The sequence below is a fragment of the Chenopodium quinoa genome, unplaced genomic scaffold, assembly GCF_001683475.1.
Source record: "Chenopodium quinoa cultivar QQ74 unplaced genomic scaffold, ASM168347v1, whole genome shotgun sequence".
Classification (NCBI taxonomy): Eukaryota; Viridiplantae; Streptophyta; class Magnoliopsida; order Caryophyllales; family Amaranthaceae; genus Chenopodium; species Chenopodium quinoa.
Window position 1 is genome coordinate 502,157 of NW_018745675.1, and position 72,089 is coordinate 574,245.

A 72,089-nucleotide genomic window follows, 5' to 3' on the forward strand; every position below is an offset into this window, starting at 1 on the left:
CGTCCCAGAAGAAGCAAAGGAAGTTGGAACCGTACGTCCCCAAGTACGAGTTCAACAAAGACTGCTCCTCCATCCTCGTGGAGATAAAAGACCGGTTGACCCTTGAAAAACCGGCTGTAATGAAGAGCTCTGTCAAGAACAGAGACAAGAGCAAGTACTGTCAGTTCCATGAGGACGTTGGCCATGACACCAATGGTTGATATAGCCTCAGGCAGCTATTGGACCGTCTGGCTGGCTGATGAGGGGGTTCTGGAGTCCTATCTGGTGAAGTCCACAATCAACCCCAAACCAAGCGGGGGGCAACCGTCCAAGAAACCGGCTGCTAGCTCTGAAACAGATGAAGATCATATCTTCACTATAGCAGGCGGCTTCGCAAGCGGAGGTCCTACCATCCAGGGTGCCAAGGATAACATCCGAAAATTATCCAACCCAAAAGATGAGGCCTAGGCGTCGAAAGACACCTTCCCTGAGGTCTTCATCTCTGAGAAGGGTAGAGGCATGGTCAGGCGGCCTCACGATGACTCCCTTATCATCGAATGCAAAGTTTCCAATCAACGAGTTGGTCGGATCTTAATCGATACCGGGAGCTCGTCTGACCTGATCAGCTACCAGTGCTTGACAAAGCTCAAGTATAAACCTAGCAGCATGCACAAGGCCCCTCATCCCCTAGTTGGCTTTGGGGGAGGGGTAGTGCATCTGGTGGGGAGTATTGACCTACCCATCCGGCTAGGAGGCAAAGGGGAAGGACGGCACATGGTCGTCAAGTTTTTGGTGGTCAAGGAATTGACCGCCTACAATCTTATTCTGGGCTGCCCCACCCTCAACGAGTCCAAGGCTGTCATCATCCCCTCTCTTATGATGATCAAGTTTCAGAGAGATGACGGATCAGCAGGTACCCTAAGCGGGGACCAGAAGACGGCTAGGGAGTGTTACCTCTCAGACGTCAGACCGACTGTTACTGCGGCCGGTCATAACGAGGAACCTGCTGACCTCGAAGACTCAGAAGCCGTGCCTGCTCCCAAGGCAGCCGGCAAAAATCGAAAGGCGGACCAATTGGCCCCTGCCAGATAAACAAAATAGCAATCACTAGCCGGGGAAAGGCCGGATGACTCCCGACCACAGTCGGCTGGTGAGAGCGTTGATGTCGTCCTGGACGACAGCCGCCCTGACAGAACAGTCAAAGTTGGGACGGTTGCTTTTGAAAAGTTGGGGGCAGACTTGCTTCAGTTTTTGCGAGAATTCAAAGAGATTTTTGCCTTTGAAGTGGAAGAGATGCCAGGCGTCAGCCCGGATCTAGCTGTCCACAAGTTAGCTGTTGATCCCAAAATAAAGCCGGTTAGGCAAAAGAAGAGGGATCATGGTGAAGAGAGGTCTAAGGCGGCATCCGCTGAGGTAAAAAAGCTCCTGGATGCCAGGTTCATTCGGCAATGCTACTACCCGGATTGGGTAGCGAATGTTGTCCTTGTCAAGAAGCCGAATGGTACCTGGAAAATGTGTGTAGATTACACAAATCTGAACAAGGCATGTCCGAAGGATAGTTATCCCCTTCCAAAGATCGACAGCCTGGTCGACTCTACAGCCGGCCATGCCCTGATGAGTTTTATGGACGCCTACTCAGGCTTCCACCAGATTCCCCTATGGTAGAAGGATCAGGAAAAGACGGCCTTCGTCATTGATCAAGGGTTGTACTGTTACACGGTGATGCCGTTTGGGTTGAAAAATGCACCTGCTACCTTCCAACGAATGATTAACACGGTTTTCATCAGTTAAATCGGAAGGAATGTAGAAGCGTATATTGATGACATGATAGTCAAATCCAAGCTGCAGGCGGATCACCTAGCCGACCTCCGAGAAACCTTTGCCACCCTCAGGCGGCACAAGGTCATGCTTAATCCCAAGAAGTGCGTCTTTGGTGTTGAGTCTGGGAAGTTTCTCGGATTCCTGATTGATCAAAGAGGCATAGAGGCCAATCCGGAAACGGTGCAGGCGGTGATTGACATGCAGTCAACTCGCACTGTCAAGGAGGCCTAGAAGCTAACAGGTTTCCTGGCGGCATTAGGAAGATTCCTCGGCCGGTCAGGTGACAAGTGCCTTTACTTCTTCCAAGCAATCAGGAAGAGGTGTAGATTTGAATGGGGAGAAGAGGCTGAGGCGGCATTTCAGAGGTTAAAACAACACCTGCACTCTTTGCCAAGGCTAGTGAGCCCCCTGCTTAAGGAGGTTCTCTACATGTACCTAGCCATCTCAGATCATTCCCTCAGTGCTGTTCTCCTTGCTGAGAGAGACGGCAAACAGCTCCTGGTGTATTTCATCAGACATATACTCAGGAATGCTGAGCTCCAGTACCCAATGATTGAAAAATTTGGGCTGGCTCTTTACAAAGCAGTCAAGCGGTTGAAACCCTACTTCTTGGCTCATCCGGTGACTGTCTATACAGATCAGCCACTCAAGCGTCCAATGACTACCATAGAGTCATCCGGCAGAATGATCAAGTGGGCTGTTGAAATGCAAAGCCTGGAGATAACTTTTGAACCTAGGCGGGCAGTGAAAGGTCAGGCGTTTGCCGACTTCATTGTTGAAATGACTAGGCCGGCACAGCCGGAGAATACCGATCAGGTTTGGAAGTTATTCGTAGACAGAAGCTCTACCTAGAACGACTGTGGTGCAGGCGTAATTTGCAAATCTCCGGAAGGAGATACTTATGATATGCACTACGGTTCAAATTTCAAGCTTCAAACAATGAAGCTAAGTATGAAGCCCTGCTAGCCGGAATACGCATGTGTAAGGCGGCAGGGGCAAGAAAAGTTTACACCTATTCTGACTCTCAGTTGATTATTAGCCAATTCAATGGTGACTTTGAGGCCACCCATCAGGAAATGATCAAATACCTTCAGGCCGTCAAAGATGAGGCGGCGACACTTGACAAATTCCATCTAAGTCAGGTGCCCCGGTCAGAAAATAACCAGGCGGATGCTCTGTCCAAATTGGCCTCATCCGCCACCTGTGATACGCCTAGGTCAGTCTTCTGGGAGGTCATGGGAAAAAGAAGTATTGAGCATGACCCCATTGGAATTCTTGACCGAAGCTCTACCTGGATGGACCCCATCCGGGATTATTTGGTAGACGACACTTTGCCGGATGCCTCTTCAGAAGCGACAGCGCTTAAAAAATGAGCTTTGAGATTTGAAATATACAAGGGAGAACTCTTCAGAAAGGGTTACCTCCAGCCGTTACTGAAGTGTGTTACCCCAGAAAGGGGAAAAGAGGTGCTAGAGGATTTGCATGCGGGCTTTTGTGCTTCACATATAGGCGGCGGGTCTCTAGCAAAGAGGGCCAGGCGGCAAGGTTACTTTTGGCCCACCCTTGAGGCAGATGCCATGGAATTAGTGAAGAAATGTGAAAAGTGCCAGAGATTTGGCCGGCTCATTCATCGCCCGGCAACAGATCTTACGGCTATCTACAGCCTGATTCCATTTGCAAAATGGGGCATGGACATCTTAGGTCCTTATACTCCTGCCACAGGCGGCAGAAGATACATCCTAGTGGCTGTAGACTACTTCACCAAATGGGTCGAGGCAGAGGCGGTCAAAGGCATCAAAACAAAGGATGTCATCTCCTTCATTTGGAGGAACATCATCACCCGGTTTGGGGTTCCTATGTCTATGGTGTTTGACAACGGTCCTCAATTTGAAACGCCTACCCTCAAGAATTGGTTGGGAGATCAGGGGATCTCACATTGTTTTGCATCTGTTGGCCGGCCCCAAGCAAACAGCCAAGTTGAAGCCTTCAACTAGCTCATCTCAGACGGCATAAAAAAGAAGATTGAAAGAGGCGGTGGACTTTGAGAGGATGAGTTACCTCACGTCCTTTGGGCCATCAGAACAACTGAAAAGGGGGCAACCGATGAAACCCCGTTTCTCATGACATACGACACTGAAGCCGTCTTGCCAATTGAGCTTTATGAGCCAACACTCCGAGTCATGCTTTATGACGAAGAGGCTAATTGGGAGGCCATGCGTCTTGCATTGGATTCTCTCCCCGAACGCAGGGGCAACGCCGCCTTGCGTCATGAGATATACCGTCTAAGAATGATGAGGGCTTACAACAGAAGAGTACACAAGCGGCCCCTCAAAGTTGGGGACTTGTGTTACGAAAAAATGGAGTTAACCGGTAGGGCAAATGAGCAAGGAAAGCTAACCCCAAATTGGGAAGGCCCCTACCGGATTTTTGAAGAAGTTAGAGGCGGCACCTACCGCCTGGAAACACCAGACGGCAGGCAGTTAGCCAGAACCTGGAATGTAGACAACTTGAAAAATTATTACTTCTAGGGAAATTGTAATTATTTTTTGTAAAGAGTAAATGAACAAAAGGATACTTTATTTCAATTTTTCGTATAAAGTCCCATGTGCAATGCACAACCGGGCACCTTTTAAAGTCCCATGTGCAATGCACAACCGGGCACTTTTTAAAGTTCCATGTGCAATGCACAACTGGGCACCTTTTAAAGTCCCATGTGCAATGCACAACCGGGCACCTTTTAAAGTCCCATGTGTAATGCACCTCCAGGCACCTCTCAAGTCCCCTGTGCAATGCACAACCGGGCATCCATTTTCCAAACGGTAAATGCTTTACTTAGCCGTTTAAAGGCACAAGGCCAACATATTTTAAACCACCTGCTTCAACCTTAAACAGGCATCCGGCAACGCCCATCCGGGTGAATTCGTTGAAGAGAACATCTCCCTTTCGGGTGGTACATTGTTCTACGCGTCATATTCTCAAACGAATTTAACCGTCTAGGTTGAAGATAACCCATGTACGTTTGAATGACCTACGCAAACAAGATACATCCGGCTATTGCCCCAAGGCAACACAGACAGTGACTTAAATCTTGCTAAGCAGCCGGCTTTGCCCAAAAGCACTACAGCAGGACTCCGCTTCTATCCCGAATTTCACTAAATCATCCTAAAATTGAAACTGGCTATTGCCCCAAGGCAATACAGCCGATATACTTTGTCATATACTGCAACCGGCTATTGCCCCTAGGTAATACAGCCGGCCGTTGACAAAAGCGTCACAACTATATTTGTGCCTGGTTATTGCTCAAAAGCAATACAGGCGGTAATCCACATATTTGTATGTATCCGGATACCATTCAAAGCGAATACGTCCGGCTTAGTTCCGCCTGTATGCCACCATAAGCATTGAATTCAGCTAGTGCAGTCGGCAAATTCAACTTTAATCAATCCTGTTGTACAATGGTCAAGGACCGCCTAATCGTCCGTCCGGATGCTTATGGACAGCTGCCTGCTTAGAGTTTGTAAATTTAAGCAAACAACCATCCAGGGGCAAGCAGGGCCAACACATCCGGCATATCACATGATTTGATGCAAAGCAAAGTGCAAAAAATGAAGAGAATCGAAAATATGCGAAGCAAACCGACACAGTCGGTATATACATATATTAAAATATTAAATTCAAATGTTAACCGGAACCCCGTCCGGGAAAGTGATACAGAAATTCACGGCTCGCAGGCCGGTAAAATATATATATATATATATATATATATATATATATATATATATATATATATATATATCCTACTGTTGCTGCTGCTGAGTTTGCTGTTGCTGCTGCTGAGTTTGCTGTTGCTGCTGCTCCGGCTGCTGGTCCTGACCGGCATTAGGGGCGTCTTGGGTCTGTTGAGGTTGAGTTTCCTCACCCGGCACCTCTCCTTCTGCCTGTTCATCCCCAATGCCGGCCCACTCCTCGAACAGTGCCGGCTGCTTAAGCCCGAGGACCTGAGCATCAAATACTTCTGTTGCGTATTTGTACCTCAAGTCGAAGAAGGCGTAGTCGGTCTCCGGGTGGATCATGGTCCACGCCATCTTCATGCATGCTTCGCAGTCACGCTCGTTCTCGTTGACCAGCCGAGTCTGCTCAGCCGCCAGCTGGTCCAGAGCCTCCTTTTTGGACTTAACCAAATCATTTTTGGCTTTGTCCAACTCCCCCTCCAGTCGGGTGACCTCGTCCTTCAACCCAGCTTTCTCCTTCTCCGCATCCTTCAAAGCTTGGATGTCAGTTTTGAGCTGGTCGATCTGGAGCTGTCGGTCGGCAGCCGTCTTGTTGGCAGTATCGGCAGCAGCCGTCAGCTGCTAGAAGAGTTCCTCCTGTTTCATCTCCCGGGCTTTAGTGTGTATTTCAAGCATTAAGGAGTTGTATTGACAGACATCAATTAATTCAGCTGCCCGTTTCTGGGCATCCCTTACCTCCTCTTGCTTCTTCCGCAAGGGGACTTTCAACCCATCCACCCTCAGAATCGCCTGTAAGATCAGCCGGTAATGGAGTTAGCAAAATTGAACTAAAAGACATCAGCTAGCAAATCTTGCACAAAAATACCCCATCCGGTAAATAAGCAGATTGCACAAAACTACTACATCCGGTAACTTACCTCATCCAGCAGTGAGGTAATCCGGTCAAGGTTGACCTGGCTGACGCCTGACACAACCTCCTTCTCGGACCTAGTCACGGTCCTTATCATTCTCCTAGCATAATTTTGCATGTCCGGCCAGCGAGAAGTGGTATCTGCATCATGAGAGATATCGGTTAAGTGTTGGGAATAAACGACTCCTACATTCAGCCGGTTCCCGACCGAGTCCCCCGACTGAGAAGTATGAGACTTGACTCAAACTGGCCCAAGCGGCCAGGGGGGGTCAAAAGCAGAGTCCATACCTTGGTCATCAGGCTGAGGGGTGCCACCACCCCCGGCCGCATTTGAGCCGGATGCAATAGCTGGCACCCGGGTAGAAGGAGCAGGCTCCCTAGATCCAGTCCCAGCCGACTCAGAGTCTAAGCTTAGACTTTGCAGACTTTTGCCTGTGGTCGTGGGCCTTTCTAGAGACGGAGTTCTGCCGGCTGATGTTGGTGCAGGGCCGCTTTAGAGCCTGCACATCTGTGAAGGCGGTTGGGGAAGCTCCTCACCCGGCCTCCTCACCATTTGACGAATGGAGCGGGGAATGTTCTGGCTTCCCGTCTGAAAAAGACAATCAACAAGTCAGTATCAAAGTCACTTGCAAGATATACAGACGGCATAGGGGCAGCCAGTGCTTACATCACTGGCCCGGGTTGCAAGTTGGGCCCGCTTTTGTTCAAGCTGCTCTTTCCTGATCTCAACGGCTGACTTAGCCGGCGTCATTTCAGGAGGAGTCATTTCTAGCCCTTTCTCTGCAAAATAACAAGAAAATTTTAGCATCATTTAAACATCATACAAACGGCATATATTGTCGGTTAAGCATTAGACCTTTGTCCTAGAAAGTTCTGAGACCGCAGGCGGAGAGGAACGCCTCGTTTTTGAACCAGTCTGGATGAGGGATCCAGAATAGAGGGAAAATGATTTGTGTCCCATCAGCCAAAGGCTCGGTGGTTTTCTTAAATAGCCCGGGTTCCATTATGGCATCCCAAGCCTCAGCCGGAACCCTTGGTAGGGCACACTTCTTTCCTAGAAGAGTCGGGTTCTTATTGTAACGGCGCATCAAGTGATTAGCAGCCGTTGAAGGACAAGAGACGAAATAAAATTTGCTCTTCCAGCTCGTCCACTTGGAGGGCTTCTCCAAGGTCATCATAAATTCCGGATGCGTGGTAAGAGTATACCACGCATTCCAGCCGCCTGGGGCACGGCTCAAGTAGTGCATATGCGCGAACGCCTCCCAGCTAAGCGTCACATCCTGCATCTCGCAGGCAGCAATGTAACCAATGATGTTCACCCAAGAGTTGGGTGTAATCTGCCTTTCCCCCAAGTCATAGCCTCTTAAAATGGCTTTGATGCATCTGTGAAAGGGGAACCGGAGGCCGGCTTTGAATGCCGCCTCATAGCAGCCGAAAGTAATTGTCGGCATGTTCCAAGTCATCCTCCTAGACGACTGATGCGCTTGCAGGCGGGACACCCAACTCCCAGCCGTCCCCTATCGGACGCTTTTTCAAAAATGTTGGGAGTGTTGCGTTTAATGTCACAACATCCCGGGCGCTCATGTGCGCCTCCATTGGATTGTTTACTAAAGGCCAGTTGTATGCCTCCTCATTCTCTTGTGGGGCATCCGGTGTCATGGTGAACTCTGTAGATCCGGCTTCTTGATCGGTTTCTTCACCACTTGAGCTCCCGGATTCCTCCAAAATCTCATCACCAGGCGTACTTGGAACGCCTGGTTGATCAAAGGGAATGTCTTCAACCGGTGTACCGGCTGAATCATCTGATTTGTACTCGGGGTTAACAACCGTTTTCCTTGTCCGAGCCATTCTATCCTGCACATGAACAGAGACGGTCGGATTCGCAAAAAAGTAAGGGTGTTCCATGCACCCCTAGACGGCATCCCCAGTCCTAGATTTAGCCGTATCCGGTGATCGGTTGACAACTGCCCTAGGCCGTGCCGTGTGTGCATTGGGAGAGTCCATTGTTCTCTAACCTATACAACCGGTAAACTCAAGAGGTTGCAAAAGGGGCAAACGTGATACCTTGAATTTATGAAGACGGTTCAAGAAGACTTGATTGCTGAGTTCCCAAGATGTGGCTTGAAGATGCCACAGGCGGAGAAGTCCGTTTGTGTTTTAAAAAACCTGAAGCACAGACAAAGTCAGGCATTTTGGAAACATCTCACCCAAAGATACCCCAGGCGGTATTAAGGAAATTTGCTCAAAGATACCCCAAGCGGTATCATAAAAGCTTGCCCAAAGATACTCCAGGCGGTATCAAGGAAGCTTGTTCAAAAATACCACAAACGGTATCACAAAGTTTTATTCAAAGAAACCCCATGCTGGATCAATGAAGATCATTCAAAAATGCCCCAGACGGGACATTTGCGTCTGAGGGTCCATTGAATGGTTATCAAAAACCAAGGATGCCTCAAGCGTTAATTGATGAGGGTGTTTGAAGAGCTAGTCATGAGCAAGCTATGAAGACCATTGCTCAAGCACCTCCCAAGCGGTATAAGCCCGACTAAGGGTGCGAAGGATCTAATTCTTGAAGCATAGCTTGCATATACCCCAGACGGAACATAACCGTCTGTGGGTCCAGTTTCGAAAAGCATTTATCTAAAAACACCTCAGACGGTCCAAAACTGTCTGGGTCTGGATTTGAAGAATCCTTTGTTTGAAGATACCCCAGGTGGCTCCTAGCCGTCTGAGGGTCTATGAAATGAATTTTTGATATGCAATTGTTTGAAGGTGACCTAGGCGGAATTTATCCGGTTGAGGGTCTATTGAATGCAAAATATTCAATACTTGTCTGAAGATGCCCCAGACGGCATGTAACCGCCTGTGGGTCTTTTGAATGAAATTCCTTGAAGACCATTAATTAGAGATGCCACAGACGGTGTTCTGTGGGCCTGTGGAATGCATTATTGAAAGCCAAGATTTGAAGACACCCCAGACGGTCCAAACCGTCTATGGGTCTATCATTTGAAGACCAAGGTTTGAAGATGTCCCAGGCGAAACATTTCCGGCTGAGGACTTGTAAAAAAAAAATAAAAAAAATAAAGGGGGGGGGGGGGGAAGAAAACGAAGACTATTGTCTGAAGATGCCCCAGACGACATATAACCGTCTGTGGGTCTTTTGAGTGCAACTTGAAGATTAGTCTAAAGATGCACAGGCGGTATTTCACCGTTTGTGGGCCTATGGGATGCATTATTGGAAGGTTCATTGTTTGGAGATACCTCAGACGGTCCATAACTGTCTGAGGGTCTATTTTTGAAGAACATGGTTTGAAGTTTCCCCAGACGGTTCTTTCCGCCTGTGGGTCTACCAAATGTAAGGCATGAAAGGGCTTAAGGTGCCCAGACGGTTTAAGACCGTCTATAGTTCTACTCAAATCAAAAATAAATCAAGAGCCAGACGGTACCTGGGTGAGTTGGTTGAAGAAGCACTCAACCGGTATCCGGATGTGTTCAAGCAAGGGAGCAGGGTGCACAATTAAGCAGTCGGTGTTAGAGCTCTCTAGAGAATTTTTTGCAAAATAAGTAAAGTGAAGAGGAAAGAGGGGGTGCGTCTCTATTTATAGGTAAGCTCAGAAGGCGAATCGCCACCTTCTGCTTCAAATTTTCAAAATTTGAATCCAAGAGAGAGAGGCGGGAAGCAATTCAATCGTCGCCTCCCCAGTGCTTGACACCTGTCACAGATGACACGTGGCTACACCACATCACATCTGTGAGGGGAAAATGTTTGGGGCAAAAATTACCCTTTCCTCGTGGCCCAATGAGGGCCTGACACGTGTCACCTTCTTACAGGCCCAAGGGGATCCTATCAGAGGATGCCACGTGGTATTGAACCCCCAATGGGGGAGCAGATTCTCATCTGCTATAAATAGAGGAATCCTCCTCATTTATTGAGCATCCATAAATACATACAAAAATCCGAGCAATATTAATTGCGGAATCTCTCTGAATCTGTGAGAAATACCAATTTACTTTCCGCACGTTTACCCATCCGTAAATCATACTAACTTGATCGTCGGAGGCGGAACTCTACCCAACCGGAGTTTCGTGCTTTTGCAGGTACAGAAGTCCGGCGCGCATTCTCTGTATTGTAACTCTCCCGAGGGACTAAAAACACCCGAAACAACAGCAGTTGGTGGTGTGGTTTTTGGGGTTTGGTTGGTGGCCGGAGTTGGAAGGGATTTTATTGGGAGTTGGGGTTGGGGTTTCGGGGAGGGGGATGGTGGTATAGAGAGTAGTGGCCGTAGCGGCGACTCCAGTGGTGGGGGAGGGCCAGAGGTCCAACGAGGGAGGTGGCTGGCTGGGCGGGTTGCCGGATTGGTTGGGTGGTCGGGGCTTTGGCTGGGTGGTTTTTTTTTTTAACCAATAAATTTGCGATATATGTCACTTTAACAAAAAAAAAAAAAATTAACCCATTCAACCGGTAACCGGTTTTTGGGATTGAAGAAAGGTAGGCCACCTTAAAGTTGGGATTATTGAGGAATAATCCAAAGTTAGGATTAATGAAACTAAATTGGTAAAAGTTGGGATTAAAAAACTGTATTAATCCTAATTTTAAAAGGGTATAATTTTGTAATGTTTCATAATAATTGTATCATTTCTAGGGATGCTCAAAACTGGTGTATATGGACCGAATCAGATCGGACCAAAGTAACCAATCTATACCGAAAAAGGGATGGTTCGGATCGGATGGACCGAAGTAACCGGTCCGGTATAGATGCTTGGTCCAAAACCCTTTAAAACCCAGTCTTGGACCGACCTGGTTTTTTATCAATATTTTACATAAATAAAACCTTTTAAAATGATTAATACTATTCTTAATAAGCTAGAAAAACATTTATTATGAGCTTTTTTTGTATTAGACTTTCTTAAAGAGAATAAAAAATTGTTTTTCCTTTATTTTGTTTTTCAATTTTTTCCACATTATTAGTAAAATATTTGTAGTTTTGTAAAAATATTTTTAAATTGATCTAAATCAGTCCAAGTCCAATCCTAACTTTATTGGTCCGATTTTCGATTCCTGAAATTCAAATTTTCAATTCAGTCTTCAGTTTGTTCTGGTCTTGGATTGATGAATAACCCTAGTTATTTATATTCACTTCCCATTTACTCATCAATTAGTTAAGTGATTTATGATGTTATTAGATTATAAATAGTATAATTCTTGGTCTGTGCACCGCACCAGGGTGCACCATGCGCATACTGAACTCCATAAAAAAAAATAAAAAAAAAAAAGAAAGAAAGAACATCTATACTAATATGTTAAAACAGGAAGTTTAAAGGACGACACTTGTCCACTTCCTGCGTTTATGATTTTTGCTTCTTTTTTATTTCTCTTTTGTTTCAACTAAAGTGTAAAAATAAATTAATAAATAAACCAAATAAAAAAAATCCCAAACGATTCAATCCCCTCAAAATAAGATATCAATTTTCATTTGTGTCTCTTGGATTTCACTAAATTGCATTATATATATATATATATATATATATATATATATATATATATATATATATATATTTTCAATCACACTAAAAAATTAATAATAGTTTATCTTCCCCCTATCTAACTTTTTACGCTTTCTCTATTTACCCTAACTCTACCATTTCTCTCTTTCATCCTAAATCTATAATTTATATTAAGTAATTTAAAAAAAAATAATGTCAAGATGTTTACAAACTTCAAAAAATAATAGTGGTATTGAATTTAAGGGAGCAATCAAACGTATGTTTTCTCAACTTTATTTATAACTAGTTGTGGCCCCGCACACTACTCGTGCGGTCCCCCAATGGCGGTGATAATTTTTCATAAATTATGTATATGGTGGTATTGTTACATGTAAATTATGTTTGTGTAGTGTCTAAATTTTGTATGCATTTAAATTATTAAAGTTAATGTAAAAGAGAAACATTGAAATCTAAATTATCATATTAGAAATATGTAACTTAAATCATCATATTAGAAAGAAGTAACGTAAATCATCATATTAGAAAAGGTAACCTAAAGTATGCTAAATTTGATTAGTTATTTGTTTGTCACGAATTATGAATTTATGTGATGTTATTTATTTATGCTTTGGCAAAAATAAAGGTCGACCGAAAATTGTAGAATAATATGTTGACAATTTCAAAACGTTTTTATAGCTAATGGCAAAAGGATGTATAAGATAAGGTGGTCATTTGTATTTTTAAATAATTGCTATAATTTTCTTAAGTGTTGTTTCTATTTCTTAAGCATTTTAGTAAACCTTTTCCGAAGCTAATTGCCTATTTTTCTTAAGTGGTCCTTCTCTTTCCAAAGCTAATTACGTACCCTAATTTTCTTAAGTGATCTTTCTTAAGTGGTCTATCTCTCCCCCTAAACTAATTGAATTGATTTTCTTAAGCGATCTTTCTTAATTAAGTGGTCTATCTCTCTTTTTCCTAAGTGATCTTTCTCTCTTTTTGAGTGATCGATCTTTCTTAAGTGGTCTCTCTCTCTCTCTCTCTCTCTCTCTTCCTCTCCCTCTCCCTCTATAGCTTTTAGTAACTCTTTCTCCTAAGCTAATTTCTCTTATTTTCTAATGTGATTTTTTCTTAAGTGGTTTATCTTAAATGATGTTTCTTTAGTAATCTTTCTCTCGCTCTTTTTTTCTCTCTTTCTCAAGTGATCTTTCGTAAGTGCGGTCTCTTTCTTTCCCCCCCCCCCTCTCTCTCTCTCTCTCTCTCTCTCTCTCTCTCTCTCTCTCTCTCTCTCTCTCTCTCTCTCTCTCTCTCTCTATTAATTAATTAGCTTTAGAGATCCATCATTTTAGTAAACTATTTCCTAAGCTAATTGCACATTCTTAAGCTAATTGCTCTGATTTCTTAAGTGGTCTCTCTCTTTCCCTCTCTCTAGCATTTTGTTAAGTCTCTTCCTAAGCTTATTGTGTTTTCGTAAGCTAATTATTTCTTAAGTGGTCTCTTTCTGCTAAGCTAATTACCCGGATTTTCTTTAGTGATCTCTCTCTCTCATTCCTTAAAATATTACAAACCCATAACATGTATATCACCCAATATATCAGTGTAATAACTACATCGTAACTACTCATACTAACCAACCAAAATATCCACCGTATCCATTTGAGGAGACATTAATAGGATGGCGTAATAATTGTTGTTGTTCAGTAATAAGAAATCTTCTCTAGAAAGTGATCAAAGCAAAATGAAGAATATAAAATTTATATATGCTATTATACACTTTGTATTAGAAACTGACCTTTGAAATCTTAACCCTCTAAATAGGTATGAAATAGAGTAGTTTGAATTTTGATTGCCAAAATCTAAATTATAGTCCTAAAATAATTAATTTCACATCAAACAAATTCATCCATTTCAAATCTTGTCTTTACTACATCACCTTAATAGAGGCAACGTATACAAATCCAGACAAATATAATATTAGTACCATAATAGGTTACTCAAAATAAAAAGCTAAACTATATAAAAATTTAAGGTTAATAGAGTTTGTTTATTAAGCTAATTACCCTAATTTTCTTAAGTGATCTTTCTTAAGTAGTCTCTCTCTCCCCCTAAATTAATTGAATTGATTTTCTTAAGCGATCTTTCTTAATCAAGTAGTCTATCTCTCTCTTTTCTAAGTGATATTTCTCTCTTTTTGAATGATCGATCTTTCTTAAGTGGCCTCCTCTCTCTCTCTCCCACTCTCTCTATAGCTTGTAGTAACTCTTTATCCTAAGCTAATTTCTCTTATTTTCTTAAGTGGTCTATCTCAAATGATCTATGTTTCTTAAGTACTCTCTCTTTTCTCAAGTGATCTTTGGTAAGTGCAGTCTCTCTATCTCTATCAATTGATTAACCGTTTCCTAAGCTAATTACTCTAATTTCTTAAGTGTTCTCTTTCTCTATCCTTCTCTCTAGCATTCTATTAAGTCTTTTCCTAAGCTTATTGTGTTTTCGTAAGCTAATTGTTCCTTAAGTGGTCTCTCTCTCCAAAGCTAATTGCCCAGATTTTCTTAAGTGATCTCTCTCTCTTTCTCTCTCTCGTTCCTTAAAATATTGCAAACCCATAACATGTGTATCATCCAATATAGCAGTGTAATAACTACATCGTAACTACTCATACTAACCAACAAAAATATTCATCGTATCCATTTGAGGTGACATTAATAGGATGGTGTAATAATTGTTGATGTTTAGTAATAAGAAATCTGCTTTGGAAATTGATCAAAGCAAAATGAAGAATATAAAAATTTATATATGCTATTATTCACTTTGTATTAGAAACCAACTTTTGAAATCTTAACCATTTAAATAGATATGAAATAGAGTAGTTTGAATTTTGATTGCCAAATCTAAATTATAGTCCTAAAATTATTAATTTCACATTAAACAAATTTATCCATTATAAATCTTGTCTTTACTAAATCACCTTAATAGAGGCAACATATACAAATCCAAACAAACATAATATTAGCACCATAATAGGTTACTCAAAATAAAAGGCTAAACTATATAAAAATTTAAAACACCTTAACATATATAGTTTATGTATAAATATGCAATTTCATGAATCATTGGTTTGTCTAACTAAAATATGTTGAAAGCACATCCATCGAACTCTCACTCCATCAAATTATCGCCATAACTTAAAAAGTGGCAAATCTATTTCTTTGGAGAATCTTCACACAAACCTTTAATTTGCAAATGAATCTAAAATATGTTGAAAACACACCTCGATGTATCTCATTTCTCTTTTCAATCCTCTCTCACTTTATCTAATTTCTCTATCTTCTATCTAATTTCTCTTTTCTCTCTCTATCTCATCTCTCTCTGGTATTCTATCATTTCTCTATTCATCTCTCTATTTTGATCCTATCCTTTCTCTATCTTATTTCTCTTCTCTATATCCCTTTTTCTATTTCAATTTTCTTTTTGATCCTCCTCCTGTCTGTTTTTCTCTCTTCATGGGTGCATATTGCTTGCTAAGTACAAGTATGAAGACTTGTATTGACCATCATACGTGTACTTGACACATAATACACACCCGTATATCTATGGTTTCGAAGTACTTTGATATGTATATACTTTTAAGTATATTTAAATTAGACCCCTTAAAAATCGAAATTTCGGACTCCCCACATTTGTTAATTGTTTATCAAATATATTACCAAGGGTTATTTAAAAATGCTCATACTTGTTGCAAACTTAGTTGTAGGAACATTGCTTTGTAAGTTGTAATTTAGAGGTTAATTCCGAGGAATTTAATTGTGGTTATCTTTCTTAATCACAAAGAAAATACTAATTCTAATTAAGGTTGGTTATAAAAGGGCTAATTACGTTTACAACATAAAAAAGATTGGAGCTAAAGACATGAGAGTGATCACGAATGTGTTTATTGGAAGTTATCAAGAGCCAATATTATTGTAGTCATGTGATTTCCCTTATTCAAAAAGTATTTCTAAGAGGTGCATATAGGTAAAGGAATCCCCTTGTTTCTTTTATTTCCCCAAACACTCTTTTTTTCTCGGTCTCGATCTCTTTCTCCTTCCTATCCTTGCTCCTTTTTAATACCTTCATAAATTCAAAATCATTTTCCTTCCTTCCTCAATCTTACTTTGAATTTCTTTAGATCTTCATTTTCTAATTCTGTATTTTCATCTTGTAATGTCATTATCTTTCAGGAATTTTGCAATTATTTGTCTTCTTAACTCTCTAATGTCGTCATCTCCTCCTTTCCCCCCAAACCTCTTTCTAGAAGTCTTGTCCCACTTAGCTTTTTCCCCTTTGCTAACTCATTCCACCACTCTCCTCTTATGGTTCCATGTCATTCACAAATAAATAAACGACATGTGTATTTTGTGAAATAGATATTAAGCACAACCCACAAATCTGCCATTTAATTTCCGAAAACTAGAGCATTTGGAGCAACCTGTATATCTTCACCAAATCCTGTATTAAACTATTTCATTACTTGTATAACAAATACAATTCAACATTTAATACTCGACCAAAGAAAAAATTCACAAATACCAACACTTATTAAAACACAGAGGGAGTATAACAAATACAATACAACATTTAATACTCGACTATAGAAAAAAGTCACAAACACCGATTTAAAATTCCAAAAAAATGTGTTTGAATTAAAATTCTAAAAAAAATGTAATAAAATACCTAAAGCACTTAAGCTAACAATATTGTTAAAATAAGCCAAATAGAAGCTAACAAATTTAGAGCTAACTAAATACCTAAAGCACTTCTCCCGTTATAATCTATGGAAACCATTTTGGTAACACCAAATTCAAATGTCCATTCTTTGATGCCCAACATATTCTTGTGTAACTATCATTGCAATTATAAAGTGTATATTAAAATTAATAATAATAATAATAATAATAATAATAATAAAAAAAAATTTAAAAAAAAAGCATCCTTCACATGATTAGCGAGCAATGTACAACAGGCAAAGGTAGAAAACAAGAGCCTGATGCATGGAGGCTGAAGAAATAGAAGGGGCATCTTGAACAGGCTTTGGCTTTGGAGACCTTAATCTATCCCTAAAGTCTTGAATTGTTGCACTCATGTTCCTCCATTGTCCTACATTAGCAATGCAACAAAATAATTCACCCCTAATGGATATTGATATTAGATAAAAATCCTATCAAACACCGATGCAACAAGTAAAAGATTTAGGGACAATTCTAATCGACATTTGAAATAATATAAAGTGGGACTACAACTTTTCTTATCTAAAATTATCTGAACATTAGAGTTGGAAGCGCACCTATTTGATATCTTCATCAGTGAACTACAACAAGGGTTTAAAGGACTCTGAACCCTTTATTTGGTCCCACATTGCTTATCTACCAAGTATAATTGATAGTTTACAGTAATAATCAATCAATATTGTATAAGATATAGAGACACATGATAAGTTTACCTTTTCATTTCAAGCTGTAGGTATATTTAAAAGAGGAGGCCCAGGTTTGTCGTTTATCTCAATGGAAAATTTGTGATTATAACCCTAAGTTTATGTTCCAACTCAATAAAAAGAATAAAAAATAAAAAAGAAATAGAAATTACATATTCCTCGTGAACTCACGTCGTTAACATACTGTGGAGTTGCTGATTCTTTCTCTCACCTTCCCTCCATGGTTACCAGTATATCTTATGGAGAAATTTTAATATAATGAAGAAATAAGAATTAGATGATCATCAGGAACAAAAATAGAATTGGGGAAAAGGGAGTAAAGACAGGAGTGTGAAACAAAGAGGAAAGAAAAGAAAACATGAAAAGAAGAACTACTGTCATGAAAGAAGACATCAAAAGTAAGACTCCATCTTCAATGTTTTCTCAATAGCCGTGAGCTATGCGAAATTTGAGTAACCCAGAAAGTTCGTGATGAATTTTGGCTCGCCGCCGAATATAGAGAAAAACCCTATGAAAAATATGGATAATAAGGGAATTGTTAACCTTAAAGGGATGGGTGTTTGTTATAGAGGGTTTTCAAAAATGGGGGAGAGAGAAATCATGAAGAAAGATCTTCATCAATGGAGGATAGAGAACCAACTGCAAGCTTACCTTTTTTTATCGGTTACCAACTTCATAAAACCGGTCAAGGGCCATTTGGAGAAGATATATGAAAAAGGTTGGATTATTGTGAGAATATTGAAAGATCGGATTATTTTGAGCGGACCGCTAAAAGGTGGGATTATTAGTTTCAATATTCCCTTTAAAAAAAAGCAGTCACCTAAAAATCTGTTTATGATTATATTTGTGCCATAATGCAGAATATAGGAGAAGTAGATTGCGATACTCACCTGCATTCAACTGCTTACACGATGATGGTTTTTCAGTATATACTTTTCAATCAAGGGAGAGACTACAACTTTAGAGCCTTCTTCTGCTATTCTTTTCTTCAGCTTCATCAGTGGTTTTTCCTACCTCATTAGCTCAAAGGGTTCCATATCATAAATCCATCTTCCCTACACGAACAAAATAAGAATGAAAGTTAGTGTTGTGAGTGATAAGTTTTAAGCGTAATTTATCTTCTGAGGGTTAGGGGTGGTCATAGTTTTAAAGCTCTCATTATAGAGCCAAATAACTAACAATAGACCAAAGCATTAAGGATAGTCCACGTGGGAAGGAACCAGAGAGCACTCAATAGGATTCACAAATGCCTCGAAACCTTCTTCCACCTTTGCTAGTTCAAATTCAAATAAACAGTTAGAGCATCTCAAAACACATAGTAATTCACAGTAAATCATGAGTCTCAATCCGACCGGTTTTGGTTCGAGTTATTATTCACTAATGTATTGGCAGCATGCGTAATGCATAATTTAATAATTGGAGACAATTCTAGACTTCAATAAACACATTTCTGCACTATTAGGATTAATCTTAGCATCATATATGTAGATAGCTTTAAATTAACCTCGCAACTAATTACACAATGCTGAAAACAGAGGAACTAATTGTTTAAAGCTCCAAACATGTGAAATTAAAATCATACCTTTTAAGAGAAAATCTTCTTCTCAAATTTGCTAATAATCTCACCAACCTACATATTATAAAAAGTGATTTCAGAATCGTAACACAAGCTGACACTAAAATCTTCCTCATATGAGGAAAGCTGCTACACATATAAACAATTATTTTTCGACAAGAATTAATTTTGGAAAACAATGTTTACAAGAAACTGGAAAATGTTTAAGAAAAAGAAAATTAGAATAACACGCACTACATAATATTACAGTCATCAGGCTGCAAGACAATGTCACCACTGTCAAAACCATTTACTATACCCAAAATGGCATAAATAACATTGAAAGCTAAAAGTTATTAAGAATTCATGAAAAGAGCATTACGTTCCATGAGGCATCGTGAAGGGCCTGATATTTTTCGCTGACCTTCCCCTGAAAATCAAGAGGCTCGTATCTTTCATCACCATAACCACCTCTTTCTGCAGTATTCTGCATTTTTAAAAAAGATATTAGGATATGCTTTGACTTGATTTTTTAAGATTTGGTGGAGAACAACTTGCATTTACTTATATAACAATAGATACACCTTAATTTTTATCAAATATAATAAATAGTTGTAACTTGTATAACCTTCTTTCAATTAAGGATCATGATAAATAAAAATGGAAAGTAATACACCAATTGGCATACTTGTTCAACTTAGTGCATTAAAATTGTGCAGTCCAATGCAAGATATAAAAAAAAAAAAAAACTAAGATTTGGTTTAACGGCTAATTCTCATATCTTACTAAACCAATTGTACGTCCCATAAATTCTTATTCGTGAAACTTAAGGAAAAATTCTTATAATGCCTATTCAACAACCAATGTTTTTGCAAATAATACCCAAATTCCAAAGCTTGCTTTTTGAATGAAGGTATACCTCTGGTGATATATCAAGGTACAAGACCATGTCTGGAGCCAACAATCCCATCTCTAGTGCCTGCACAAAGAGAAATATGGTCATATTGCAACTAAATAGCAATATGCCTGAGTGAACTAGTCGATTCTCTTTTTTGTCAGACTTCTTGGGGTCCGACTGCTTACTAATGGCTCAAAGTTCAGTTGCTTGTATATAGGCTTTCGCCTCCATCAGAGCTTCTTGGAGAGTAGCAACTCTCTTTCTGACGAGGTCGAACTTAGAGGTCAACCCGTCCTTCAAACCTTTAAAGAAGTCTGTATACGCCGCTTCGTCAGACAGCCCTTGAATCTGAATTCTTATCAGATTGAACCGCTTGACATAGGACCTTAGCCCTTCTCTATCCCCTTGTTGTATTGCACCCAAGTCAAGACTTGTTTTCTTAGCAGGGATGTTCATAAAGAAGTTAGAAGCAAACAAGTACGCAAGCGTCTTGAAGCTATTGATGCAGCAGGCTGGCAGGTTGCCAAACCATTGTTGGGCAATGCCCTTCAGTGTAGGCGGGAAGCATCGGAACCAAGTGTTTCGGGGTTTTCTAATGTCCTGCGGGAGAGTTACAATTCTGGGACTGGTATCCTTGCGCCTGTACCTGCAAAACAACGGAGACTCTGGGTGGTGGGAGCTCCGCCTCCGACGATCAAGTTAGTACTTGTAGGTGGAGTAAAAAGGTTCGGAAAGTAAAAGGGTGATCTGGTTCCTCCAGGGAGAGGAGTGATTAGGAAGTGCAAATAATGCTAAGTATGGTCTAGCGATTAGTATGCACGTGGGAATAGTTTTCTCTTGGTGAGATGATTCTGTTGTTTAATGGAGGCTAATGACATGTTTATATAGCCTCGAAGTACGTGCCCAATACTAGGTTTTCTGGGAAAACCTAGGACTGATTAGGCTTGCCTCGGGATTTGGGCCTTTGGCGGCCGCTTTCCAGGTTGGCAGATTATGGGCCACATGGCGTGGCCTGATTAGTCCATGTTGGACCTCTTAGGGTGACAAGTGGCAGACACTGATTAGCCCACATGGTGGACACGTGGCAGGTCCGAATTGGTCCAATTGTCATGGGTAATTTTACTCTAAACATTTGCCCCTCGGAAGGAGTAATCTCTCTTTCTAGGAGGGATTGCTCCTTTCGAAAGTTAGACCCTCGAAGCTTGTTGGGTCAGCATCTTGTCTAGTTCTAATGGGAGATGGACTTGATTAACTTAGAAAATTTTGATACCTTGGGCGGTATGACATTTTCAAAGATAATCAATCATAATAATGATTGCCACCGAACTAGACAGATGCCGATTCTTTTCCCCACTATGTAGATAGCCCCTGATCAGGTGGACTGTCAACTATTGCACAGGGGGTAAGCGTTTTAAGATTATTCGGCCGTTGGCCTCTTGGCTTGTTTTTAATGCAATATACTAAGTTTGGTACTTAGTTTATTTTGTTGGGAGATGGCTGGTTGTCTGCTTTGGTGGCTGCATAGAAGCAGGCGTCAGACAGGACGTCCAACTGAAGCAGCTACGCCTGTTGGGTTTACAGACGAAAGCTTTAAGTATAGCCAGCCTAGTAAGAATAGTGGTCGAGTACTGCTGTTTGCCAACAAACAGGCGGACTCCTCATACCTTTTAGTATCCGTACTAGGTTAGTTGAGTGACTATGAGGTAACCTTGGGGTTCCCCTATCTCCGTCACTTGGGTTTGAGTAGTAGGGAAACCAGGCGGCGGAGGCCGGCTGGTCCCCTTGATTCGCCAAGTTTTGTTTGGCTATTAACTCAAAGGTTGTTAACCTAGTAGGAATATTGGTTTGAGTACCTCTGTTTGCTAAAAAATAGGCAGACTACTCATACCTTTTAGGTTCCATACTAAGTTTGATAGAGTGACTATGAGTTAACATTGGAGTTTACTAGTCTCCGTCACTCCATCTTGAGTGGTAGAGGTACCAGGCGGCGGAGGCCGGCTGGTCCCCTTGATTCGCCAATGTTTGTTGGCTATTAACTCAAGAGTGGTAACCTAGTAGGAATAGTGGTTGAGAGCCCCCCTATTTGGTAAAAAACAGGCGGACTACTCATACCGTTTAGGTTCCATACTAAGTTTGAAGGAGTGACTATGAGTTAACATGGGAGTTACTCAGTCGCCGTTACTCCTGCTTGAGTAGTAGAGGTACTAGACGGCGGAGGCCGGCTGGTCCCCTTGATTCGCCAATGTTTGTTGGCTATTAACTCAAGAGGTACCCCCTGTATTTATCCCAAGTAATACAGGCGGTCACCCGACTCAGATGTCAACTGCTACCACTAGCTCGGTTAGTGGTAGAGTTATCCTTGTCTCAGGTTTAAACGGCTACGTGGTTGTCCTTAGGGACAGTCGTTTAGGGGTCGTGTGCTTAGTTTATAGAACATTATTCCACCCAAAAGGGAGCTGCTCTCTACGACGAATCTTATCCGGAGGGATGTCGCCGGACGTCTGCTATGATGTTGGGACATGTCGTATTAGTTTAATTTTAAGAGAGGATCAGTCGGCCTGGCGCCTGGGCTGATCATCCGGCTTGTGGCCTTGGTTAGTTCTTGATGAACGTAGGTGCTAAGTAAGAAGAGGGCAGCCGCCTGTTTAGGCACAGGGTCAACCAGTCCCTCTGATCTTTTTTTAGCTAAGTATAGGAGGGTGGCCGTCTGTTTTGGAACCAGTCGGCCATCTTCTATGGAGAGTAGCCGACTGTATGTACAGATGGCATGCCCCTCTGGTGATAGAGTAAAATACTCAATGGAGAGTAGCCAACTGTAAAGGTATAGGCGGCATGCCCCTCTAAAGATAGAGTAAAATACTCAATAGAGAGTAGCCGATTGTAAAGGTACAGGCGGCATGCCCCTTTGAAGATAGAGTAAAATACTCAATGGAGAGTAGCCAACTGTAAAGGTACAGGCGGCATGCCCTTCTGAATCAGTATCAAGTATTGAAATAATCACAAGTGTTAGAGAAAATGGATCAGTTAGTTTCCTTCCATGGAGGATGGATGACGTTGGGACGCCTCCTTCTTTGATTGATGACTCTAATTTCTTCGAATGGGAAGAGGTGGTCATGCTAAACTTGTTTTTATGCGGCTCGCGACTCTAATTTTAGGAGGTTGTTTTTCTCCAAACACTCGACCGACCAGGTCATGGTGCCGCTTGAACTTTAACAATGATGATGATGATTGAAGATTTAATTGATGTCTAAGCTACCTAGGCTAGGCTAACCAGGCAATGCTTTCCCAAGGCACTATCTTTTTATTTGATTCTCAAGTTGAGTAGCACATGCGCTACGCATCCAGACATCTTGGGGCTCGGCCCACACATTTGTCGTCGGTCTTTGGCCCCTTAGTGAAATTGCTGGCGCTACGCATCCAGACATCTCGGGGCTCGGCCCACACATTTGTCGTCGGTCTTTGGCCCCTTAGTGAAATTGCTGGCTGATGTCATTAATGAGGGTCGGCTGCTTTCATAGCTACGAGACTTCGTCGTATAGGGGGCCGACTACTATTCATGCCGCCTCTCTTGCTTGATAGACTCGCATTAGTCTTATGCATGACAAGTGACCATGCCATTTGGAATCATAATAATGATAAGGATAACACTTGTGGCGTCACCTGCTAGCCTTTTTGCGAAGGCCAATGTGGTGCTATTTATCAGTGCCCATCATCGAAGTGTCGGCCACTCAAGCTTAAGCGCCCTCGAGAAGTTGCTTGATTTTATTGAGTTATCCGGCCACTAAATGCCGGCTGCTCAAAGTTAGGCACCCATGCTTCGAACGCACTTGCGAGCGCTTGCAGCCGGCTGTTTTAACTTGGCTTGCTGCATTAAGTGCCGCCTGTTTAACATGGCTGGCTGCATTGGTTGCAAGGGCCGCCTGCTGCTTCGTAGTTGGGCATAGGCCGGCTGCCACAAGGCCAGGTGCTAAGGGCTACCTGCCGCCTGTTCTGAGGGGCTGGTTTAGGTGCTGCCTGTTTTGGAATAACCAACCAGGATGGATGCTTTGTGGACCAATCAGGTAAGCACAATTTCTTAACAGCCGGCTTGTAGCACATGAAGAAGCCGCATGTATGCTTTTGTACTTAACAACTCATTCGAAGTTTCGGCGTTGAATGGACGAATGCTCAGGTAGCCGATTGTTTATGCAGCCGATTGGTTTTACTTGCTTATGTTTGGCTGTCGCGTCTAGGACGACACATAGTTGGAAGTGGTGGTTGGCTGTCGCGTCTGAGGGCCAGTGTGGACAGACAAGCCGCTTGACTGACTCTCTCAGTTAGATTGCGAATACCTCATTGAGGTATTTTGGAAGCTGTATGGGTAAGTCGATGTGAAGCCGACTCAGACGGTTGTTGATTTTTCTTCTGCTGGATTAACATCCAGACACCCAAATAAGTCTTCTTTGATCCATCCGGCTCAACATGCCGGACAGCCTTCCTCTTCCCTGTTTCAGGGAATCGGCTCTTGGATCAATCAAGGGTCGGTTCCCCTCCTTTGGTTTAGGATGCGGAGTGGGCACACGGTCCTTGACAGGCTTTTTCTTCTCTGAGGGAGAAGGTGCCTTGGCCGACTGACCCCTGCTAGAGCCAGCCGTCTTCTTGTTGATCAAGTCCTTGATTTCCCCTTTGAAACTTGTCATGAATTCCATGAGTTCGTCTCTGGTAACCGGGGCTGCGCCTTCTGTTGCCGCCTAGGGTTGTCCAGACGGCTGTCTGATTGGCTCACTTGGACCAACTTGCTCTTTGCCTCCGTTCCCTTGTTTCCATGGGACAGGTGCGCCTGGTTCTGAGTGAACCGTCAGCAGCTACATACATAGGTGTCGACATCAAAGTCTTCATCACTGTCTTGGTCTGAATAAACCTGAACTTTGGCCGTAGGCCTTTTCTCATTGACATGCAGTACAGACTCATGCGAAGCCATCTCAAAATTACTCTCCCCACAGACGGCGCCAAATGTTTCGGGTTTTTCTGTGTCCCTCGGGAGAGTTACAACACCAAGACTGGATTTCGGGCGCCTGTACCTCCAAAACAACGGAGACTCCGGTTGGGTAGAGTTCCGCCTCCGACGATCAAGTTAGAACGTGTTCGGAAAATGTAAAAAGTGCGGAAAGAAAGGTGGGATCCTCTCGGATTCCGAGATCAGGTATATTCTCGGTGGTGAGAATTAATTATCTGCAATTATTCACTGCTCTGGTTTTTTGTGAATAAAATGTGTAAATCCCCCTCCCTAGGTGGGATACATCTCTCTTTTATAAGGTCTTGGGATTCGTGCTCCTATCCTAGGTTACGGAAACCTAGGAGTGATGGGCTGTCTCAAGAATTGGGCTTTGAAGGTTGTCGTTGTTCCCTTGCTGACTTCTAGTGCCACGTGGCAACTAGGGACTGGTTCATTTAGAACCTCTCCTAGGGTGACACGTGTCACCTTCTAATTAGGCCATGTGGCCAGGGTATTTTTACCCAAAAGAATACGCACAATTAGATGATAATTAAAAAAACAAAAAAAAAGTGTTACGAGTCGATTGATCATGCAATAGGAATTAAAACCAAACCTAGGTTGCATTGTTACTCCCTCCGTATTTTATTACTTGCTCCATTTTCCTTTTGCGGCCGTATTTTATTACTTGCTCAATTTCCTATTTTGTAAACTTTTAGGTATATTTTACTATATTCCTCTCCATTAGTGATCCCCCTATATCATATTTTAATATTTTTCATATTTTCTCTCCTTCCCACTTATACTCACTTTTGCTTTTTTAGAATTTTTTTTTTTTTTGTTCTTTAACCAACTCCATTTCCATCATATTTTAATACGCTCTACTATTCCTACTAAAACTCCGCGCATACATGAAGAAATAAAGTAAGTAATAAAATACGGAGGGAGTACTTAACATTGAATTGAACCAATGATCGTTATTATGTAATGTGATGGGTGAATGAATTTAATCATGAAAGAGAGTAGTTTAGCCTTAGCTAGGTTGCATAATTTGTTATAGTAGTCTGATGCTTGCGACTTGTCACTTTGAAGCTAGAAGAACATGGAAACCGTAGCTACTATTTAGGTTAGGTGCGATTTAATATACTACGTATATAACCATTGTTATTGATTATTTATCCCCCCTTAATTATTTAGCTTTGGTACCTACATGATAACTAGGAGACTGGGAGTGTATCAAATAATTATAATATTCTTAAAGCTTAATTAGGTTGTCCCATAACTTTCATTATTATGGAGTACTATTTTCTTGTAATTAAGAATATTTATAAAAATGCAAAATTTAGGTGATCTTTATAGATTAACCTTAAATGGAATATTAGAGAATTATAGATCGGATGGTGCATATGTAATTTAATTTATTGATATCATATATCACGTATAGATGACTACTTTGGTCTTAAATGGTTGGTTAGAGGATATATTTATCATTTAATATGGTTATATTTATTATCTACAATATGAAAAAAGAAAGTTATATTGAGTATTTGATAAACAGCCATTTACCAATATGTACATTTTTTTTTTGACAAGAAGAAAAAGAGATTTCATCGATAAAATATAGCCAAACGGCACTTACATATAATTCCTAAATAATAATAAATTTCAACACAAGTACACACCTTAAAAATAAATACATCGTAGATTTGATTAACAGTCGCCTTAATAAAAAACTTCATCTGAAGCAATACAATCAGTGAGTTCGCACTGATTCGGCTTGAAATCCATTAATGCGTAGTCGTTTGAGTGAAAATACTCATGTGGTCCTCCGGATTCTTGTAGAGATTATGAAACCATAGATCTTCAATTCTTACCATAAAAACATAAAAAGAAAATAAACTCAAGAGAAAAATCATCATCTTAAGGATGATATTTATTTATTGAAAGCAATTAAAAGGTTTTTGGGGGCTTACAATGGTAAGAACACTAGTGGATGCCCCTACAAAGATTCACAACTGAGACCAAGAGGAAAGCGATGGTAGAGATGGAGAGAAAGGGGATAAGAGAGAAGGAAACCTTCACCAAAATTGAAAAAACCTAGCAATGGAGGCTAGGAAAACCCTCCCAAGGGAGAAACCCTAGAGGGAACAAAAAAACCCTCTCAAGGAGAAAACCTAGAGGGAACACACCAATATGTACAATTTTAATAATATTTTTAACAAAATTAATATTGAAACGTCAACATAGGCTTTCATTTTCCAATATTTATTGTTTGGGGGTTTTTTATGTGTCCTACGGGAGAGTTACAATTTCCTAGAATGCTCCTTCCTTCGCCTGTACCTGCACAAATAACGGAATACTCCGCCTGGGGCTTCCGCCTCTGAAGATTAAGTTAGTCTCTTTCTAAATGTGGAAATAAGACAATAAATGTTTCTCGATTTGAGAGTGTTTGCAAGGGGATTTGTGTTTTGTTGGTTTGTGGGAAAATGATTTGATCCCCATTAATGAGGTCTGCCCTTACTATTTATAGTAGGGAGAACTGTACCTCAATTAGGGTACAATGACACGTGTCGCATAGGGCTTGGGCCTTTGCTGACCGTTGCAAGCTTGACACGTGGCAGGCCTTTATTGGGCCACGTGTCTTAGGGTATTTTACCCTAAACATCTGCCCCTCACAGGTGTGACGTGGAATGTCCACGTGTCACCTGTGACAAATGTCAGACGCATGGGAGGAGACGGTTCGTCTCCTTTCCTCCTTTTTTCAAATTTCAAGTTTTTAGGGCAGAAGGCATCGTTTCGCCTTCTGCTCCTTCTATAAATACAAGACACCCTCTCTCTCCTCCTCACTTTGCTTATTTTTCAAAAAAATTCTGAGAGAGCTCTGCTACCGGCTGCATTTTTTTCCTTAGTTTTCCTGCATCCGGCACTTTCAAATTAAGCACATCCGGCGACCGGTTGGGTGCCCTTTCTTCAATCTCTAAGGTACCGGCTGCCCTTTTTCTTTTTACTTTCGCTTTTGACGATTTCAAACATTTCACCCCATCCGGGTTGCATGCCGCCTGGGTGGCCTTTAACCCATATCCCATTTGTTGAATCTTCTCCCTCAGCCGGCATAGCCCCGTCTGAGGGGTTTTTCAACTTAAGCATTATGCAGTCTAAACACCCCCATCCGGATTAACACCGTCTGGGGTACTTCTGAGTTTTTATCAAGAAATGATTTCAAAAACCCCAACCGGTTTTGAAGCCGGTTGGGTCATCATTCTTGTCTATGGATTTTTCAAAGAAATTTTAAAGATGCGCTCAATGCACCCCCATCCGGCATTTTACCGCATAGGGGTTGTCTGAGCATCATTTGCTTTCTCAATCATCAATCAAGTAGCCCCCATCCGGCATCTAACCGTAAGGGGGTTGTTTGAGCAGCCTTGGCTTTTTCTCAAACATCATTCAAATAGCCCCCATCCGGCATCTAACCGTATGGGGGTTGTTTGAGCAACCTTGGCTTTCTCAAACATCATTCAAGTAGCCCCCATCCGGCATCTAACCGTATGGGGGTTGTTTGAGTAGCCTTGGCTTTTTCTCAAACATCATTCAAATAACCCCCATCCAGTATCTAACCGTATGGGGGTTGTTTGAGCAGCCTTGGCTTTTTCTCAAACAACATTCAAATAACCCCCATCCGGCATCTAACCGTATGGGGGTTGTTTGAGCAGCCTTGGATTTTTCTCAAACAACATTCAAATTTGAGCAGCCTTGGCTTTTTCTCAAACAACATTCAAATAACCCCCATCCGGTATCTAACCGTATGGGGGTTGTTTGAGCAGCCTTGGCTTTTTCTCAAACAACATTCAAATATCCCCCATCCGGCATCTAACCGTATGGGGGTTGTTTGAGTGGCCTTGGCTTTTTCTCAAACAACATTCAAATAACACCCATCCGGCATCTAACCGTATGGGGGTCGTTTGAGCAGCCTTAAGCTTTTTCAAACATCCAAATATCCCCCATCCGTTATTTAACCGTATGGGGGTCGTTTGAGCAGCCTTTAGCTTTTTCTCAAACATACAAATAGCCCCCATCCGGCATCTAACCGTATGGGGGTTGTTTGAGCAGCCTTTGCTTTTTCTCAAACATACAAATATACCCCATCCGGTATTTCACCGTATGGGGGTCGTTTGAGCAGCCTTTAGCTTTTTCTCAAACAACATTCAAATGTCCCCCATCCGGCATCTAACCGTATGGGGGTCGTTTGAGCAGCCTTTAGCTTTTTCTCAAACATCCAAATATACCTCATTCGGTATTTCACTGTATGGGGGTCGTTTGAGCAGCCTTTAGCTTTTTCTCAAACATTCAAATAAACCCCATCCGGAATCCACCGCTTGGGGAGCTTTTGAATGAGTCCATTAAATATATCTGATCTATTTTTCTTTATTTCAGCTTCAAACACATTCGGAGTAGGGTCTAATCTTTTAATCAAATCTCAAATTTCAAAGGTACCGCCTGCATCCTATACTTGTCACTTTCTTTTATTTCCGGTTGCATAGCATTAGGATATGGACTCCACCAATGCACACACGGCACAGCCTACGACTGTGGTCAGCCGGTCACCAGGAACGGCTGAGTCTAGGACTGGGATTGCCGTCTGGGGGTGCTTGGAACAACTTTCACCTACATCGAATCCGACCGTCTCTGTTCATGTGCAGGACAGAATGGCTCGGATCAGAGTGACAGCAATCGACCCTGACTATCAGTCCGATGATGCAGTCGTTGACCCGGTTGACCCTATAAACCAAGAACAAGCCAAGGAACCGGCTGAGGTGGGTCCTAATGAGGAAGTTCCGCAAAATTCTCCAAGTACACCTAGTACCCCGGGTGACAATATCTTGGATAGCTCTGGTTCCAACGCTGAGGAATCCGGAGAGGGGTCCGGAGAAGGATCCGGTGAAAAATCCGGAGAGGGATCCGGTGAAGGGTCAGCTGATAATGGGGAGTCCGACCCTGGCCCTGATGAAGAGTCTTCCGAAGAGGCGACTCCCATTGAAGAAGAGGCCTACAAATGGCCGGCTAAGGGTGACCCGACTGATAGGACCATGTCCGCCAGGGATGTGGTCACTTTGAACGCCACACTCCCTGCTTTTTTGCAGAAAAAGCCGGTTGGAGAGGGATGGGAAGTGGTCGTCCTGCCTGTAGAGGCAAGCGTCGTTTGGACCGACGACGTTGATCATGCCGACATCTTCTTCGGCTGCTATGAGGCGGCGTTTACAGCCGGCCTCCGGTTCCTTATCCATCATTGCATAAAAGCCATACTGAAGGGGTATGACTTAGGTGTATGGCAGTTAACTCCTAATTCATGGGTCAACATTCTTGGATATATTGCCGCCTGCGAACTGCAGGGTGTCAAGCCAAGCTGGCAGGCGTTTGGGCACATGCGTTATTTAAGCAGAGCGCCGGGTGGGTGGAATGCGTGGTACACTCTCACCACGCTTCCTGAGTACATGACGACCTTGGACAAGCCGTCCAAGTGGAGTAATTGGAAGAGTAATTTTACGTGGTCTCTTCCCCCTCCCCCCAACTTAACCGCCAGCTGCGTAGATACAATAAGCACCCGGCCTTAATGGGAAGGAAATGCGCTCTCCCTAAAGTACCGGGAGAGGCATGGGACCACATAATGCAGAAAGGTCTCTATCTGAAGACAACCGCCCCACTAGATGACGGGGGTGAGATCGTAGTTCCCCAATTTCGGGTACCCCATCCGGACTGGTTTAAGGATGAGGGTTTTTTGTCTCTTTGTAACTTGAGCACTATGTTCAGCAAGGGTAGGTTTACTGATTTGATCAAGTCTTTCCCGGATGGGTATGCTCTGTTTGATCTCTAACCATGTTTTCTTTTCTTGTTTTGCAGAAGAAGCAAAAAGAATGGTATCGCCAGAGAAGACTCCGGCTACCTCTGCCATCCTCTTAAGGAAGAAGCAGCTCGAGGAGAAGAAGGCGGCAATGGCCGCCAAAAATGCCGGGGTAGTCTTTTCTGAACCATCTTTCTGTACACATTATTTTTATTATTATTTTTTTTTGTCGGATGCACCTTTTACCTTGTTACAAAGGTTTTTACCGGATGCATCCTATTGTGACTTTTCAGGCTGGGAGCCAAGTCATACCTCGCTCTGTAGCGAGTATGCAAAAACGTCCGGCTGGGAGTATTCCCAAGCTAGCCGCCAAAGTGCCTAGGGTGGCGGCTCCTGCCCCGGCTGCAGGTCAGAAACAAAAAACGCCTGACAAGGACAGGCCAACAACTGCAGGGAAGAGCCTGCAATTCACTCCCCACTTTGAAATGGTGGTGGAGTCGGCAAGACCGGATGCTCGTACTCAGACGGGCTCCGGTTCATTAGTGGCTGGGGGGGCTTTGACCCCATAGTCCGAGAGAGGTAACACTTCTGCCTTCGATCCCCCCTGGCCGCTTGGGCATATGAGAGTAAAAACCCAAGCAAGCCAATCCGGGGATTCTTCTGGACACCGATTGGATATTGGCGAGGCATATGCCCAATACCTTACAGATGATTCTATGCTTGCAGATACCACCTCCAGCCGTCCAAACTACCAGCAATATGCTAAGAGGATGGTCAAGACCATCACTCGGTCAGAGAGAGAAGCTGTGCCGGCTGTGCACACGGTCAATCTGGACCGGATCACTTCTCTCCTTGCTGAGGTACATAAACCGGATGGCCTATGTTTGAGCAATACCCCTTTTTTTACCGGATGCATGTATTTTGTTTTTATTTTTCCTAACACTTTTTCCGGCTGATATTGCAGACGCTGCTGAGAGTTGATGGGCTTAGCGTCCCTCTTCGCTAGAAGTAGGAGGAGGTAAGAGACGCTCAGAAGCGCGCATTTGAGCTTATTGACGTTTGCCAATTCAATGCCATTTCATATGACTTGGAAACTGAACAACGGAAGTTGCAACAGGAGGAGCTGCTGAAGAAGGCGGCTGAAGCTGGGGAGGCGGCATTGAAAAGAGTTGATGAGCTTGAGCTCCAGGTCAAAAATCTTCAAACTGACCTTAAAACCCTGGAGAATGCTGAGAAGGAAAATGCCGATCTCCGGAAGGCCAACAGCCGGCTGATAACTGAACTTGCAAACAATCAGGCGGCTCATAAAAAAGAGCTGGAACAAGAACAACTCCGCCTGATTGGAGAAAATGAGGCCGACTGCGAAGAACGCATGAAGCTCGCTTGGAGCCTGATCCACCCGGATTTTGAGTATGAATACTGGAATCTTCGATACCAGTATGCCTCTGAAGTTTACGAGGCTAAGGTGCTCGGAACTGACCCTCCTCCCGCTTTCGACGAGCGGGTTGAGCGCAACAACGTGATTCAGCCGGATGGGGCTAATCAAGATGCTCAGGCGGAGGATCAGCAAGTGGTGGAGCAGTTGACCGAAGTTCCAGTCGATGCAGTCCAACAGCCGGAGCTTCAACAACTTCAACCATAAACAATTTTTCTATCTTTTTTTCCAGCCTGCGAGTCGAGTATTTTTGTATGTATCTTTCCCGGACGGGGGTCCGATTAACATTTCCATATAAATATTTAATCTATTTAACCGACGCAGTCGGTTTTGCTATTCTACTATTTGCATTATGTTTTGGTTTTTTATTTATGCATTTTTACAATTTTTTACATTGTTTACTACTCATCCGGTTAATATGATCAGCCGTTCTATATATGCCAGATGAAGTAACGATACCATGTTATGCCCCTGAAATGGCTCTGTTTATTCCAACGGTAAACGGGCAGCTGTTTCATTGGCAGCCGGATGGGTGATCATTGAATGATCTACTCCTGCCCCGGATGGTAAACAGGCAGTCGTTTCATTTGGCAGCCGGATGGGTGATCATTGAATGATCCACTCCTGCCCCGGCTGGTATTAGGCAGCCATTTCATGGCAGCCGGATGGGTGATCATTGAATGATCTACTCCTGCCCCGGCTGGTACAATAAAATGCCCCTGAAATGGCCAACTGTTTACTCCAACGGTAAACAGGCAGTAGTTTCATGGCAGCCGGATGGGTGATCAGTGATTGATCTAACCTTGCCCCGGCTGGTACAATGAAATGGCGGGTGGGTTATAAAACCGTTTAGGTGGCTTTTAGATAATACCCGGTTGCAGTAACCCTCTAGGAATTTAATTTTGCCGGATGGACCACTTTTGGGTCCTTGTCGGGTGAAACCTAGATGCAATGGATCATTTCTAACGGCTGTAAATTTCTTTTAAGAGAATGTCGTTTGAGTTATTGGATCGCTAGAACAATGTACCACCCGGAAGGGAGTTGTTCTCTTCAACGATTTCACCCGGATGGGTGTCGCCGGATGACTGCTCTTTTTGGAGCAGTGGTTTTAACAGGTGTTCTTCCGTCTGTGATCTTGCACTAGACAGGTGCAAATACAATTGTATGAATGGAAATTATATGCTTTCACATTTCAATACTATTAAAAAAAATTACAAAATCCTTAGAAGTAGTACTTTTTCAAGTTATCTACATTCCAGGTACGAGGGAGCCGCATTCCGTCTGGGGTTTCCAGGCGGTATGTGCCGTTTCTAACTTCTTCAAAAATCCGGTAAGGTCCTTCCCAATTTGGGGTCAGTTTCCCTTGTTCGTTTGCCCTACTGGTTGCTTCAAGCTTTCGTAACACAAAATCTCCAACTTTTAGGGGGCTTTTACGCACCCTTTTGTTGTAGGCCCTCGTCATGCGCAGACGGTAGATTTCATGACGCAAGGCGGCATTGCCCCTTCTTTCAGGAAGAGTATCCAATGCCAGGCGCATGGCTTCCCAATTCGCCTCTTCATCATATAACATGATTCGAAGTGTTGGCTCATATAATTCAATGGGAAGTACCGCCTCGGTGCCATATGCCATAAGAAATGGAGTTTCACCGGTTGACCCCTTCTCAGTAGTTCTGATAGACCAAAGAACATGAGTCAACTCTTCTGCCCAAAGACCGCCTGCCTTTTCAATCTTTTTCTTTATGCCGCCTGAGATGAGCTTGTTAAAAGCTTCAACTTGACCGTTTGCTTGAGGACGACCAACGGATGCAAAGTAATGGGAGATCCCTTGATCTTGCAACCAAGTCTTTAGGACAGGCGTTTCGAACTAGGGGCCATTGTCAAAGACCATTGACATTGGTACACCGAACCGGGTGATGACATTTCTCCAGATAAAGGAGATAACATCCTTAGTTTTGATACCCTTTACCGCCTCGGCCTCAACCCACTTGGTGAAGTAATCAACAGCCACCAAAAGGTATCTTTTGCCGCCTGGGGCAGGAGTGTATGGCCCCAAAATATCCATGCCCCATTTGGCAAAGGGAATTGGGCTGTGAATAGCTGTTAAATTAGTTGTCGGCTGCCTAATCAGCCGGCCAAACCTCTGGCACTTGTCACATCTTTTTACCAGATCTAATGCATCCGCCTCAAGGGTAGGCCAAAAGTATCCTTGTTGCTTGGCTCTTTTGGCTAGGGTCTTTCCACCAACATGCGATCCACAGAAGCCGGCGTGCAGATCTTCCAGTATTTCCTTTCCCCTTTCTGGGGTAACACACTTGAATAGCGGCTGCAAGTAACCCTTCCGAAAAAGTTCACCTTTGTGCATTACGAAGCTTAATACTCGTCTTTTAAGAGCAGCCGCCTCTGATGAGACACCCGGTAGAGTGCCGTCTACCAGGTAATCCCGGATGGGGTCCATCCAAGTGGAGCTTCGAATTGAACTCCAATGGGGTCATGTTCAATGCTTTTCTTTTCCATGACTTCCCAGAAGACTGACCTAGGCGTATCACATGTGGCGGATGATGCGAGTTTTGATAGTGCATCCGCCTGATTATTCTCGGACCTGGGTACTTGACTTAGATTGAATTCATCAAATGCCCCAGCCTCCTCTTTGACCGCCTGAAGATACTTAATCATCACCGGATCACTAGACGAAAAAGTTAATTTGGCACCGGTTCAAACTCCCCCTAAGGCACCGGTTTTGAACCGTTGGGGATTTGAGGGATGCCAAATCCTCAAAAATTTGGCACCGGTTCAAAACCGGTGCCAACTAAAGGCTTTGGCACCGGTTAACTGGTGCCAACTTCAAAGGCGCGAATTTTTATTTTTTTTATTATCAACACTATTGGCACTGGTTTTTATCAAGAACCGATGCAAAAAAACCCCACTTTAGGCACCGGTTCTGGTCCAAACCGGTGCCAATAGTGCCCAAAAAAAATAAAAAATAATTATTTTTTTTTTTTGCATTTTTTCACTTAAATTGTACCAAATAGTTATATATAATCATAATATACATAAAACACATATATTTTCTACAATAACTAGTAATATTACACTTTAAAAAACTTAAAAAAAAAAAAAAAAAAAAGGTTCTGATATCTATATGCTGCCTGTTTTGCAGTACTGGCTGGTGCATTTTGCTCCTTGTTGGTGCTTCCTACTGTGTCGCAATTGATTATGGGTCTGCTGGTGGGGTGCTACTGCTACGCTAGTTTCCTGCTGCTGCTAGTTTCTCAGGCTGCTACAGCATGCTCCCTTTCTTGCTGGTCTGTGTTGGTACTGCAGCTTGGCTGCTGTCCTTTTGTTGCTGCTGGGTGCTACTTGGGGCTGCTGCCTTGGTTCAGCTTGCTGGGAGTAATTCACAATAGAGAATCAACCTAAGTGGATAAAAATTGGGTACAAGAATGAAACGGAGATGAATTCATAAGCCAAAGGAATTCATAAGCCAAAAATTGGGATGCTGAGATGAACATATGGAATAGCTAAGCAAAGGAGGAGAAAGAGAGAGTTAGGAAGAGAGAAAAAAAAGGAGTTATAAAGGAGAGGGAGACTCATGCCATGGAAAGGCTGACTGGAAAGCTAATGATCCAGCCCCATCCAGGAGCTCGGTGAAATCAGCCACCGGTAGTAGATTTACACTAACCGATTTGCAGCTCCTTTGACTACTTTCTAAAGGGAAGGGAGTGCACAACCAACACAAGTGAGGGCATTGCTGTTTCCGGGATGTCCACTAATTTTCAGTCATCCCCTTCCAATACTTACCGTCCCCTGACTTACTGAGATGTTCCCAAGCCATTAATGACCCTCCCACCCAATACTAGGAAACATATCAGGTACAGGGAGGAAGCACTTATTGACTTCATTGGATTCCAAAAGCATATTTCAGCACAAAATTTCTTTGTTTGGTACACAATTTTCTTCTCACATATAATATTCGTCAAAGGCAGTGTGGATAGAATAGCATAGTACAACTAATGACAATGTTCCAGCTCATGTGCCTCGTTTGTGTGATTGCAAAAATTACTATCCTTAATTAAGATAATTTCTTATTGTAAAAAATGAAGAGCTTGAAAGTAAAAACCTTATTTGCTTCATATCTTGTATAATTTTATTCAAATGTACATATTAGACAAACAAAAGAACCAGAAAAGCTAAAAAAAAGGAACTCACTTCTTTATGTAGTCTCTCAATTTCAGCAGCATTTTAATCTATGGCATCAACTTTTTGTTCAAAGAGGCCAAGAAATCCAAACTGCAATATCAAGAAAAGAATTTGCATTAGATGCTAATGTGTGTTAAACGAACCATTGCATGGCTGCATATTGCAGTAATAATACCTTCGTCATGGGCCGTTGATCCGACTTTCTAAAAAACTTTAGTTCGTAGTAATCCAGCCAATTTTGCTTCTTTTTCCTCAACTAAATATGACAGCTTATTTGCATTATGAACCACCTGAATTGCAAAATCGACCCCTCATGAGCATTCGCACTTAACGTTCATAGATTCAATAAATGAAAGGGAGCAAGAAACTGAAGATGCCTGACCTGATGCGTGAGATAATGATCAGGGTGATTGACCAGAAAAAGTGCTCCACAAGCTCACTAATTGATTCATCAGCATCTGGGGGAATATTTCGTACAAGGACAATGAATCACCGTTACACAAATATTCCATCCTATTCAAAGTTCAATGAATCACCGTTACACGAATATTCAGTTTACAACTACAGTGACTATCAAATATTCAAACGTTCCTAAAGAATGTCTTATAGTTCTTGTTTATTAGGGAGGAAGACCAGTAGTCAATGACTATTTGTCAGTCAAAAACTTTTAGCAAGAGAAGTCTCGCTGCAACTGTAGGGATCTGAACATAAGGAGGTGTGACTAACATAAGTTATGAGCTAAAATCGAATCGCAAGAGACAAAAGATGATCTTACCGTAAATTGATCAGGAAGTCGTCTTTCTGCTGCCATAAACTGCAGTCGCATAGCTGTAACCATTGCATATTCCACCACTAAATTAGCCCAAAACCGAAGCCGTATGGAAGCAGTTATTGCCAAATTGGCCAAAAGATTGATAATAATTGAAAGCAGAAAAATTTTAGCACCCAAGATGCTTAACCAATTTTGTATGAACAGAAAGTTCTGATAAAACTCAAGCTTAGACAAATTTAAATCTCATTCACAAGATGAAAACCGCCTCATTTCCTTTCCACTTGGATCCCTCGAGACAATGGCCAAACTTTTGGACACGGTAAGCTCACCTAATACCAAAATGAGGAAGGCAAAAGGGAAAAGGAAAAGAGTCTAGCTTCCTTAAGCATACAACAGCAACAAGTATACAGCAGTGATAGTACAACAGAAATATTATATCACAACATAGCCAAGTGCAGTCAATTGCTTTATACATGAAAATGTAGCAGTAGTCATATCTCGACTAGCAATCAGTGCAGCAATATTAGCAATAATGAAAACAGGCCAAAAGGCACCACCTGAAAAGGCAAATGAACATTTTCTGTTAGTGTTTCTTTTTCCAGAACTGGATAGAGCAGAAGAAAGCGCTTTTTAGTCTACAGATAACACCCTTACCCTTCATCCAACCTGAAGTAGATAAAAGAACCTACATTGCTCCAACTATCCCATGCTATTTTAAGGTACCTAGGGTAGTAAAGTCCTAGTGAAAGCTTACACATTGAGTTGCTAATCAGAACCCTAAAATTACAAAATTACTCTTCATTTTCACCTTGCCACAGATGTTATATGGATTGTGGTAGTGTGAGTAATTCACAATTCCAAAATTAATTATATTCTTTCAATGCATATATAATTAGTACTAAGAACTAATGTCCATTCAACCATACTATAATTGGTATATATGCTATAGGTGGTATTTTATTCATAAGGTTATATATGTTTTGTAAACCTAGAACTAAGCATTGATTACTATGGAGTATATAGTTTTTGTAAATATCTTTGTAAAGTCCATGTTTCAAGCTTTAATTTTGATATTGGACTCACAATCTTGAAACTTTTCTTGCTAATTTTGTTATGATTCAAGTTGTTTGCTTCATTACATTTTGGAAATCAGTTGCATTTTTACTTATTAAAGTAAATTTAATCAGTTTACAATTCAGTCATTCACTTCTAAAAAATAGAAAGAAAAAAAAATCATAAAAAAAAAAGACTGAACATTATTATGAAGCATATACTTAAAAGAAAATACAAATGTTAGTTTCAATTTTATATAAAGGTATATGAAAATCAATTGTAATACGGTAAAATTGAAATTATAAACCAAATCAATGACCTCTAACACTAAGATGTTCAATGTGACCAAAGTTATTTTTCTTTGTGTTCTCATTTATGTGGTTGTTTGGTTATAATAAAAAAAATAGGAATTTGTGCATTTTTAGAATATAAAAAGGGATATGATACATGTAGCCCTAAGGTCAAAATATAAGAAGATTAAAAAGGAAAACACTTAATGACATTGATCAATGTGTGACTAGGTCATAAATTTCCAAATTTAAACTATTGATCAATCGACTAGGAAGTACCTATTAAGGCTCTATTCTTCTCACATTTTTTTTCCAGTTATTTAAGGTTTAATAAGTTCTGATAAGATACGAGCCAATAAGTTCTGATAAGATACGAGCCAATAAGTTCAAATAAGATAATCAATTCTGATAATATAAGATAAGGATTGATATGTTCATACATATAAGATGAGGGTTAATAATTTCTAATATGGTCTTGATAACGTGGACCCTATATAAGGCTCAATAAGATCTCTTAAAATAAGGTATGATAAGTACTGATAAGTACTGATAAGTTGACATAAAGATAATATAAGAGTTAATAAGGTTAGATAGACAAGTTCAGGATTAGATATAAGATAAGATAAGAGAAATTAAGGTAACAAAGAGCATCACCTAAATGTAAGAATTTGCTCATCTAAAGCCAAAGATAAAATGAAACTTAGCTTTTTGCATGATATGATCAGGTTATCTAAGGAGTCAATCAAATGTTCTAGCCATTTCCCAGGAAATACAAGATTAAATTAGTAAGGAGTTAAGTACATACAACTTTAAAAGTATGATGTATAAGGTTCATTATAGTCAACATATATAAATCAATTCCATATTCTTTAATTGACTCAGCTGACCATTCAATGTCCATATCCAAACAATGAAATAAATCTAAAATTCTTAGGATATCAATGTATAGAAAGTATTCTTGGGGAATGTCCATTAATATATACTCGAGTTTTTCACTTTTGTTCATTTGAGAGAGCTCTGAATTAATCAATCAAAGCCTTAATCCCATTAGTGGAGTCGGCCTGGGAGAGCTCTGAATGATTAAAAATAGAAAAAAAAATAAATAAAAAATGAGCGTGGGTGTACCATGTTCCGGGAGATCATCAAGCTAGTCTATTGCTTTTCATATGCAAATTGTCTTTGCTTGTGTGTGCAGTGTATGTGTGTGTGGTTGGGGAAATCTTTCCGAGTTTAGCTCAAAATCTTACCCTTAAGAAAGTCAAACACTCACTCTTTTTAGCATACATTAACTGTTCTGTATACAACCAGATCAGATAGGCTATAAAGCCTAAGACAAACTAAAAACAGCAAAACAATTCATTATTATGTGAAAATTCATACTGAAACTATTACTAGCTAGCTAATTTATAATGTTCTCAAAGTTGTATGTAAGTACCTTACATACGTTCGTTGACAGCTGAGAAATTGATATCACCATCACCATAGACCGATTTCCTTCTGGTGCACTCATTATCTTAGCTAGCTGTTATTGCAAAGTCTAATGTCAGATAAAGTAGTGAAAAACTTCAGGATAAATGCATATTTCATGATTGATCTATCTGAAGCATTCTCATATATATAAATTGACTTTTCAATGCAATTTAAGCTGCACTACTACTGGAAATTTAAGGAGCAAGTAGCTAGCTCAAGTTGAGAAAGGTGTACGAGCTTGCCTATCGAAAAGGAAATGTTGCAGTTTAATTTGATGTGTGAGCAAATCGAGCATCAAATTAGCTTCAGAGTGCATTGCTTATTTTGAGTATTCTTCTAGGATGGAGTTGCTATATTAGAAAACCATGTAATCTGTGTAAAATTTGAATTACCTAGCCTTCAGTCTCAGTAGCTAGCTAGCTAAGTTATCAATGAGGAACTGAGCACAGATTAAGGAAGACATGTACCTGAAATAATAAGGTAGATCTAGGGAGACACTAACTCTGCGAGCATGAAACTAAAATTATATATACATGTCCGAAATTAATAGTCACACAAACTATTTTAGGATTAATTTTCTTCTACTTTAATTTTCAAACCTCATAATTTTATAGTGATGGAGATAAAACCAATTTTAAAGCTCTAACAGAAACCCATCTTCCCATATCAGAAACATCATAACAGGAATACAGAACAAGGCAAATATCTACATCTGAATAAATATGAAGGTACACAAGTAAGAAAAATCTTCTGGCCATTGCACTCTAAAAATCAAAGAAAAACTGAGAATTGGGAGACTAGTAAAGAAGATATGCAACTATCAAGGGTGAAAAGATTACCTGGTGGTTAGGGTTAGCAATGTTTTTTTAAAACGAAAAAAAAAAGGAAAAAACCATTACCTGGTGGCCGGTGGCCGATGCACGAAGGACGGCTGAGAGGAACGGACGGTGGCCGGCGAAGGGTGAGTGGCGGCGGGTAGGACCTACTCTCTCTTTCTCCTACTAATTAAAACCAGAACCCTAAAATTACGAAATTGAAAACCAAATCAACGAAAAACCCTAGATTGCGAAGGAATTCAGTAGATTAAGAAGACCACATTACCTTACCTCGAAGCTGCTTCAATGGAGGTGAGAAAGCTTAGAATCGGCTTCAATGGAGAATATAGAGCACGAGTTCAATGGAGGCCAGAGATATGGAGAGAGAAGGAGGTGATGCTTCAATGGAGTGAGAAAGCTCGTAAACCCTTCAATGGAGAAGGTGAAATTCGGGATGGTGCGTGGAAGAGAGGGCGAAAACTAGAGTGAAAACAGAAGATGGAAAAAACGGGTGGAAAGAAAGAAAGAAAGAAAAGCACGCAGGACCCCGGTTTTTTTTTTAATTAGTTGGCACCGGTTTGAACCGGTGCTAATTAAATGAGTTGGCACCGGTTTTGGATCGAACCGGTGCCAACTCCCTATTTTCCAATCCCGCCCATTTCTTTTGGCACCGGTTTTCAAGAACCGGTGCTAAAGGGGGGTGCCTATTTGATTTTTTCTACTAGTGGATGGGTGGCCTCATAGTCACCGTTGTACTGGCTAACGATGAGTTGAGAATCTGAGCAGGCGTTAACTTTCCTTGCCCCGGCTGCCTTACACATGTGGATACCGGCTAGCAAGGCCTCGTATTCAGCTTCATTATTCGAAGCTTGAAACTTGAATCGTAGAGCATACTCGTATTTGTCCCCCTCTGGAGAATGACAAATTACGCCTGCCCCACAACCATTCAACGTAGAGCTCCCGTCTACATAAACTTTCCAAACTTGATCAGTTTTATCCGGCTGTATCGGCCTTGTCATTTCAACAATGAAGTCGGCAAACGCCTGACCCTTCACCGCCCGCCTGGGTTCGAAAGTGATTTCTAGACTTTGAATTTCCACAGCCTATTTAATCATTCTTCTGGATGACTCTAAAGTGGTCATAGGCCTTTTGAGCGGCTGGTCAGTGTAAACGGTAACCCGGATGAGCCAAGAAATACGGTTTCAACCGCTTGACTGCCTTGAACAATGCCAGACCGAATTTTTCAATTATGGGATATCGAAGTTCAGCATTCCGGAGGACGTGGCTTATAAAGTAGACCGGGAGCTGGTTGCCGTCTCTCTCGGCAAGGAGAACGGCACTCAAGGAATGATCTGAGATGGCCAAGTACATGTAGAGAGCCTCCTGGGGTAGGGGACTCACTAACCTTGGCAAAGAATGCAAGTGTTGCTTCAGCCTTTGAAATGCCGCCTCAGCCTCTTCACCCCATTCAAACCTCGACCTCTTTTTGATTGCTTGAAAGAAATACAGGCACTTGTCGCCTGACCGGCTGAGGAATCTCCCTAATGCCGCCAGGCACCCGGTAAGCTTTTGAGCCTCCCTGACGGTGCGAGGCGACTGCATGTCAATCACCGCTTGTACTTTGTCCGGATTGGCCTCTATGCCCCTCTGATCAATCAAAAATCCGAGAAACTTCCCAGACTCAACTCCAAAGACGCATTTTTCGGATTTAACATGACTTTATGCCGCCTGAGGTTGGTGAAGGTTTCTCGGAGGTCGGCTAGATGATCCGCCTGTATCTTTGACTTGACTATCATGTCATCGATGTACGCCTCCACATTCCTTCCAATCTGATCATAAAAGACCGAGTTCATCATTCGTTGGAAAGTGGCAGGCGCATTCTTCAACCTAAACGGCATCACCGTGTAGCAGTATAGCCCTTGATCTGTAACGAAAGCCGTCTTCTCTTGGTCTTTCTTCCACAAGGGTATCTGATGAAAGCCGGAGTAGGCATCCATGAAACTCATCAGGGCATGGCCGGCTATAGAGTCTACCAAATGATCTATCTTTGGAAGCGGGTAGCTATCTTTTGGACAAGCTCTGTTCAGGTCCGTGTAGTCTACACACATCCGCCAGGTTCCATTCGGCTTTTTCACAAGGACGACATTGGCTACCCAATCCGGGTAGTAACATTGCCGGATGATCCCAGCATATAAGAGTTTCTTGACCTCGGTTGCTGCCGCCTGGGACCTTTCCTCGCCATGATTCCTTTTCTTTTGCCTGACCGGCTTCTTCTTAGGATCCACAACGAGTTTATGAACAGCAAGATCCGGACTTACACCCGGCATCTCTTCTACTTCAAAGGCAAACACATCTTTGAACTCCTTGCAAAAGGAGCAAATCTGATCCCAAACTTTCAAACGCAACCGTTCCAATCTTGACGGTTCTGTCTGGCCGGCTGTCTTCAAGGATAATGTCAATTATTTCTCCAGCCGGCTGGGGGCGAAGGACGTCTGGCCTCTCCCCGGACAGTGATTGCTATTGTTTCTTCTTTACAGGCGCCGGTTGGTCCGCCTTCCTCTTTTTACCGGCTGGCTTAGTAGCCGGTAAGCTTTGATCACAGTCGTCAAGTTCAACTATTTCTTTTTCTTGACCGTCTGTGTCAAGCGTTGGTTTGATGTCCGAGAGGTAACACTCTCTCGCCATCTTTTGGTCCCCACTCAAGGAACCGACTGTGCCATCATCCCTTTCAAACTTAATCAACATTAGAGATGGGATGATGAGAGCCTTTGAGATGTTAAGGGTTGGGCGGCCAATAATCAAGTTATAGGCAGTCAGTTCTCCTACAACAAGAAACTTGACAACCATGTGCCGGCCCCTTCCCTTTTCTCCGAACCGGATGGGTAGATCAATCATGCCCACCGGATGTACTACTCCTCCCCTAAAACCTACAAGAGGGTATGAGGCCGGATGCATGCTACTGGGCTTATACTTGAGTTTTTCCAAGCACCGGTAGCTTATGAGGTCGGATGAGCTCCCGGTATCAATCAAGATCCGGCCAACTCTTTGATTGGGGATTTTGCACTCGATGACTATTGGGTCATCATGAGGCCGCCTGACCTCCCCTCTATCTTTCTTGGAGATGTTAACCTCCGGAAATGAATATTCAGACGACAGGCCCTCATCCACTAAGTTGACCAGTTTCCGAATGTTATCTTTTGTGCCCCGAATGGTAGGCCCACCTCCCGCAAATCCACCGGCTATGGTCAGGATGGTTTCCTCATTTTATCCGATTAAGTAGCCGGCTTTTTTGGGGGTGGTCCTTTTACTTGTTTGGGAGCACCCTTTGACTTGGAAAGGTATGATTTGAGAGCCCCCTCATCAGCCAGCCGGTCAAAGAGCCGCCTGAGGCTAAAGCAACCCTTAGTGTCATGGCCAATTTCCTCATGAAAAAGGCAATATTTACTCTTATCCCGGGCGCTTAAGGGACTTTTCATAGGAGCCGGTTTTTCAAGACTCAACCGGTCCTTTACTTCGTTGAGAATGGAGGCACAATCCTTGTTGAACTCGTACTTTGGCACATACGGATCCGACCTCTTTCTTTTCTGGAAGGGTTGTCCGGATGAGTCTGCTGCCCATACCCCCTTTCTCTTGTCTTCCTTTTTGGCCGACTGGGTAGGCCGATTCTCTTTTTTATCGGATCTTTTGTAATCCGTTGGAAGTTTCACAGCACACAATTCCATTGCCTGAATGTAGGCCTCCGCCTTCATGAGCGCCTCGTGAAGAGTAGAGACCCTCTTCCTAACCAAGTCAAACTTAAAAGTTGATCCGTCTTTTAAGCCTTTAAAGAAATCAGTATAGGCAACGTTATCAGACAATCCATGGATTTGGATCCTCATCAGGTTAAACCGCCTGACATATGACCGGAGCCCCTCTTTATCTCCCTGCTGGATTGCCCCTAGATCAAGGCTTGTTTTCTTGGCAGGGATGTCATAGAAAAGTTGGACGTAAACCAGTAGGCCAAGGTCCTGAAATTATTGATGCATCCGGCTGGGAGGTTACCAAACCAACGTTGAGCAATCCCTTTCAACGTTGCCGGGAAGCACCTACACCATGAGGCGTCATCCAAACCCTGCAAATACATCAGGTTGGTGTATGCCATGAGGTGATCCTCCGGGTTGGTGGTACCGTCATAGGCACCTACCAGCACGTTTTTGATCTTAGCCGGCTGGGTCATCTCGGTGATTTCCCTGGAAAACGTCGTTGGCTGTTCCCCAAGGTTGAGCAACCGGAGCTGCCAGTCCATAGGCTGGAGAGGCGGCTGCTGCTGCCCCCCGAAAAGACCCGGCTGGGCATAGGGAGATCCAAAAGGCGTGTACGGTGTTCCATGCAATGCCGGTTGGATCATATGAGGGCCGGATCGAGCGGAAACCTCGCTCGTCCGGCAGTCATTGTTTGTTCTCGAGTGCTTCCCTGATGTGGCATTGAAGCTGTCTCGAAAGGTTGACGTTGATGCTGACTCGGAGCGCTGCTGAGTCTTTTTATCCTGAATGAGCGTCCGAGCATCAGAATAGACTTTCTTGGTTCCATCCGGCTGAATGTGCCGGACGGGCTTTCTGACTCCATCTATGGGAGTGTGCATCTTTGAGAAATCAAAGGGCCTAGCCGGCATATTTGACTTCGGATGCGGGGTAGATGCTCTACCCTTTACTGTTTTGGCCGTCTTTTTCCCAAGACGCCTTTCTTCCGCCTGACCCTTACGGGGGCCGGCTGTATTATCTAGAAGGCCTTTGATCTCTCCTTTGAAGCTCATCATCATGTTCATGAGTTCATCTCTGGAGACTGGAATGGCTCCCTCTGAAGTAGGAGTCAACCCAAGCGGTCCCCTGGTAGGATGATTTGGGCCTGCCTGCTGCTCTGCTCGTTCCCTCTTGTCTTTGGAATGAGTATGCTTGGTTCTGAAGGAACCATCGGCTGCTGTGTAGGTTTCAATCTCATGATTGTGAGTTGTGTCTTGGTCCGAGTGGACCTCAGCCTCACCAGCAGGTTGACTACTTTTACCCGGCTGTACCGGTTCTGAAGTCATCTAGAAAGTACTCTCCCCACAGACGGCGCCAGATGTTTGGGGGTTTTTTATGTGTCCTACGGGAGAGTTACAATTTCCTAGAATGCTCCTTCCTTCGCCTGTACCTGCACAAATAACAGAATACTCCGGCTGGGGCTGGGGTGTTCCGCCTCCGAAGATTAAGTTAGTCTCTTTCTAAATGTGGAAATAAGACAATAAGTGCTTCTCGATTTGAGAGTGTTTGCAAGGGGATTTGTGTTTTGTTGGTTTGTGGGAAAATGATTCGATCCCCATTAATGAGGTCTGCCCTTACTATTTATAGTAGGGAGAACTGTACCTCAATTAGGGTACAATGACACGTGTCGCATAGGGATTGGGCCTTTGCTGACTGTTGCAAGCTTGACACGTGGCAGGCCTTTATTGGGCCACGTGTCTTAGGGTATTTTTACCCTAAACATTTATGTTCTTTTTTTGGCAGGAATATTAATGTTCTTATAGATACTTATCGATTAATATTTCAAAAAAAAAAAATATAAAAGAAAGCTTAATAGAAATAAGATTGTAATAAGAATAAGGTGAAATAAACAAAGTCGATTTAACTTCTAAATACATCAAATTTGGACAGCTTTAATTGGCAAGGAAAATGAGACGATACTTATTCCTAGTTAGTATTCATATATGAACAAAAATGAAAGATGAATGATAAAACATTATATGTAATTGCTTGGCCGCAGCAATAATTGGCAAGGAAAATGAGACGATACTTTTACTTAACATTAAAAAAAATATATATATGGAGCAAATATGTGCCACACCTCTGATGATGATCCCTTTTGCGTTCGTTTGTGTGATGAAACCCAATACAAGATTACAGGAATTATAAATATAGAAACATGCAAGTCTCATTAAATATATTAAGTCAAGTTACATCTACTAATTTTTTAATAAATACTTCCTGAATTCGTGTTATGTTATGCATAAGACGTACTATAAGAGCTCATTTGTTATGGAAAGTAAAGTTATGATAAATGTGATTTTTATTATTTAGTGAAAGTGAATAATTATTGCAACAATTCAATTTAATTGACTTAACTTGTAGTTTATCAGACAAAACTCTATGCATCATTGCATCTTGTGTAGATTAGAAAAGGAAAATTTTCCATTAGAAAATAAATAGATTCTTAACTTGATGGTAGATAATCAAAGCATTTACAACTACAAGATAAAGAAGCTTTTTTTTTCTTTCTTTTTTCTTTTTTTTTTCAATTATAAAGCAAACTACACCAAATTAGGATTGTCTTCAATCCTGATGGAAGATTTTTGCTTTGTTACACTTGTAATACTCATCATTTGAGATATAAGTAACCTCATTAAGGTATGCTTCCTTCATCTTATTTCATGTATATTATGATTTTGATTTCTTATGGTTCGGTCAGTTTTGAATTATTGTTCTTTAACTTGATCATTTATTTTTTGTTTTGTGTGAACTACTTTTATCTTTACAAACAAGCCTTTATTCTGGTTTGATTTAATATATATGGTCATAACATAATAATACACCTCCCTCTGTTTTTATTTATGCCCCATTTTGACTGAACACTTATGTCAATGCAAAATTTTTACCAATACCATCTTTAATTATCAATAAGTATAAATATAATTATAAAAGTTGATATTCAAAAACCATATATTGAGACGAATCTAATAAGTTCCCATATACATGATTATAATTTATCTTATAAATAAACAATTCACATGAGTCAAAGTGAATAATGTAAATAGTGCAAAAAGTCAACATGGGCCACTTAAGTAAAAAAAAACAAAGGGAGTAAGTAATAGGAATAAGGCGAATAGATTGAATAAGCCATGCTATCCTAGATAATCTCTCTATTTGCCCTACAAGCATTGCACTTACTATAAGCATTATTTGTGATTGATACAATAACGTTTTTTTTTAAAGTTTATTCCCTATTAAAATTGACATTATTTATACACACCCCTTTGATCATTTCTTGTAAATGCACTAGAAGAATTTTTAACTTGTAAAATCTTATTAGACTTATCTTAATTTGTACTTATAAAAATAATCAACTTAATTAATTAATTGACGTTGATATAAATCCTCCTAGATATTAATGATCTAAATCGTGTGACGGTAAGCTTCAAAAACCGAGTAATCTAAAACCAAAGGTAGATTAGCAATCATAAAATTAAGGTCAACATAAACACCAGCTTATTGGCTTTATTCCCTTTTCCCCCTCGTAGCGGGTCCTTCCCTTTCTTAAACCCAGTCGCACAGCCCTGGGTCTTACCGTCTAGCCGTTGGTACTCCGCATTCTCAATCCTTTTCCTTCTTCTTGTTGTTGGATATCTCGTTCGTGCACATCTTCTCTTTGTTTTCCGAGCCTCTAGTGGTGTCATATATGCTTAGGCTTTACTTTTTCCCCCTTTTCTTCCCGGTTCAATATTTTTTTTGAAGGGTCAACCATAAGTTTGATTACATCGCCTTCAGTTCGAGCTGGGCGATGAAAAGTTTTATAAACAATAGCACGAACCCGGGCAGATGGTCAGAACTTCATCTGGGTTCAAATCCTACTGAGAGGTCCACTAGAGATCCGCAATTGTTGAAGAAAGAGCTTCCTATGGTATACTATTCAATTCGCGACGACGAATTGATATGATAGCTCATATATTGTTATTCCTGATATTAATCTCCATGCGGGCTCCCCGTAATAATTATGCCCCATGCCTTTCGCTACCCGGATGAGGTTGAGGTTTCGGGAGCGGTTACCGTCTGAGAATGAGACGGGAAACTTGACCTATATGCCCGGAGGAGGAGTGCGTGAAGAGAGCGCAGTACAACGGAGAGTTGAATCTTTTAATGAATCCTTCGAATCTTTCTTACTTTATCTAACGGGTTGGAATTTCAAAAAAAAAAACTTGTACTTAATGTTGTATTACACAATACAACTTGTCTATTTATCACTCGACCCAGGGCACGTCTTCACTCTCGAAGAAAGATCCTATCCCACGGAACCTTTTGGCAAACTGACGATCAAAGATACCCGCTGTGACACCTTCCGACCTTGACCTAGGGACGAAGTGGCTTAGTTGCAACTTAGCTCGGCCTCATTATCTCCAACCTCTTGCTTAGATTAAAATTCGAACCCTTGACCATTTGTATCCGGGTTCACTACCACCAAACTAACACCACATCTTACCAACTTAGGATTCTTGCAAAGGAGAAACATGCCAAAGTACATAGTAAAATAAATTATCTCTAGTCTATAAGTATACTGTTATGCTCTTGTCTACTTTGTATTACTCTAGCTAGACAGCATGGATATGGTTAGATTCACAACAAATATGAATCATTAAAATATTTATTTTTATTTTTATTATTATGTGGAAAGTTCTCTTCTCTTTAGCTAATCAATACGCTGAAAAAAAAGTCTTTTTACAAACTCATCATTGAATTTTTTGTATGAAGTAGAAGACCTTCTTTGCCTCCCTCTGACTTATTTTCTTCCTCACTCTTTCTCTCTCTTCTTTTTCTCTCTACTTTCTCTCTCTTCATTTTGTTTTAAATTACTATATATACAAATATATCCACTTTGTCCAAAGGCTCCAAAGTCTTCCATATTTTTCAAAAGCCACTAAGACCTTCCATTCACAATTTTTCTCTCCTCCCAAAAAAAAACAAAAAAAAAAAAAAACAAATTAAACAAGATTTTTTTTTTTTAATTTATTATAATTAGATTAGAAAAGATAGAAAAAAAAAAATGGGAAGAGCACCATGTTGTGACAAGGCAAATGTGAAGAAAGGGCCTTGGTCTCCTGAAGAAGATGCTAAACTCAAAGATTATATTGAAAAATTTGGCACTGGTGGTAATTGGATTGCTCTACCTCAAAAAGCTGGTAATTATTATCCAATTATTTTGATTATTATATATTAATATAATGATTGAGTTATAATTAAATTTTGTGGGTTTGATTAGGTTTAAAGAGGTGTGGGAAAAGCTGCAGATTAAGATGGCTTAATTACTTAAGACCCAATATTAAACATGGTGAATTTTCTGATGAAGAAGATAGGATTATTTGCAGCTTGTATGATAGTATAGGAAGCAGGTTTGTACTCCACTTTTTATTTATTCACTCTTAATTATTTTTATAAGATTTTTGATGATTATTGATAGAAGTTAATAAGTTCGAGTACTTGAATTTTCGATATTCCTTTTAATTATCATAATCTAATAATAAGATCTAAGTAACATCTTATACTTGAGCTTCGGCTACTTGAATTTTCGATATTTTTTAATTTATTAAACCACCTTTTGTAAATGGAGAGTGTATTAAAAAACGAAATCAACTAAAAAGGGAAACAAAGAGCAGATTATGGAAATCATAAAGATAAAAATCTTAGATTAGTGGATTTCATGCATGTCAAATATAACCAACTAAACTTGTACATATTTTTTTCATAGGTTTTGCTTTAGTTTCACAAAAGCAATTTTTCTGTCCTATCTTTTTTCTTGTTTATTATCATTAATAAAATTACAACCATAATAATAATGGAAGAAATAAATTAGTCAAAAAAATATATTAATGAGCATCAAATATTAAATTAATGGTTTGGTCATAATTTTCTTGGTTTAATTATTGGTGTAGGTGGTCAATAATAGCAGGTCAATTACCAGGAAGGACAGACAATGATATCAAGAATTACTGGAATACCAAGCTTAAGAAGAAACTTATGGGAAACATTATCACTAATACCCCTAATTTAAACATTATTAATCAGAAAAAATTTACTAATAATAATTTTAATCCTATGTTTCAAAATCATCACTACCCTTCTTCACTTTCATCACCATCCTCCTTGTTATCACACGGGGTTTTGCCGCCTTCGTCGTCTTCATACCCCATCACCATGTCTTTCTCTGAAGGGTGTTCAAATGTTAACAACAATACCCTAATTCTCATGCAAAATTATCACCAGCATCATCATCAAGTAGTAAAAGACAATAGTACCCTTCTCGTATTTGGTAATGATGAAACTATTGATCGTCAACAACAGCAACCAGCTAGTTGTAGTTCTGATGGGAGTGGGACTATTACTCAGATAACTAATCAAGTGAAGCTCGAAGATAATCGACAAAACTACGGGGGGTTTTACTCTAATCAGGTTGTTAATCATAATCAAGAGGACGATCAAGCGAAGGTGTTATTGATGGAAGAGCAGAAGCCATCGTCGGCCACCACCGGTGTTAATACTGGTGTGTTATGGGGGCAAAATGGTCAAAATACTACTCCTGCTGGTGGAACTACTACTTCATTGTTAGATAATTATGGTTTAGAGGAGATCAAGCAGCTAATTAGTTCTAATTACAGCTTTGATGAAACCAAAGCAGAAGAAAAAGACATGACCAAGGTGATGTACTATTATTATTGATATCATAAATCAATATTAAATCAAAAATTATTATTTTTAGATCGGGTTTTATTCATGTAATGACGTGTTTTCTCTTTCTCATCTCCTTTGATCTGTAAAAATTAGTTAATATTGTTTTTTTTTTTTTTTTTTTTTATTAGTGAGCATTCTAAATAGACTATTTTTTTTTTAACCATAATAAATACTACCTCCAATTTCTCACAAACAATAGTTACAAATAAAAAAAAATTGGAGATAATAGTTAAATATATTCAACAATTAGATATGATAAGGTGTCTTCTGCAAATAGGTTCAGTTTTTTTTTTTTAATTTTTTATTTTTAATTTTTTTTTACCGTCAGTTTGAAGATTTAATTTCTGTAAGTGGAGTAAGAAATCAGAGAAAAGATATAACAGAGATGAGTGGATAAAAATAAATTATAGTACAACTCTGAAATTGATGGGAATATACTAGTATAAATTTTGACAGTACATGGTAAAAGTAAAAGGAAAATTGGGATTGCTTCTGATTGCATTTCTTTTTGGGAAATGATGCATGAAAATTTTGTTGTACAGTAACAGCAGTCTAAGTTTCAGTTCTTTCTCTCTATTTTTTTTTAAAATTTCTCTGCAAAACTTAAACAAATTTCCATCATTATCTTCTTAGATTTCAACAATGTGTAAAGTTTCAACAATTTATATACTTGTATCATTATACTCCCTTTGTCCTAAATATAATTTATGTTTGTGTTTTTTCATAATATTTAAGAAATAGGAGAAAAAAATGGATGAAATATATCAATAAAAGTGAAAAGTTCAATTATAGACAAAAGTTAGAGAGAAAAAGTAAAAAAAGTATAACACATGTGCAAAATTCAAGGATAATGCAGGAAGTACAATGAATAAAATTAAAAAAGTGAGGGTATAATGATTTTTATATATTATCCAAAAATAGAAACAGGAACAACATTTTGACTCTCCGAAATAAGAAAACATGAATTATATTATAGGACGGAGGGAACTGTGAAAAATAATTTTAAAAATATTGTACGATTATATCCCACCAAATGACCAAAATTTAGCATTTATTTAATCATTCAATTGGAGTAATGTCATAGGGATATTTTATAAAAAGTAAAATACATGTACTTGTAAATTATGCTAGTATTGGACACATATCCACATTACTACCTCCGTTTTATTCCTTTATAATTTATCTTTTGTATATAAGGCACATCTTTGACAAAAAAATATCTTCATTATTGTGTTTAATTCAAATTATGAAAAGTTAATATTTTAAATTATAACATCAATATGAATATAAAAAAGAAAAAAATTGTCTGGAATAATCCGACTTTTGCCTCATCCGCCCAAAATAATCCTGCTTTTCGACTATTTTTTAATAATCCGATCTTTATACCCAATCCGCTCATAATGGTCCCAAGTGACTGGTTAATAGATAAATTTTTTTTTTTAGTCTAAAGTACACGTGTCACCATATAATTTGTCTAAAACTTAAATTAAATTAAAAAAGTTGAATTACAAAAAAAAAGTGGGAGCCACCCAGCCCATGAGATCAGAGCAGCAACCATGAGATTGGAGCTTGCGGCGCAAGAAGCATCACCGTCAGGGGAGCTATTATGGGTGGTTTGGGGGCCGAAATCGAGGCGAAGGAAGGGGATGGGGTCGGGATCGGGACGGAAATGGGGTTTTTGAGGGTTGGGGGATGTTTTTATGGCGCCATTAGAGGAAGAATGATGATGATTACTACTGCTAAGATGACGATGATTTGAAGAAGAAGAAGAAGAAGAAGAAGAAGAAGAAGAAGGGGGTATCAGAACCCACTCTTTATTCCATTTTCTAACGGGGCCGTTGAAGATGGTGGTTGTGCCGTAATGGCTAGAAGATCGGTCAAAACGAGCTCCGACGCCCTCCATTAATGGCGATTTTGTGGATCGACGACGGATTAACGATGGGTTTCGTGTGGGAAGGAGGCAGAATGGTGGTTCAGGGGAGGGGGATCAGTCGCAGCGCCAGCGCCGGCGAAAGAGCTGGGGTTGGGGGTCTGGGTGGCTTTAGCCACGGGGCAGGGGAGTCAGGTGGCTGGGAAGGGTGGTGGCTTGGGCTGGTGGGTGGTTTTGTAATTAATTTTTTTTAATTTTGTATTTGAATAAAGTTTACTTTTTTTAATTTTTTTTTGACAAATTACAAGTCGACACGTGTCAAGTAACTTGTTATAACAAGTTATATGACCGGTTGGGACCATTATGAGCGAATTGGGTATAAAGGTCAGATTATTAAAAAATAATCGAAAGGTGGGATTATTTTGGGCGGATGAGGTAAAGGTCATATTATTCCCGACAATTTTTCAATAAAGAAACCCCACATACCTTATATTTTTTTTCTTACATACAAGCAATTAGGTAGTCCAAGTTTTTTGTATGATTCCCATAGATATTATAAAGAACAAGAGTAGTATTATGGTGTGTTTGGATAAAGAAATGGGAAAGAAAAGAAGGGGAGGGAGGTGAGGGGGAGGGGGAGGGAAGAGAAAGGAAGGGGAGGGAAAAAAGATGAGTTTTCCTTCCAAATCTCTCTATTGTCAGAGAGATTAATTTCTTACAATTTAATCTGTCCATTTCTCCCCCCTCCAATTCCCATCCTTCATTGTTTTGTTATCCAAATGAAAAATAATCCATCCCTTCATTTCCCTTCCATTCTTTTCCCTCCATTTCCTTCAATCCAAACAAAGTGTTAAAGAGCAAAAGATATATTTATACGAAGTATGTCTTTCCACGTACGACCACCACAATTATTATCAGTCTCGTAATTTTGCTAGTAGATTTAATAATGTAGATAAAATTGATAAATTAAACCACAAACAATTGTTTGTTTTTGTAAGTTACTCCACTCCCTCCATCCCACTAAAACTATCAATCCCATTTTATTTTATTTTTCTACATATAAGACAATTAAAATGGAACGGAGGAAGTTGACGATTAAATTTAATGACAACATTAAAAAAAAATGTGCCAGATATCAAAAACTTGAATGAAATGTACTCATTTCTAGCCTTCTAGCATTTAAAGGTACAAACAATTACGTAAAGTTCAAATGATTCACAAATAACAAGTAGTTCATATGGTTTTTTCTTCATTATAGAAAAAGGCTTCTTCTAATTAAAATGGCTTTTTGATTCTATAATTTTTTTTCATCTAATTCCCTCTTTTATCATTTGATTTGATTTCTCCAGGTCGAGTCATAAAATTATTGTTCACCTAACCTTGCTAAGTAGTTAAAGCGGTGACTACTTCCTCATGGAGGAATGGAAGTATTAATAGAGTGTTGTCTCACAACTATTAAATTAACAAAAAAAGTATAAGGAAGAGAGAGAAAGAAGGAGAGAGAAAGAAGGAGAGAGATAGGAAGAGTGAAAAAGGTGATGTGGGCCCATTAAAATTTTTCAGACATATATCACATGCAATATTGAACAAAAATTTATGGGAAGCACTACCACTAAGTCTATATTTTGTTCCAATAAAATTCCAGTGAAACTTTTTGAAGTACCACTGAGATTATATTTTGTACCACTGAGAGTGTGTTTGTACCATTGAAACTCTAGCGATATTATTTGACAATTCAATGAGACATCTTTAAACTGACGCCTGAAATACCTACATTGCCCTTGTGAGACATGACTTTATTGTCTCACAACCCTTCGTTTGGAAGCCCTCCTTCCTCATGTGTTCAATACCAAGCCAGTTTTTATAAACGGAATCCATTATACTTTTACCGTTTAACAACCACAAATTTGTCTTTTTTTTATTCATTTTTTTATTTTTATTTTTTTACATTGTTTAACCATATATTTTTGTCAAACAAAGAAAAAAAATTGGACAAAAAAAGGAAAGTGATACTACTTGTGTGTTTATTTGCTAAATTTAGAATAACAATATCTTTTATTATGTGTTTTCATGAGCATCGCATATTTAAAAAATATTCTCATTATTGTTAAAAAAACGGTTATGATACATAAAATCGTTAAGGCTGTATATAAGAATTATACACATTTTTATAATTAAGAGTCAATTGGTTTTGTTATTACTCAATTTTTTCAAAAAAAAAAAAAAAAACATTATAATCTTTTATTTACCGTCTAAAAGGCTGCATTTTTTATTTTCCTTTTTAAAATCGTGTTAAATTGAAGATATTGAGTAGCTCTAAGAGACTCTAACTAGCAACTAGCAATTAGCAATTGGATATTGATTTTAGGAGTATTAAGGCAAAAATAAAAAAAACAAATTAATTAAATTTTTATTGATTTTAAATTTTAATCACAATCATTGCATAGCTCCTTGAAAAGCCATATTTCCAAAGTTCCAAAGAGGGACAAAAATCCAGTAGGAAAGATAATGTATATAATATGTATACCAACAGAAATATAATCATAGAGTAGCTTTCAATCCTTCCTAAATAAATAGTAAATTCCATGTCATCTTTATATTCCTTTTATCAAAATTTGATTTGCACTCGTGTATAATATTGGTAGTTCTTAGTTTCCAACCATATTATAATTTCCTTGTTTTTTATATTAGCTAATTCCTCATGACCTGCATTTTTGTTAATTAAGTATAAGTCAAGAGTCTATAAGAATCTTGGCTCTTTTTTGTATTTTACCGCCCTAATTAAGATTTCATTTATCCCAATTAATTAAATTAAGTTTAGTGCTAATCTATACGTATTTTAGCCATCTGTTTCATGCAAATTGTACTTATTTTAGCTCATCAGCATGTCAAACAACGGACATAGGACAATGGAATGACGTCTCTCATAATAATACATGTTAATTAATATGATAATGATATGTAAATTTTAAAATAATTAAATATGGCAAAACTTGTTTAAGTTTGTTTAGTTTGTTTATGAAAGATGTTTAAATGTTTGATAATGAAATTTCACAAATACCGGTGTAATGTTTGATTTGTGATTTGTGCAAAACAACAGTCAATGAATAAATAAATGTTGATATGAGAAATTAATAAAGATAAATATAACAGTATAACACACAAGGATTACATAGTTCGATCAACTAGACCTACTCTATTGGTAGTAGATTATTCGAGAACTTTTCTTCACTTGAATGGAGAAAATAAGAGGAATAATACACAACAGTTTTCTAATGACTTAACGGCTTTATCACAATGATAACAATTGTTTTTATTTTTTATTTTTTATTTATTTTTTATTTTTATGATATAAGGAAACTCTATAGAAATCCTAAATTATTCCCCTAGCTATTTCGCTACTGCCTTACCTCATTTTCTACCTGCGTCCATACTAATATGTTGTATGCGCTTGCTCACTCGATCACTAGTCACACCTACACTTGTTTCGTAACAAAGTATCTCTTTTGTTTCTTATATTATTAACCTAGCTAGCCGGCTAAGTCAAGTTTGATTAAAATCCATATAAAATAAAATTTAAACTTATTTCACATTGAAAAAATAAAATAAATATATACTCCGTCCGCTTATAAATTAAGGCGATAGATTAATATGTGGGAAGAACCATTGGTGGCTTATAAATTAATGTTTTAACTTTTTTTTTCTTCCGATCCTGTCGGTGAGCAGCTAGGGTGTTCATGGAAATGGTGGATGGTGGTGCATGGGTTGTGGTCATTGTCGAGCTGAGGACCGACCGATTGGAGCCTTTAAGGGTCAGAGGTGGAGCTGAAAAAAATTTATTAGGGTGTGGGGGTGTTCGGAGGGCGCAAACGTAATATATGTATTAATATCTCATGCACAAAAAGAGTACAGAGCATAATATTGAAATTTCAAGAAAAAGTGAGCCAAAAACAAAGTGTTAGTGGGAGGTTTCAAACTTGAGAGATTTAAAATGAATTCAATTTTCACCTAAAACCAACGAGTTCAGATAATAATGCAACTACATCATCTTATGCAACATATAAATGTATAATAAATAACCATGGAGGAGGCCAAGGACCCCCAACCCCCTAGTTCCTTCACTGTTAAGGGTGATGGTTGTGGTGACTAGCAATGGATCGGGGGCTAGGAGTTATTGTGGTGGGTTGGGATAGAGATCGAGATTGAGAATTTTGTTTAAAGAGATTGTGTGGCAAACGTAACATGGATGAGGTTGTGATATGCTGATATATATCAGTTAATAATATTGGACAGTAATAGCGTACATCTTAAAAAATAATTGAAAAGTTTTCGTAAAGAAAATGATGTATTCTTTTTAAGGTTCATATCCTAATATTTACTTCGTTCTCTATAAGGTTTATTAGGTCACCATTTAATTTGATAGCGAGCCGTTTTATAACTTGTTTAACAAACCGACTTTTTATTATTAGCCATTCTTAATATTTTTAAAACGCGTTGTTTCTATAATAGGTAAAAGACAAATTACAGATAAAACCCATGACTTCTACTTTATTTATTTATTTATTTTATGATCAAATAATCAATCAAGGTTGAACATAAAGTAAGTGACAGATACATCTCAACATTTGAAGGTGAAGTACCACGCAAAAATAAAGGAAGGCCAAGAACTGATGTAAATCTACTTAAAAGTTATAATAGATTCATAATCAAGGTTATATATTGATTAGTAATGGGATTTGATGAAGACTTTTGTGGGGTTTGAAGTGGCAAAAGGGTTATTGATTTCTAGACGAAAACTTGATTTTACCAATTTATTGTTTGACAGAAGAAAAAAGTTTGGAAACATAAAATAATTATTTATTGCACAAATGATTGAAAAGAATCCTCATAGAGAACTATTGCCAAAAGGTCCAACATATAATTCCTCAAAAGTAATCCTAATTACAAACTTTCACCCTTGTCAATATATAGATTAACTCTATCTTTGAAAATTGATAAGTTAAAAATTAAAAAAGATTAATATTATAAAATATAAATTAAAACGAATCCAATAAAATTTGCCTAATATTAGAATCAACAAATAAGGTCAAATTGATTAATGCGCATATTCTGGATAGTGCAAATTTCAAAACATTGCAACACTAAAAGAGAACGACGGAAAATAGTATTATATATATATATATATATATATATACATGTATTAAAAATGATAAAATTGTTATATAGAATACATAATAAATGTAAAATTTTCAACATAGTTAAACTTTTATACCAAGTATTATACTTCATAGTTGTAGTATCTATCTTAATTCTTAAAGGCTTGTCAATTCGCAATTCGGGTTAATGGGTGGGCTCAGGTTAAATTTGGGTTATACTAAAAAAGCTTCTCAATAAGCGTAAACCTTAATATCATTAAAAAATAGGATATATGGGTCAAATCGGGATGAGTTAGAGTCATTCGAGTTTGATTTAGGTTTGATTCGGGTTTATCTTAATAACTTCAAGTTGAATTATCGAGTTGGGTCAAGCAAGGGTTGACAACTTTATTCGAAATTACAAAAATCTTCTGAGAATGGTAGTGATATTTTTTTAGGAAAATTGATAAATTTTATGTCAACCTTTTGGCCATCCAATTTATTACATCACCTTTTGATTATTTTCAAGCACGCCAACCTTATTTTTTTTATATTACATATATAATTATTAAGAGATTATTAATTCATGAGTAGCTAATTGTTGATATAACATACATATCATATGTATTGTTCTTATATAAATCAATGATGTCTCATGTTAAATTATTATTATTATAAAAATATAAAAAGATTGGTTTTCTAAGTAATGCACTTTCCTTAAGCCTCTTTCTTTCTTTTTTTTTTATATTTTTTTTTATTTTTTTGTTCTTCTTCTTCTTCTTCTTTCTAAATTATTATTATTATAACACACTTCCGCTTTTTAGAAACATAATTCTACGAGTGCTAATTATACAAGTGCTACTCTTCCATTTCCAAAGTGTTTGTATTGTTTTGGGTATTGGGTGAGTGATTAGCTTTTGCATATAGTGTGGTAGGCTTTGAGAGTAAAGTCGAGTGTTTAGTACTCTAGGAGTGTTGTGAGGAATCTAAGTCTGGGACTTAGGCTAGGTAGGAGAGAGTCCTATCGAGTAGCAAGTTCAGTCGGGAACTTGTGAGAAAGGTCTGTGACTGCAATAGGTTGTAACTAGGAGTGTTCCCCTATTATAGTGAAGTATTTGGTGTTGAAATTCCTTGGAGGGTCGAGGTTTTACTTTCAGTTGGGCCTTGGAAGGTTTTCTCATAAAATCCTGTGTGCATTGCAAGTTCCTTTAATATTCTGTTTTATATTTCCGCAAAAAGTAGTCACTAGGAACTCATTTCAATTCACCCCCCTCTTGTAGAAGTTTGTCTCAACTAACAATTGGTATCAGAGTAGGTTTTCGTGTATAAACAAATAATTTTTGTTGAGTAAATTCCTGAGGAGAGATGAATAATCGAAATAAACTTGAAGAAGGGTACTCTACCCAACGTCCATCTATGTTTAATGGTAAGTTCTATACCTATTGGAAGAATAGGATGGAGATCTTCATCAAGGCTGAAAATTACCAGGTTCTGCGTGTTGTTGAATCTAGTGATTTTGAGATAACAAACTAATGAGAAAAACGAGGTAGTTCCTAAACCTTTATCTGATTTTGATAAGGAAGATTTTCGAAAATATGAATTGAATGCTATAGCTATAAAACTGTTGCACTGTGGACTTGGACCCCATGAACACATAGAATCATGGGATGCAAGTCTGCTAAGCAAATATGGGATCTACTTGAAGTTACTCATGAAGGTTCAAATGAGGTAAAACGTTCTAAAATTGATTTATTGATGTTTAAATATGAAAGATTTGAAATGCTACCTAAGGAAACCATAGAAGAAATTTTTACTAGATATAATGATATAATCAATGAGTTGGGTTCCCTTGGAAGACACATTCCTACAGATGAACAAGCTAGAAAGGTGTTGAGAAGTCTTCCCCAAGATGAACGCTGGAGATCCAAGGTGACTGCATTGCAAGAAACCAAAGACTTCACCAAGTTCAACATGGAGCAGCTGGCTGGATCTCTGATGACGCATGAACTTCACTTAGGAACTAATGCTGAAAGTTCCAAAAACAAAATTCATGGTTCGAAGACACAAGAAACTGATGATCTGAAGTTGATGAAGATGAGATGGCTATGCTAGTAAGAAGATTCAAGAAGATGCTTAGAAATAGAAAGTATGATAGGATTAAGAAATTCTCAAATTCCAAAGAGACTACCTGTTTCAAGTGTGGATCGAAAGAACACTTTGTTATTAGGGACTGTCCGTTGAAGGAAAATGATAAAGCAAGATTCAAAGGCAAGGATCAAGGCAGGAAAACAAAGACTTACAAACCTTCTTTCTCTAAGACGGATGTAATTTAAGAAGCTATGATAGCTGCCTAGGGTGATTTATAATCTGAAGAAGAAGAAGAAGAACCTCCTGAAGAAATTGCACATCTATATTTGATGGCTAAAACAGATGAAAAGGCCAAGCTGATGGAACTAGAGGCTGAGGTATGGTTTGATTATAATCAATTAAAAAATTTCTCTAAAGAAAACCTAATTGACACTATTATGGAAAATCAAGGTGAATTAATTGATTTGCATGTGGCCAAAGCTCAAAGTGATAAAGCTCTCAAAACTCACAAAGAACATAGTGAATGGATAGATAATATGAGACTTGATATTCAACAGAGATTTTTTGACTTGTTTGATGATAATGTTAAATTATAAGAAACTGTTAAAAGAATGAAACATGATAACATAGTGATGAATGTAGAAATTTCTTTGTTAAAACTCAGTGGTGCCACTCCTAACTCCGAAGTTCCTCTACTAGATCAATATCCTTATTTTGAGAAACTAAAATCTTATTTGGAAGAGTTAAAATTGGATAAGGCTAGACTTGAGGGGGAGTTGAAAGAGTTAGGAAGGGCAAGCAACAGGTTGAGTACACTATACCTGACTGGAAGAACTGAAGGTCTAGGTTATAAGAAGAATTTCCAGAAAGAAAAGAAGTATGTCGATCTACCAAATAGTATTGTCTGTTATTTCTGTGGTAAGACAGAGCATAAGCAACTGCCCTAAGAAAGATAAGAGCACTCTTAAAAATGAGAATCATGTTAAACAGATATGGGTGAAGAAACCTGAATCTACATCTATTACACAGGAACCCAAGGAGACCTGGGTTCCTGACACTAACGTTTGATTTTCATGCAAGTTCCAGTGAGAGGGAACAACATGTGGTACCTCGCCAGCGGTTGTTCTAAGCATATGACTGGAGATAAATCAAGATTTCTCTCACTAGACGCGTACTATGGTGAGACTGTGACCTTTAGTGATAACATGAAAGGTGAAATTATTGCTATTGGAAAAGTTAGAAGGTCAAGCTCCCATGCTATAGATAATGTATTTTTAGTTGAGGGGTTGAAACACAACTTGTTAAGTATTTCACAATTTTGTGACAAAGGTAACTTTGTTAGCTTTACTTCTAATTCATGCCAAATCATCAACAATGACACTTGGAACATTATATTAGAAGGAACTCGTAAAGGGAACACTTACATAGTGGATCTTAACAAAGTTCCTAATAGCATTTTGACTTGTCTTAGTGTCATTGAGGATGATCCATTGTTATGGAACAAAAGATTTGGTCATGCAAGTTTTTCTTTACTAGACAAGCTTAGATCTAAGGAACCTGTAGAAGGTCTTCCATTCATCAAGTTCCTAAAAGATAAAGTTTGTCATGCATGTGTTAGAAGAAAACAGACTCTTATCTCTTTCAAATCTAAAAATATGGTAAGCACCAAAAAACCTTTGGAACTCATTCACATGGATTTTTGTGGTCCAATGAGAATCCAAAGCAGAAGTGGAAAAAGGTATGTTATGGTTATTGTTGATGATTTCTCAAGGTATACATGGGTATTCTTTCTTGTAAGCAAAGATGAAACATTTAATGAGTTTGTTGCTTTTGTGAAGAAAGAACAGAGAAGAACAGGTCAGTAACTAGTGCATCTAAAATCAGATCTTGGAATAGAATTCGAAAACTATAAGTTTGATGAATTCTGTAAGAATCAAGGGATGGACCACAACTTCTCTACACCTAGGACTCCACATCAAAATAGAGTTTTTGAACGCAAGAATATAAGTCTTGAGGACATGGCTAGAACAATGCTGATTTCCAGTGGACTGCTAGGAACTTCTGGGCATAAGCTGTCAATACAACATGCTATATTTTGAACAGGGTCACTGTTAGAGCCATCACCAACAAAACAACATATGAGCTCATCAAAGGGAGAAAGCCTAATATTTCTTACTTTAGATCTTTTGGTTGTAGGTGTTTTTTTCATAACACTAGAAAGAGAAACTTTGGAAAATTTGATGAACGTAGTGATGAGGCAGTGTTCTTAGGATATGCGTCAAATAGTAAAGCTTACAATGCCTATAATAAAAGAACAAAGTGTGTGGAAGAACTTGTACATGTAATTTTTGATGAAACTGGCCAATTGATTGATGTACAGGATGATGATGATAATTTCGAAATTGGGTTAGTACGAAAGTATGATCCAGATGAAGAATCATTATCTATGCAGAAGCAACAGAATGAAAAGGATGGTATAACGAATCAAGAAGCAATAGAGAACAATGTTCCTCAACATGAGTAAGTAACTACTGAAGCACAAGGAACTCTAATAGAAGTTCCATTAGTTCCAGCAGAAGAGCAAGCAAATGATGCAACTCAAGAAAGACTATTTCGGTTAGAGACTTCCAACCTAAACCTTGGAAACATCAAAGATCACATCCAGTGAATGCCATCATAAGTGTAGCCAAAGGAACTCAGACAAGATCAGAACTAAGGAACTTCTTTGCATTCTATGCATTCCTATCCTCTATGGAACCTAAGAACCATGTGGAAGCATTGACTGATGCTGACTCAATTAATGCCATGCAAGCTGAATTGAATGAATTTGAAAGAAATAAAGTTTGGCATCTGGAACCTAGACCTAGCCATCAAAAGATAAGAGGTCTCAAATGGGTGTTTAGAAACAAACTATATGAACATGGTATTATAGTCAAAACAAAGCAAGACTAGTGGTTCAAGGTTTCAACCAGCCGGAAGGTATTGATTATGATGAGACATTTGCCCCAGTTGCAAGGTTAGAAGCCATTCGTTTACTTATAACTTTTATTGCTTATATGGGATTTAGGTTATACCAGATGGACGTCAAGTGTGCATTTTTAAATGGATATCTTGAGGAAGACGTCTATGTGGAACAACCTCTTGGATTTGAAAATTCAGAGTTCCCAAACCATGTCTACAAGCTTGACAATGCCTTTTATGGACTAAAGCAAGTTCCTAGAGCATGGTATGAAATATTGTCTAAGTTCCTTTTGAAAAATGATTTTAAACGAGGAAAAATTGACAAAACTTTGTTTTTAAAAGCAAAAGGAACAGACATATTAGTTATACAGATTTATGTTGATGATATACTATTTGGTGCGATTAACAAATCTTTGTGCAAGTATTTTGCTGATCTCATGAGTGGAGAATTTGAAATGAACATGATGGGTGTGTTGAATTTCTTTCTCGGTTTGCAAATTAATTAAACTGAGGAAGGAGTCACACTTGATAGCTGTGAAAAGAATCCTTCGATACTTGAAAGGAACTAATGATTTCACTACAAAAAATGTCCATATAAAAATGGAATTCTAGCGACGGTATTCAATCCATTTCTAAATTAGAGACGGAATTAAAAAAATCTGTCTCTAAATTAATTTAGAAACAGAATTAAAAAAATTTGTTTCTAAATTAGAGACTGAATTAAAAAATCCGTCTCTAAACTAGAAACAGAATTGAAAATCTGTCTCTAAATTAGAAATGGATTTTTTTCCGTTTCTAAATTAGAAATGGATTTTTTTTCCGTTGCTAAATTATAAACGGAATTTTTTTTCGTTGCTAAATTTAGAGACAGATATTTTTTCCATTGCTAAATTAGAGACATAAATTTTTTTTCTTTTTCTGTTGCTGATATGAACGATGGATTTTTAATTCCGTCTCTAAATTATTTTCGAAACGAATTATCTAAAATATTACTTTAGAGACGAATTATGTAAACTAAGATCCGTCACTAAACTAAGATCCGTTACTTTAGAGACGGATTTTCAAGTCCGTCTCTGAACTAGAGATGGATTTGAAAATGTGTTTATAAACTAGAGACGGATTTTAAATTCCGGGTCTCTAATATTTCTTTCACTTATTATCAATTATGTGCGTAGAAGTAAAAAAATAGTATTTGGTATAGTTGGTAAGAGCCTCACTATGTGACTTTGAGGATACGGGTTCGACTCCTACCTATTGCGATTCTTAAGATTGGGAATTCATGGAGCCTTACATGCAAAGCCGAGTCGGGTTGACCCGAGTGAGGTCGAACCGAATAGCATCAACTTTTAGACAAAAAATAATTTTTTCCGTTGCTAAATTTAGAGACAGATTTTATTTCCCGTTACTAAATTTAGAGATGGATTTTTTTTCCCTTTGCTGATATGAGCGACGGATTTTTTTTTTCCTTTGCTAAATTTAGAGACGGATATTTTTTTCCATTGCTAATACTAGCGATAGATAAAAATAATCCATTGCTAAAACTAGCGATAGAAATAAAAATCTGTTGCTAAAACCAGCGACAGAAATAAAATTCCGTTGCTAAGTTCAGCAACGGAAAATAAATACAACGTCGCTTGTCTCATTTAGCGACAACAGTTTCGCCAACAGTGTAATTCCGTTTCAAAGTCTGTCGCTACCTATATCTAGTGACAGAAAAGTACAATCTAGCAACGGATTTGATCTCTTACTAAATGTCTATTTTTTTTCTAGTGTTTGGGGCTCTTCTATCCTAAAAGTGACTCATTTGATTTAATTAGTTTTACTGATGCTGACTATGCATGTGATTTGGTTTATAGAAAAAGCACTTTAGGTATGGCACAGTTTTTAGGACAATGTTTAGTATCTTGGGGTTCTAAGAAACAAAACACAGTTGCATTATCTACGGCTGAAGCTAAGTATGTAGCTGCAGCAGCTTGTTGTTCACAAATTTTGTAAGGAATGATGTACTTCCAACAAGTGTATTATTCCAATAGAGGGCTCAAAATTATTTATATAGCTAATTCTTCAGTGAGGTCAAGTGATCGGAATGCCTAGGTGGAGGCCGCTTCCGATCAGTAATATCAATGCATAATTAATATTACGGCTTAATCTTGACTTAACCTTCGGGTCGCACCCCAATCGAATAACCGATCCGAATAGAAAAATCAATCTGAAGGATTAGATGAGTCATTAGAGTATTACGAACAAAGACGTCAGATATCGAGCTTAGAGCGTCGAGACCGAGCGTTGCAAGTCGAGTCGAATTTAGAGTTTGACGAGACGTGGAATCAAGCAAGCGACAAGTTTGAGCCTAGCCGTTAGCCTCGCATTGGCCTAGCCATGCGAGTGATAGGCTAGGCAAGTTCACCAACCTATGCGTGCCTAGCATTGCCTAGAACACGCACATCGCATGGCCCAAGCATCGCAAGATGCGTGCCATGCGTGTGTGCGTGCTGTGCCTATGCTAGCATGGCTCGGCGTGCTTGGTAGCATACCAGCACCAGCCATCGCAACATGCTAGGCATGGCCAAGCACAGCCCGCAAGCATCGCAAGGCCAGCAGCACGTAAGTGCTTGCTGGGCCTTGCTACCGCAAGCAGGCAGCACATAGCACACGCACCGCAGCTCGCTATGCGTGCTTGTGCTATGGGCTATGCGTTCTAGGCAATGGCACGCACCAACCACCCTAGGCCTCGCCTATAGCACATTATCACACACCAAGCAGCAGCGTGCTAGGCATGCTAAGCTGTGCGTGTATGTGCTAGCAAGCCGTACCAAGTAGCAGCGTGCTAGGCATGGTAGGCTGTGCGTATGTCCTAGCAAGCAGCACCAAGCACCACGCCACTCGTACAGCAGCACGCACCAGGCAGCACCACATGCGTGTGCTGGCTGGCTGTGTGTGCTAGCTGGCTGCGCATGTGCGTGGGCAGGCTGGCCAGCAGTCCAGTCTTAGTGCTAGGCGCCAGCTGGCAGCTTTGGCAGCCAAGGCAGGCTGCCTGCCAACAAAGTGGCGAGGTGGTCCGGTTTTTGTGTGGGGACCAAGGGTTCATGCTTTGCTTGGGGAGCAAGGTGATTTAGTCCCCCCCTTGGGTGGTCCTCACCTATTCTCTCCCTCCTTGTAACACTTGGAGCTTGTTGATGCCTTGCATTTTTATTTTGTTTTGGATTAAAATAAAATAGAGGAAAATGCGAATCTCCCACATTGATGGGAGAAGGGAGATCAAGTCTCCATTCCCTATAAATACCTAAGTTTTTGGTATGGGAAAAATCACTTGAGTGGAACTAAAAAGGCATCTCCTTAGTAAAGGGACAAAACCTTACGTTCGGGATTAAGACCGTTCTGGTCGGGTCGAGGGTGCGAGCCGTAGGAGGCCGTCGCACTTGCGAGGCTCGAGCTTTAAAGTAAAAGCTCGTGAATCGAGCGAAGCACGCGTTAAGGGTAAGAATGTCTTTTCTCTTTCTCTTTCTTATGTTGTTAATTATGTGATTAAATATTTAGTTGCTTCAATTAGTGACCTGGTCTTAGGCGGGTTTCTCTTCCACGTAGCGTTAGACGCTACGAAACCCAACAGTGGTATCGGAGCTGTGCTCATTTTAATTATTGTAACTAATAATTAATTGAGGTGATTTAAAATGGATTTAAATTCTGGTTTTGCTTTCTAATTAGATTAGAAGCTCGTTTTAATTAGTTTTAATCTCGTAATTTACTAATTTTGGCCAACGATTCCAGATTTCGACTCAAAAATAGTGATTTTTGGGTCGAATCGATGTTCTAAATCGTTTTTGATCCTTATGAGGGTTGTCTAGAAGCCTAAATCCACCCAAAAACATGTTTTTCGAGGGGTTTTTTGTTTTTGACGAAATTTTTTAAATATTTAAACCTTGATTAATTATGGCATATTAAAGGTAGATTAAATGCATGGTTGCATCCCTAATCTATTGCAATTATAAGCCTTATTAAGCATGTTTATGAATTCATAATTGGTACTTAATTTGGTGAGTTCATTTTTCACATAATCTTGAAATTTTCACATTTTTGCAAATAAATTGCTTCAAGTGTGAATGTTTATGGTGAACTTGTAATTTTGAAGTCCCTAATATGTTAAAGATCCAATATTTAATTGTTTTTTTGGTTGGAACTTTGATTGCTAAATTTCATGTTGAACTAATTTTCGGATTTAATCATTTTTGAGTTGATTAAAGTCCTAAAAGTTCAAAACTTGTTGTTGAAATTTAATTAATCTTCATATTGGAAGATGTAATTTTTCAATTATGCACAACTTAGAGTTGGAAATTTTTTATTGGATGAAAGGGTTTAATTTTCCAAGCTCTTTAATTTGGTCAAATCTCATTATTAATTTATATTTGGTTAAATTAATTATGAGTATAGCCCTTCAATTTTGTAGCATCAAATTAGACCTAAATTGATTTAAAGAATGGTTCTTGAATAATTTAGGCTTGTGCACTATTAAAATTGGATTTAATTAAGTTGGACTTGTTTTATTTTCATTTTGCTCTAAATTGGTTCTAAAATAAATTTAGAATTAATTTTTTATCACACATAAATCGGGAATTAAAATCCCAAGGCAAGTGCACGCAAATCGAGGCAAAATCTCCCAAGCCACGCCCTTAGGCTAGCTAGGCTGCTCATGCAGCCCACATGTGGCTGCCAAGGTGCGTGGTGGGTTTCATTGCCTCGCAGATGCACTAGTGTGTGTGCAAGTGTGTGGTGCATGGTGCTACGATGTATGTGCAAGGCTGCGCTTGGTGCTATGGCTGTGTAAGAAGATGTGTGTGGTGTGTGAGGGTGCACGCTTGCTGTTGGGCAGTAAGGCAACGAGCCCTAGCAAGGCCAGCACACGCTGCCAGCACCAGCATGCATAGCTTGCTGCGATGCGTGTGGTACCAGCAAGCACGGCGCGCTCTGCTAGGCAGGCAGGCCAGCATGCTCAGCCACAATACCTAGGGGCTGCTAGGCAGCCATGGTGCGCAACCCAGCACCCTAGGCAAGCAGCCGCGACCTTAGTGCCTAGCAAGCCTATCCTTGTGGCTTTGATGCTAGGCACTTAGGGTATGTTGTAGGCTATTGTTTTGCGTAATTGGGGACATTTTAATTATTTATTTATTTTTTGATGCTAGGCAGCCATGGTGCGCAACCCAGCACCCTAGGCACTCATATGCTTGGAATGATTAGGCTCTTCAAGCATATGCAGCTTCTCGGAATCTCATTGGAGGATGAGATGGCGGGACATATCTTGCTTGCTTCACTCCACTCGGGCTATGATGCACTTAGAGTGCATATAGGTGTGGGAAAGGAGACACGCTCTTTAAGAGAGGTGGCGCAATTGCTTAGACGAGCTACATCCTATGGAGCAACCGAAAGGCCCTTGAGAGCAAGGAAGAGGGAGTTCAAGAACAAGGCGAAGATGAGATGCTTATATTGTGGTGGGCAAGGCCACTACAAGAGGGAATGCAAGCTCTTCCGAAAGGATGAGAAGGAGAGGAATGTAGCATCTGCCTCAGGTATCTTCATTAACACTTGTGTATAAAGCTATTCATAGGTATTGGATACCATGTGTAACTCACTTTATGTTTCCTTTTTAGGAACCAAGTGAGAAGGCTTCACAAGTGGATGTGCAACAACAAGCGGACGACAAAGATGGTCTTTCGATCGTGCTTGTAGGCACATTTATTTTGTCTATGGCTTGTGGCTTTTGAACAAACTTTTGATCTATGGTGTTGGACACTGGGTTACTTTGATCACAAGACTTAATCAATGGTTGGTTTTGAAATGTCTTGTTTATATGTTCTATAAAATTGCATGTTTTACATATGTTTAGACAAATTAATGATACCTCCAAAAGAGCTAAGACCATTGAGTTGAATCAAACCTACTTGTGGCATTATCGTCTTGGCCACATTAACATCAAACGCATCAAGAAACTTCTTCATGAAGGTATTCTTGATTCATTCGACTTGGAGTCGTTTGAAAATTGCGAAGGATGTCTGTTAGTCAAGATGATAAAGCATCCATTCTCCAAGTTGGGAGAAAGGGCTAGTGACCTATTAGGTCTAATACATACGGATGTATGTGGACCATTGAGTTCACCTACAAGGAATGGTTGTCGATATTTCATTACCTTCACGGACGACTATAGTAGATATGGCTATATCTACCTTATGTCGAACAAATCTGAATCTTTTGAGAAATTCAAAGAGTTTCAGAGTGATGTTGAAAATCAGCTTGGCAAGGAAATCAAAGCACTTCGATCAAATCGAGGTGGCGAGTATTTGAGCCATGAAATCGACGATCACTTGAAAGAAAGTGGTATTTTTTCAGAGTTGACACTTCCCGGAACTCCACAATGGAACGGAGTGTTCGAACGGAGGAATCGAACCTTGTCAGACATGGTTCGATCAATGATGGGTCTTAGTAACTTCCTATCTCTTTCTAGGGACACGCACTTTTAATTGCGACACTAGCACTAAACCGTACTCTGTCAAAGCTGTCGAAAAAACTCCATATGAATTATGGACGAAGAAACCTCCACAATTGTCTTTTCTTAAGATTTGGGGTTGCGAAGCATATGTCAAGAGATTAATTTTTGACAAAATTCACCCTAAATCTGACAAGTATTTCTTTGTGGGCTATGTAACAGAAACCAAGGGGTATTACTTCTACAACAAATCCGAGAACAAAGTGTTTTTTGCTTGTGATGGTGTCTTGTTGGAGAAGGAACACCTTTCCAAAATGACAAGTGGGGGGAAAATCGAACTCGACGAAGTTTGAGAGGTCGAGAAACAAAGTCAACCTGACAAAACTGAAAATTAAAGTGCTTTAGAAGCAGCTAATGACATTGGTCAGTGTCAAACTGACAATGCAAATGCTCAACCTATTACCCTGCGTAGGTCGCAAAGGCCAAGATCTCAACCAGACAGATACCTTGGTATTGTCTTAACCGAAGATCAAAACATCCTTGTTATGGATGGAGATGAGCCAGCGACTTAGAAACAAGCTATGACTAGCCTCAACTCTGCAAAATGGAAAGATGCCATAAAAATCCGAGATGGACTACATGTCTGAAAATCAAGTCTGAGACTTGGTTAATTTGCCCGAAGGTTACAAACCTATTGGTTACAATTGGATTTTCAAGTTGAAAACAGACAGAGATGGAAATGTATCTATATACAAAGCTAGACTGGTGGCAAAAGGTTACCGGAAAATTCACGGAGTTGATTGTGATGAAACCTTTTCGCCAGTCGCAATGCTTAAGTTCGTCCAGATTATCCTAGCGATTGTTGTATATTACGATTATGAAATATGGAAAATGGATGTCAAAATCGCCTTCCTTAACCGGATTTTGGAAGAAATTGTGTATATGACACAGCTGGAAGGTTTTGTTGATCCAAGCAATGCCGGGAAGGTATGCAAGCTTAAGAAGTCCATTTATGGACTAAAGCAGGCAAGTAGAAGTCGGAATATGTGATTCGATGAAGCCTTTAGTAAGTTTGGTTTAATCAAGAATCCAGATGAGTCTTGTGTTGACAAGAAGGTCAGTGGGAGTGACATCGCATTCCTAGTCTTATATGTCGATGGCATATTACTCATTTGAAACAACACTAAACTGTTAGAGTGCGTAAAGGGCTGGATTGGTAAGTGCTTTTCAATGAAGGACTTGGGAGAGGCACAGTACATATTGGGCATCAAGAACTATAGGGATAGATCTAAGAGGATATTGGATTGAGCCAAAGTACTTATATTGATAAGGTAATGCACGATTTAACATGGAAGGGGCCAAAATAAAGGACCTAACCATGTCCCATGGCATAACTCTCAGCAAGAAGCAGTGTCCACATACACCTTATGAGCGGGAGAGGATGAGTTAGATTCCATATGCTTCACTTATTGGATTGATCATGTATGCCATGATATGTACTAGGACGGATGTATCGTATGCTTTGAGTGCTACTAGACGATACCAATTAGACTAAGGAGAGGCGCATTGGACTGCGGCCAAGAATATCCTAAAGTACCTGAAAAGGAACAAGGATAAGTTTCTTGTCTATGGTGGCTGTAATGATTTGGTTATTAAAGGTTATACTGACGCGAGCTTCCAGACTGACAGAGACGACTCCAACTCGCAGTAAGGGTACATGTTCTTCCTAAATGGAGGAACGTTTAGTTGGAAGAGTGCTAAGAAAAGCACCACTGCAGATTTTACAACTGAAGTCGAATACTTGGTAGCTTTGGAAGCAGCTAAGGAGGAAATTTGGATTCGTAAGTTCATTAGTGAACTTGGTATTGTACCCTCCATCAAGGGTCTGATAGACCTCTATTGTGATAACAATGGAGCCATTGCTCGGGCCAGGGAGCCAAGGGAACACCAGAAGGTCAAACATGTCAAGCGACGATTTCACATGATAAGGGAATGGAAGTCCGAGGGTGAAATCAGAATTTGTAAGATTGGAATGGATGACAATGTAGCTGATCCATTGACTAAACCTTTGCTTCAAGTGAATCACAACAAGCACGCTGAGGCAATGGGAGTCAAGCATGTTGGAGATTGGCTTTAAAAATCCCCTGTATATGTGTTTTAATTAAACTTGACGTCTTAAAGTAAAACACTATGTTGAACCATTCGATTTAGGAGCAATTAAATTTTCTGCAAATTTGTTATTACTCCATTTCTATTTAAATGTGGTTTAGAATTAAATAATGAGTCCATTCGATTACTGAGAATATTCAAAACAGGGTATCAAGACCATGTCTTGGATAAAGAAACACCTTTTAAGTGAACATTGAATAT

The 72,089-nt window shown here is 39.7% G+C and overlaps 1 protein-coding gene and 1 long non-coding RNA gene across 6 annotated transcripts; one reads left to right on the plus strand and one right to left on the minus strand.

The window, feature by feature from the left end:
- Window positions 1-19,341: 19,341 nt before the first annotated feature.
- On the minus strand, window positions 19,342-41,188 carry LOC110717247. 5 transcript variants are annotated; one of them, XR_002510700.1, is made up of 8 exons: window positions 40,969-41,188; window positions 40,767-40,886; window positions 39,833-39,919; window positions 37,058-37,110; window positions 36,665-36,795; window positions 36,458-36,572; window positions 36,292-36,372; window positions 19,342-19,431 (listed from the first exon to the last, which is right to left on the minus strand). It is a non-coding gene; the product is annotated as an uncharacterized LOC110717247 (long non-coding RNA). The 5 variants fall into 5 exon arrangements; XR_002510699.1 differs by lacking the exon at window positions 19,342-19,431 and adding an exon at window positions 35,200-35,469 and having other exon boundaries at window positions 40,974-41,188; XR_002510702.1 differs by lacking the exon at window positions 19,342-19,431 and adding an exon at window positions 35,200-35,469 and having other exon boundaries at window positions 36,665-36,740.
- A 7,829-nt stretch (window positions 41,189-49,017) lies between these two features.
- Window positions 49,018-51,233, plus strand: LOC110717259 (transcription factor RAX2-like). The gene is made up of 3 exons (XM_021895917.1): window positions 49,018-49,644; window positions 49,725-49,854; window positions 50,395-51,233. Exons 1-3 carry the CDS (start codon window positions 49,509-49,511, stop codon window positions 51,176-51,178), a joined length of 1,050 nt encoding a protein of 349 aa, XP_021751609.1. The 5' UTR covers window positions 49,018-49,508; the 3' UTR covers window positions 51,179-51,233.
- The last annotated feature ends 20,856 nt before the right edge of the window (window positions 51,234-72,089 follow it).

Excerpts from the sequence above, each read along its gene's own strand:
- LOC110717259 (XM_021895917.1), top strand. The coding sequence starts at position 49,509 with ATGGGAAGAGCACCATGTTGTGACAAGGCAAATGTGAAGAAAGGGCCT. Across the intron at positions 49,645-49,724 it reads TGCTCTACCTCAAAAAGCTG|GTTTAAAGAGGTGTGGGAAA; the intron begins GTAATTATTATC and ends GGGTTTGATTAG. Across the intron at positions 49,855-50,394 it reads TATGATAGTATAGGAAGCAG|GTGGTCAATAATAGCAGGTC; the intron begins GTTTGTACTCCA and ends TTATTGGTGTAG.